This window comes from Pollicipes pollicipes, unplaced genomic scaffold (assembly GCF_011947565.3).
Source record: "Pollicipes pollicipes isolate AB1234 unplaced genomic scaffold, Ppol_2.1 Scaffold_1600;HRSCAF=1878_pilon_pilon_pilon, whole genome shotgun sequence".
NCBI classification, from domain to species: domain Eukaryota; kingdom Metazoa; phylum Arthropoda; class Thecostraca; order Pollicipedomorpha; family Pollicipedidae; genus Pollicipes; species Pollicipes pollicipes.
In genome coordinates this window covers 3,084,715-3,155,196 of record NW_023595962.1, presented here as the reverse complement: position 1 = coordinate 3,155,196, position 70,482 = coordinate 3,084,715, and the positions used below count along the sequence as shown (strand labels likewise).

The 70,482-nt window shown below is 55.0% G+C and overlaps 3 protein-coding genes and 1 long non-coding RNA gene across 4 annotated transcripts in view; all 4 read right to left on the bottom strand.

Annotated features, from left to right (window-relative positions):
- Positions 1-5,725: 5,725 nt before the first annotated feature.
- LOC119092728 (uncharacterized) lies at positions 5,726-7,982 on the bottom strand. The gene is made up of 2 exons (XM_037215704.1): positions 6,997-7,982; positions 5,726-6,195 (listed from the first exon to the last, which is right to left on the bottom strand). Exons 1-2 carry the CDS (start codon positions 7,980-7,982, stop codon positions 5,733-5,735), a joined length of 1,449 nt encoding a protein of 482 aa, XP_037071599.1. The 3' UTR covers positions 5,726-5,732.
- A 6,079-nt stretch (positions 7,983-14,061) lies between these two features.
- On the bottom strand, positions 14,062-34,091 carry LOC119092716 (cell division cycle and apoptosis regulator protein 1). The gene is made up of 23 exons (XM_037215697.1): positions 34,056-34,091; positions 33,251-33,367; positions 32,009-32,110; positions 31,447-31,589; positions 30,382-30,629; positions 29,740-29,759; positions 28,848-28,915; positions 28,237-28,354; positions 27,665-27,772; positions 26,869-26,998; positions 26,101-26,248; positions 25,328-25,508; positions 23,691-23,817; positions 22,626-22,845; positions 22,076-22,199; positions 20,647-20,763; positions 19,818-19,940; positions 19,261-19,389; positions 18,224-18,362; positions 16,676-16,785; positions 15,879-16,004; positions 15,258-15,380; positions 14,062-14,513 (listed from the first exon to the last, which is right to left on the bottom strand). Exons 1-23 carry the CDS (start codon positions 34,089-34,091, stop codon positions 14,289-14,291), a joined length of 2,982 nt encoding a protein of 993 aa, XP_037071592.1. The 3' UTR covers positions 14,062-14,288.
- A 27-nt stretch (positions 34,092-34,118) lies between these two features.
- Positions 34,119-39,557, bottom strand: LOC119091029 (uncharacterized). The gene is made up of 4 exons (XR_005093347.1): positions 39,511-39,557; positions 36,449-36,534; positions 34,945-34,998; positions 34,119-34,147 (listed from the first exon to the last, which is right to left on the bottom strand). It is a non-coding gene; the product is annotated as an uncharacterized LOC119091029 (long non-coding RNA).
- Positions 39,558-60,529: 20,972 nt separating this feature from the next.
- Positions 60,530-70,482, bottom strand: part of LOC119092706 (paired box protein Pax-2a) — a 51,356-nt gene continuing 41,403 nt past the window's right edge. Inside the window, exons 3-10 of the mRNA XM_037215687.1 lie at positions 67,952-68,008; positions 67,303-67,468; positions 66,369-66,566; positions 65,900-66,117; positions 64,987-65,034; positions 64,171-64,220; positions 62,886-63,105; positions 60,530-60,534 (exon numbers count right to left, since the gene is read on the bottom strand). Coding sequence (XP_037071582.1) covers positions 60,530-60,534; positions 62,886-63,105; positions 64,171-64,220; positions 64,987-65,034; positions 65,900-66,117; positions 66,369-66,566; positions 67,303-67,468; positions 67,952-68,008 — 962 coding nt within the window. The remainder of the gene's footprint in view (positions 60,535-62,885; positions 63,106-64,170; positions 64,221-64,986; positions 65,035-65,899; positions 66,118-66,368; positions 66,567-67,302; positions 67,469-67,951; positions 68,009-70,482) is intronic.

Below are 70,482 nucleotides of genomic sequence, written 5' to 3'. Positions count from 1 at the left end.
GCAATGATGGCATTAACAACAATGACGGCAGTGATGTCAAGAAAGATAACAGGAATTCTTCTTGGCAGAAATGTCTGGGTGGGGAGAGCGATAAATTCATTACACCGTCCCTGTTCTCAACAACAGGGTCATTCCACGCCAACTCAGGGCGTGTTCGGCCGGTAGCTAATCTCGGAGAATTCTCCGGAATTCTGCTCAATGTTGGAAAATATCCGGAATGGTATTCAGCACTACCAACATGGACAATTATCGCAGATAATTTTCCGTTCCTCTGGAGGATGCCGGCTAATTTTTAGAGCATGGTCAAGATGGAGAGTTGTTCGCCACGGCTATGGAAATTACCGCCAACTGTGCACGACTCATGTCGAAAGAAAATGACGAATCATCCTCGGGCCTGTCGAACGCAAATGGAGGATCTCCGTGGATGATTATCGGAGAAGCAATTAATTGCCACCAATTAATTGCCACCAATTAAATGCCACCTTTTATTAATTGCCAAATAATTGCCACCTTTCGGGATGTGCACAGAACGTGGTCTGGCGGTTATCTTACGCTTCAATCGCAATATTGACCTTTTAAGACCTTTTTGCCCGGACATTTTCCGTTGGTGATGACGTGAAATGACGCATCGACAGGGATGCTCCTAAAACGTTGATAATTCCGCAGCTATAGCATACGTCCTTCATTGGCAAACAGTGATAAGTAGCCAATGTAATGTCCTAAGTGGTCAAGTGAGCCAATTTTACTTATTGACACCATGCTTTGATTTCAATGTTTTTCATCATAAAAATCAATTTTCCAAATGATGGCACCATCATTTCGTCCGGAACATCGGTATTTGGACTCTTTGCTCAATTCTACATTGGAAAAAATCGACAGCAAAATGCGAACGTGCTCCACACCCGAGCAGTGCGGAGTGCGGCCATAGCTGAACGGACTGCGATGATGATTGTTGTTTTCGTTGCCTCGGCAACAACGATCGACGGTCGGCGCGGGAGGCGGCGGCAACCAACGATGCCTTGGAACACAGGTGGCGGGCCGATGTTGTTACACTAATGGCGCCATATATAATAAATGCACGGTCAAAACATTCATACAGTAGATGCAAAACAATGCATACCATTGCTCTCAGAGCTGAACCAGCAGCACGACTGTTGAACTTTCGTGTCGCCAAGAGGTATGTTCTTGTCTGTATCATGTAAACCTGAAAAATACGATGCTTGCGAAAGTGAAGCCTGTGACTTGGCATAGTGTGGTCAAAACTCGACCTTATAACATAAAAACTACTCCGAATCGCGAGATCTCTTTGAGACCAATCCATTGATGTTTTTCGCTAGTTCTATCTTTATTTGCTGTAAAGGCCAGAAGCACGGTGGTATCAATCCCCTTATCAGTCTGTGTCATGAAAAACGCTGATTCGGGTGAGCGTTAAGCGTGCATCTAAATTAACTTAATATTGTGTTTTGTATTTATATAATAATATAATTTATTGATACATTAATATATATTGATGACATAACGTATTAATAACCATATAATTGTCATTGTTATAATTAATGTATGTAATTATTTCATTATACTAACAAATAGAGTTAGTGGTGGTGTTTGGAGATTAAACGGCAGAATATTAGCTATTTACAACATCTTGCCTTAGCCGTAAACTGTGGAACGATGCCATTATTTCACATTTTCCAAGAATAACTGATATCTCTGCATCAAAAACCATCGTCAAGAACATCATCCGCAAGCATTTTGTGAATGCATATTAACGTAACCAACATATTTTGAAGATATTGCTATTTTTGCCCTGCACGTGTGTAACTCGCTTCATATATAACTTCCTTCATGTTCCATAATCACGTCCTGATATAGTTAAAGTCATGCATTTGTACCCAAATTCACGGCGCTGGCTCCGGGAGTTCTCCCAGCAACAAGCTCCGCTTGGCTGGGTGGACTCCCTGGATATCCAGCTCAAAACACAACACGAATATGACCAGTCAATTGCCCCTCCGACTTGTGTGACTGTACAACGCTTACCAATACTGTGAATGAGTGGTTGTAGCTTACTGGGTGGTTATAGAGGGCTGTTATTAGCTGACTGGCTAATGACTACTTTATGCCTCTCATGTATTTTTTGTCCTTGCCCATGGCATAACACTATTCCTGTCGGGCCTGTACCACCTCTTCGCCTGTTCCTTTATGCTTGTCTCCTTTTCCTAGCTGGGAGTGCCGCGACTTGATTTTATGTCGAGCGCGCTCAACGAACTTTGGTTTGTTTTTTTCGGTCGATCCCCAACAACGTACCACTCATTGCCAGCGGGCCTTTTCGATCGGTGATTTGCACAGACACGGCTACAACTAGAAATACTTTCACTTTTGCACCTAAGATGTAACCTAGAATAATAAGTTTATGTTGAGAAGGCAATCGGCCGACTAGGTAAATCTCTCATCACCGTCAAAACCTTTTTCCCAAATCCCCAGTTGACTGTGCAGGGCCAGCTTTGGCCTTCGTGTCCGCAAAGCCGTGGCCATAATACGGCGGCCTGAAAAAAAATACTTGCGACCAAACCCGAAGATCATGACTGTATGCATACCATATCGGTGGTATACCATATAGTATACCATGTAGGGCGATCAGCTGGCAATAGAACACACCGGTCGGATGTTGGTTTCGACTTTATTCGTTCGATTCCATGTCAACGTATCACTCAATGCTTGTGGGCTGGTTGGAGAAGTAAATTCTGCAGATGCAGTGAATAATCTGAAATGCATTTACATGTGTGCGGAAGGTGCAACCTTGTGCACATGATGTTAGCCTGAGAGCACTACCGGCTGGTTACGTAAAACTATCATAAGCCGACACGACATGTTTTGAAATCCCCTCTGAAAGTGCGTGGATAACCATTGCCAGCCTGGCCGTACACGGTGGGTTAGAATAACGGCCCGGACAAAAATACTTCTAATCTACCCCGAGCCTTGCGACTGTGTATATGCGATAGCGATATCATAAGGTTATCAGCTTCCAGTGCAACACAATGGTCGACTAGTAAACTAAATTTGTTCTCGCGTAATCCCGATTTCATGCTTGCGGACTTGTTGGCGCGGTGACTTGCACTCCTGCCGCGGACAATTTGTAATGTTTTTGCGTGTGCGGGGATGGTGCAGCCTTGCGCACGCGACGTCATATTGGAATCGCTGTCGGCCGGCAATGTAGACATCTCCTCTGCCGGCATGGCATTCTTTGCAAAATCACCCCTTAACGGCGCATGGCTAACTACAGCAGCCTTGCCCGTAGAGAGATAGCCATAACTCGGCAACAAGGAGACAGCGCTTGTAACCAGACCCGAAGGTTGTTACTGTGTGCATTCGATAGCGGTGGTATAGAGCTATCCGCTTCCAGTGGAGCACACTCCTCGGATGTTGGTTTCAGTTTTATTCCGCCGACCCCTTCCCCCCTCCGCTCCCCCCCCCCCCCCATCAGCGTATCATTCACTGATTGCGGGCTGGGCGTGGCGGTGCTTTGCACAGATCCGGCGTCCAATTGAACTACTTTTACTTGTGTGCGAAAGATGAAACCGCGCGCTCAGGTTGTAATCGTAAGGGTATGATCGGCGGGTAATGTAACGGTCCCACTGGCCGACATGACCTTTTTTTCAAATATCCCTTGACAACGCATAGCCGACATGTCCGCGTAATGCTGGTCATAATACGGCGCCCCTTGGAAAATGGTCATAATCGATCCCGAATATTGCAACTGTGTGCATTCAACAGCGCTGGTATAGGGCCATCAGCACCCAGCACATAAACAGCTCGGGCTTTGCCTTGGAGTTTGTTTTTCGAAGATCCCAAAAACGTATTACTTGATACTTGCGGGTCGGTTGGGCTGTGATTTGTACAAGCACGGCGTCCAAATCCAAATACCTTCGTTTCTGGCCGGCAGGTGCAACGTTGCGCAGGCAGTGTCATTGTGAGCACACTATCGGCCAAAAAAGAAATACTTCATCGGCCGACATGTTCTTTGTGAAATTCCCCCGCTGACTTCCGTCTACGCGTCCGCAGGGTGGCCATAATACGGCGGCCTGAGAAAAATGCCAAACCCGAAGATTGTGACTATGTGCATGCCATAGCGGTGGTATAGGGCGATCAGCTGACAGGAGAGCACACTTGTCGGACTTTGGTTTCGAGTTTATTCGGTAGATCCCACGTCAGCGTATCACTCAATGCTTGTGGGCTGGTTGGAGCGGTGGTTTGCACACACACGGCGAAAGACTTGAAACACGTTTACATGTCTGCAGAAGAGGAGCCTTGTGCACACGATGTCAGCTTGGAAGCACTGACGACCGGCAATTCTAATTTCTCATTGGCGGACATGACCTTTTTCGAGTCGCTCTCGTTTGCGCACAGCTAACTACTTCTGGCCTGGCCTATAGTTTAGGCCATAGTGTGGCAGCCCGGGAAAAATACTTCAAATCAAGCCCGAAAATAGCGGCTGTGTCCGTTTGATAGCAATGACAGCGGGCTGTCAGCTTTCCGTACAACACATTTGATAGCAATGGCAGCGGACTGTCAACTTTCCGTACAACACGTTTGATAGCGATGGCAGCGGGCTGTCAGCTGCCCATGCAACAAGTTTGTCAGGCTTTGTTTCGTTTTTTCGTGCACGTCCCTCAGCCTTCCCATAGCGTATATTATTTAACGTATATTAACGTATATTATTATATACGTATATTATGCATCGTATATTATCGTATATTCGGGCGGGCGAAAGCGGCGCATCGCACAGATGCGGCATGCGATTTGCAATACTTGCGCGCGAAAGGTGCAGCTTTGCGCGCACGATGTCGTCTTGGGGGCACCGTCGGCCGGCAAAGTAAATATTTCACCGACTGACGTGACCTTATTTGTTCAAATGACCTTTTGACAGTGCCTGGCCAGCTGCCGTTGGCCTGCATCAAACCGCAGGTTTCGGCCCTGTGTGCCCAAATGTCCGTACGTTGGCACCAAATTGTGGTTGCTTGTTAATTGTGAGCGGCACCACCTGGCAAAAAATAGGCATCTGTTCAATAATGCTAGCGTGAGTAGGCCTAACGTTTTCTACTGTCCATTGTTTCCAATTTATCCAAAGTTTTTGAAAGCTGTGTGGTGCGTCAAAATGACTAAAATAGCTTTATAATGGTCCGTTCAAAAATACCACAGCTGCTTCTGTTACCGACCAAAGACCAAAGCGGTTTGCACCAGTTTGCACCAGTTTACACCAGATTTCACCAGTTTTTAATCAACCAAACTTTTCGACTTCGGCTGGCACGACCAACCACTGCCCCTAATACTCGTGTCCACTAGTTGTTCCTACGGGCGACGACCCATGCAGGAAACGTGGTCCCCTACACACCGCACGACCAGCCAAAGGAGGACCTGACCTAAGGCGCTGGTGGCAATGGTCAATCGTTCCCTGACCAATACCCCCTCAAAGTTTGTGTCGAACGTGGTCATGTTTTGTCTCAGCGTCATAACGACGTCAGCACTGGTGTGACGTCAGCACTGAAGGACTTGCAGTCCTTCTGTCGTTAGGTGCATCAAACCACCGCCAAAGCCAGTTATGAAACAGCAGTTTGGCTCTCGTGTCGTCTGCTGCTGCCTTTCCCTACCACGCTGCTCTGGCTAATCGTTTAACTCTAGTAGCGGTAGATTATGAGAACAGGTGGAAGATGTCGTGGCTGCATGGGATGCAGCACCTACAGCAGGCCCTCGTTCCAGCGGAAGCCGTCCTCGTAGCTCCAGCTGCGGTCGTACTTGACCAGTCGCACGTCCATGCCGGCGCTGTCGCAGCAGCTGCGCGGACCGTGGAAGTTGATGGTGATCGGGGACGGGTCGGTCGCGTCCAGGAACGCGGTTTTCGCATTGTTTTTATACACGCGGATCCGGCCGGGCTCGAAACGAATGCGGAACGTGCGCATCTCACTCCGGCTGACGATACTGGGCGTGTTTTTGGAAGCCAGGGACCACCATCCGCGTCCGGGGGTGTGGCGCCTGACCCTGCTCTGCTCGTTGCCCCAGCCTCCGATTACGATGAGGTACATGTGGGAGTTGTCCCAGAGCACGGTGTCGCTGGCGAGCCAGCTGCAGTCGTAGGAGACGCTGCAGTCGAACTTCACCGTGAAGGTCTGCTCCGTCGCGCGGCGGAGCACCGTTGAGTGCCTGACGGCGAAGGAGGCGTGGTTATGAACTGCTTCACCTCTGCCTTGCATGGCTGCCTACTGCTACCTCCCGCTGCCTACTGCTACCTCGCGGTAGCAGTAGGCAGCAGGCGCACTCGCCACAGGCATCGAAGCGATCCCGGACGGATCAAGGTGCGGGTTCGCGAACACTTCTGGTCACAAGTGGCCCTTGCAGGCCTGGGTAGGGACGTATTAACTTCCGGCAAGTCCCTCGCGAATGTTTGCTTGCAGGTGGCGTTACTGGAATGTGAGCCGCGTTATATAATGATGATTTAGTGCTTTACTGTGATAGGATATCAATCCCCGCCCTACGGGCGTCTTTTCACTTTCCGAGAGAATGTGAGTCGCGTTATATAATTATAATTTAGTGCTTTACTGTGATAGGGTACCAATCCCTGCCCTACGGGCGCCTTTTCTCTTTCCGAGACCCCTTTACAGTCACGCTCAGTGGCCCCGCAAAACAATCCGTGGGAAGTCCCGCCTGAGATCTCGAAAACGAACAAACCACAGCTACGGGAGGGGATCGTAGACGACCGCCCCTCCCGACAACGGCGAAGACTAACGCTCATCTCGCTTTCCAAGGTGCGCTGCAGTGCTTTGCGCCAATTCGCCTGCTGAATGCAGCACGTTACAACATCTGGCATTGCCGCGCAGCGACAGCGACAAACAATCGCGGCTGCTGCAGCGACAAACAACCGTCGCGCCTCCCACATGGTTGGCGCAGTCCTGCGCGCGTTACACGCCCCGGCAGTGAGTGGGTGGCGCTCTTGAGTAGCCTCACCTGGGTATGGTGTAGACGCGGTCATCGGACCAGTCTCCCATCCAGAGGTCCACCATGTCCTTTGGAAAGCGCCACCGTCCCTGCAGCACGGTGAAGATACCGATGTAGCCGGGCGAGAAGGGCTCCGGGTCGTCCCAGCTGATGTAGGTCTCGATTCCTGGCCTGTAGAAGCGTATCTGGCCGCTGCACCAGTGCAATCCGTACCTGCGGTAGTTGTTGCCGTCCAGCAAAGCGCCTGAGTGGGAGGCGAAAGTGTTACTCCTGACACCCTCCTGAATCCTCTCGACGTAGGTGGCGCTGTTGCCATTGTAGCCGATCCGAAAGTGGTAGCGGTTGGAGTAATGTGTGTTGGACTCAGTGAGCACAAACCGTAGGTCGTCAGTGGCCTGCGCGTCGAACTCCATGGAACAGATCCCATTGACCAGTTTCTTGAACACCCAGTGTTCGCCGTCGGTGGTGAGCTCGATGTTGGCCTTCTCGCAGAGTGTGGTGTTGTACTTCCAGCCTGCCGAGTCGCAGACACACTTGCTGGACGAACACTGTGTGCCGCCAGTGACGTGGTACCGACACTGGTTGTGCTCCCGACACGGCTCATCCAGCCTGCGCAGGCAGATGTCGTCCCGGCAGCGGCCGCCGTCCGTGCAGATGCTGTCAGTCCACAGCTGGCTTTTGGACTCCTGGGACGGATCGGAGACGGCGTCGTACCAGGTCCAGCCGTCGGCGCCGGTGACGTAGTAGTCGTAGTGGTCGCAGGCGGTGGCGGTGAAGATCTCGCAGACGGCGTCCACCCGGTGGTGGTTGAAGCTGCGGCAGTCACCACGCTGCAGGCAGACCAGCTGACATTGGGCGGCCGAGATGTCCGGGACCGTCTCGGCGACGGAGACGCCCGCCAGGCGGCGGTTCTGACCGCGGCGGGACGAGGCCCAGTGGCCTTGGCCCGGGGTCACCAGGGTCAGGACGAGCACCGCCAGCCAGAAGCAGCGCATATTGACGTGTCCGCTGTCTGATCGAAAATGTCGGGCGGCCGAAGTTCCGCCCGGTCGCTTCGCTCGTCAATCTTTCAGCAACCATCAATGACACATTTGCTACCATAGAGCCGGTGTAAATTGGTCCCCGTTCCCTTGGCATACTGTTTGTTGTAGTCTGCTGTACTCCAACCTCGGCCCGTCAGTAGAAAATAATTGATGACCGTGGCAATGTGCCGCTGCGTTTCCTCGCATGTCGCTTCTCCATCAACGAGCAAATCACTCGCGTTTTCAACTGACCGGATGCAGTGGAACCACGCACATGACTCACATGCGCAGCATGCAGCACTGGGATTGGTGTTTGAGCTATCGGGTGGTGCATCTACCGGTTGGCCTGGCCTGCGCGCAGGGACGCATCGATTGACTCCATTACGTTAAACTCGCCGCCCCTGGTTGAATGTGCCACCCTGAGCGATCCCCTGTTACCCTGGGCGTCACCCTGTTACTCTTGGCTGCGCCATTCTGTTACCCTGGGCGTCACCCTGTTACCCTTTGCTGCGCCATTCTGTTACCCTTGGCGTTACCCCGTTACCCTGGGCGTCCCCATGTTACCCTGGGCGTCCCCCTGTTACCCTGGGCGTCCCCATGTTACCCTGGGCGTCCCCATGTTACCCTGGGCGTCCCCCTGTTACCCTGGGCGTCCCCATGTTACCCTGGGCGTCCCCCTGTTACCCTGGGCGTCCCCATGTTACCCTGGGCGTCTCCCTGTTACCTTGGGCGTCCCCATGTTACCCTGGGCGTCCCCCTGTTACCCTGGGCGTCCCCCTGTTACCCTGGGCGTCCCCCTGTTACCCTGGGCGTCCCCCTGTTACCCTGGGTGTCACCCTGTTATTCCACACGTCACCCTGTTACCTTGGGTGTCACTCTGTTACAACGGGCGTCGCCCTGTTATCCTGTTGCTTACTTTTCCCATCGGATCGGTCCAAGCTCTCACGCACTCTACATCCGTACTATGCAATTGAGAGATCCATGTTGTTGGATATTTGGACCTTCTTAAAGACTCCGCCCCTGTTCCTCATAGAACTACGACTTTTGGTCAGCGCATGGCCCGCCTTTGTGGGAGTTCAGAGTCCCGCGTACCACTTAACTTTATCATTTTGAGCAGTCTAGCAATGCCAAACAATGAGTGCGTCACGTAATTCGGAACAATTAGCAGGCATAGACAATGAATCGTGGCAAAAGCAGTCCACTCCTGTTTCAATTCGAGACCGTTCCCATTCACCGCAGCTTGCATAGTTACTCTGCGCAGTTAAATTCACATCAAACATTGCAAATTTACGGATGCAAACAGGCTGACATGCAATATGTGGCAAAGTAGCGCATCCTGACGTTTGGTTCGTACTTGATTCGTTTCAGCATTTCGAGCTACATTTGTCAATATTTGACACTTATTGAGCAGGAGACAGCAGTAGCAACGCACGAGGCATGGTGAAAAATTTGCCGTTTCTCTTGCCTGAGCTGCGCGAAAATAAATCGGGGCCCAGCAGCAGTCTGGTGGCGAGCCCGTGCAAATCGGTAAATAGATATCCTTGTATCTATGTATATAAGCGGAAACTGGCCGGGCTGCTTGGGCGAACCCTGCCCTGTTGTTTCAGCGCTGACCGGTTTGCTTGAGCGCTGACATCGGCGATCCATGCTGCAGCCTCCGAGGCCGGTTGTTCTAGACCCTGGCGGTTGCCGACACCTCGGTGAACGCCGTCTTGCCCAGCCACTCGCGGCAGAGCGCGGCTCTGGTTTCATCTCTGGACGCTAAGTGGCGGGCCTCACGGACCAGTGCTACACAACTTTTTCAGAGATGCGCTGAGAGTCTGTCGGCGGGCACGTGAGAAGGCTGCTGGTGCCCGGCCGGACCGAGAGCCGCGGATTCTAGCCGCATGACGTCATCCCGGGCAACTGCGCGCCTTTTGAGCGCGCGGACGCGGTTGTAAAGCGGCCTGTACCGCTCGTGGGCCGAGGATTTCACGTCTCACTTGAGCTCTATTCATTGCAGCCGGGGAGGGTTTACGAATAAACAGGTTGTGGCGAAACATCATGTTCAGAGCCACTGCTGGGGCTGACCCTGGTGTTTTTCGCATACTCAGGCTGAGGAGGCTGCACGTCGTGCTGTGGTCTGAGGTGCGGTGTAGCGCGGGCCGAGCACCTTCTGTATCGAGCTTCTCCAGCCTTTTTACAGGCCTTGGCACGGCTCTTGACCGACCGTTTTCACCACCTGCAGGTGCAGTTTCAGCCTCGTTTGCAGCACGATTGTGCGCCTCCGCAAAAAAACGTGGGTCCAGTCTGGACGTCTTCGATAATCATCGATCGATCTCGCACGGTTCAGTGGTTTCCGCCCCTTGATAAGCTTAAATGCCGCCCCTTGGTGAGCTTAAATCGTCATTTGCATCGAGCGAGTTGCAGTTCGGCTTCATGGAGACACGAGGGGCTTCTGAAGCAGTACTCCTTCTGGAGCAGATTACGCGGTGGCGCATTAGTCGGGGCCGGTCTTCGCCGCTAATCTAGATGCTCGGAAGTGCTTCGACAGCACGGCACGTTCTCCTCCTGTTGCGTGCTGCTGAGCACCTGCCTCTGCGGAGCTGGGCACTCCTGGCGGCCTGGTATTCGTCTCTGTCAGCCCGCATAGCGCTGGACAGTCAGCGGTCGCTGGGTTTATTGTTTCACGGGCGTTCGTCAGGAAGCGATTTTGTCACCGTAACTTGCGAGTGCTTTTTGTTTCTACTTATCAGGCAGCTGAACCTCATCGGTCTTGGAGCGCGTCTTCATGGCTCTCATGTCCCAGTGGTGACTTATACTGACGATCTCATCCTCTTCAGCAACGAACATCACGTGAGTCGCATGCCAAGGATTGTTGAAGAGTTCACCACCCGGTGTGCTTGTTTGGAGTTTGTGCACCCCGGTACTGCACATACACTAAGCACTTTGTTGTTTTCTTTTGGCGGGGGGGGCAGGCTTACCTAAGACGAGTCCAAATGGTACCTGCGTGGGCAGCGATTGGCCGTGTGCGCGCAGACCGGGTGACCGGGTGCCGTACTCGGCCCGGAGCCGCGCAGCGGGCGCCACGTGGACGCCCGTCTGCACCCCGCGCGTAAGTCATCTTACGCTCAAGCACCAGCCAGTGGTCTCCGCCTTCCGGCAAAGGAGAAAGCATTTCTGTAAGCCGCCATTGTGGTTCCAGCTCTTCTTCTTGGGAGCGCATAAGCGGCTTTGACTGCAGCGGATATTGAGCGCGTGGAGGCCTGGTGGGCGTCTGCCTTAAGAGCAGCTGTAGGACCTCCGCGGCGAGCGCACAACACGGCCCCTCTCAAGGTCCTGCGTGCACCGCCAATACAGGACGAGGTGCGGTCTGCTGTCCCCAAAAAGTTCAGCGGCCTGTTTCACTCTCCATATCGCTTGCGCCAAGCTCTTCTGAGGGCTCTAGCCGTGCTTGTCTTCCGCCCGGCTGAGCTTGCCGATAGTTTTGCCGGATCCGCGTTGTTGCTCTGCGTACAAGATTGGAAGCGGCTAGCCAACTCGGCATGCGGGAGGATGGAGAGCTGCCTGGTTTCCCCAGTGCGACCCCAGTGTGGTGTGACCCAGTCTCTCAGATGACTGTGGATGTGGATGCCACCAGACTGAGTCTCTCAGATGACTGTGGATGTGACTGAGTCTCTCAGATGACTGTGTACTAGAATCGACTCGAACGTCAGAAGGCTAGTGCACCTTGCGTGTGTGGATTGGTGGGCGGTTACGCATATTGCAAGCATGTAATGCGTATGTGCATAGTTGGATGTTCCTCCATTGTACGCTGTCCGACAGGATGTTAAATAAATGCTGATTGATTGATTATGATGACGCCGCCCGAAGCGCGCCCTGCCTTTAGCCAACGTGGAGGTAATTGGCTGATTTGGACCACAGCTCATGACGTCATAGGATCGTTGGCGCCCATTATGTCTATGCCGTGTAAGCGTTTGCCAAGAGACTCAAAAGGTCCCGTGCTTGATTCCACCGAGCTGATCTTATTATTCTCACACCATGCAAAAGATCGCTCACTTTCTGTCTCCAACATTCATGCCACGTTTTGCTTTAGAGTCAATTTTTATATTTTTCAAGCGTCAAAATTTACTTGACAGCCCAACGCCGATTTCTCTATTTCGGCGGAGGCGGCGGCGGACGGCGTATGCAGCGCAATGATACAGAACTACAGGACAGGACCATGTCCAAAGGCTGCGCCTTCAAATCCCAGAGCCGGATGGAATTTTTCGGATTCATGCGTACATTCTGGCTTGGGCGAGCGCTCACGTCGTCTTAAGTTAATCGTCACTTTATCATATCTAATCACAGTGGTAAGCATGCGCGCTCCCTGTCTCGAAACCTTAGAGCGTCGGCGTCTGACGCTGCGCGCCTGGCGTGGGCTCGACGGCTCCCACCAGGCGGCTGCCGACAGGCGTTCGTGAAATCGATCCAGAATTTTGTAAAATCGGTTCATTATGTTCGGGCGGGACAAAAGCAGTTCTGCTCGGATGATTCAGCTGTAAAATTGTCAGTTAGATAACCGGAATGAATCAACAATTCCAGAACGACAAACTCTTTAAGCGCAGAGTTTGAGCTTTTCGCCCTCAAACTCAAACTCTTCGCGTGTCCCTTGTGCTTCTAATTAGACCCGGTTAAACCCTGCGCAGTTCCAAATCAACAGACATGTGTACCAGATGCAGGTAATTGTGACTACCGTTTGACGCGATTTTATGGATCTGCGCCGTAAGCAACCGAAACTAACCTTCCCCTCCCGCAAAGCCCGAAGAACTTTCCGCAAATTTAGTTCACTTTCCCCAGCTTTTAAGGGGACAAAGTCGAATAAGTCGGTGGGCGGGGGAAGGGGAAGATGTAGCTCTTACTCTGCAGCAAGATCCAGCCCTGGTTTGTGCCACGCATGGTGGGCTTTGAAACATTATCACCTGGAACCAGCACCGGCAGCGGTTTTCAAATTTAAAAGACGGCATGCCTATCGCTCAGATGTGCTGTGCATGTGCCCGTCGCCGACCAAGACGGACCCGCCTGCCTCCGTGAAACACTATCAATTGCCGGCACTCATTTTCAGGGCGGCGCGCATTCCAAACCTGCATCCGATCCATTCAGTGCAAATGGCGCGCGCGCCGGTCCCACACCGTTCATCAGCAACAGGATGGAGGCGAATGGGTACCGGCTTAGGATCCGCAATCTTGAGTAGATGACAATATTTCCGATATGGATATTTGCTTTCAACGCAATCATGCACAATGCAGAAGTTCCAGACACGGGCTGGCCAGCTCTTACGACGCCCCGGCACCAGCGGGGCTGGAAGTGAGTCCGATCGAGCAAGCCAAAGCGATGCCCGCATCGAAACCCACTGCACGAACAGACAGACGCCGCGTGTGACGTCGGCGGCGAAATCCCGGCGCAGGCGAACAGTCGCTCCTCTGACGTCACGGCTCAGCAGAAGCGCGGCTCTGGCGGATGCAGTAATCTCAGGCCCCTGCCTCAGGCCATACATTGCGCTTCCGGCACAATGTGCGGCCTGAGGAAAGAGGGACAGTGAGAAAGGAGGGACAGAGTGAAGCGAACCACACCATTTCATCGGTCAAAGTCTCAGCGAGCGCTAACGTTTCGCTTCCAGGAGCCGCCACCAGCTGGCGCTCATGACCAACCGACTCGGCACGTCAAACAAGCCGCAAACGCAGTCTCCGTGTATTGGTGGCCAAAGAGCAGACAATCTGGAACCACGGACGCACGCGCACCGCCGGGCTGGATTTCATTGGTGAGACAACGCACGCACAAGCATACACGCACGCACACACCCCTGACCCAGCGAGGCTCGCACTCCTCACACGGGGCCGGATCCCGACTTCGGTCACAGGTCACCGCCGCGGTGCCGACAGGCCGGGCGTCTGGCGCTCTCGGCGCCGGACGAGGTCAGATGTCGGCGCACGCGGCGCCGGACGGGGCGCCGGCGCGAACAGAGCAGGGGCGCGCGACGCACAGCGCCCTCCGACTGTGGCCAATGCCGCTCCGAGAGCCACTAGCACTGCAGCCGGCCGGCCGGACGGCCCCCCGACGACTCCACACTCCAGCGGCCTTCACACTCCACTCAGGCGGCCGCCACACTCCACTCTGGTGGCCGCGCACTCTCCACGCCGGCAGCCGCCACACTCCACACTCCGGCGGCCGTCACGCACCAAAGTTGACAGCGACCGCGCACTCCCCACTCCTGCGGCCGCCTCTTCCCACTCCGCGCAGTCGGCGCCCACCGCGCGGCGCTCAGACCGGCTGGCCGTTTTCGACCTTGGCCTTCTTGGCGGCCGGCTCGGGACTGGCCGCCTTGCCGCGTCGCTTGGCGTCCGGCGTCTCCGGCTTGACGCGTCGCTTGGCGTCGCCCGCCGCCAGCTCCGGCGTTGCCTCCTTGGCGTCCGGCCTGTCGTCCGGCTTGGGCTCCGGCTTGGCGTCGGCGGTCGCCTCGCTGGCCGGGGAGGCGTCCGGCATCTCCTGCGGGGAGGCGGCGCCGGGTGACGGACTGTCGAGCTGGCGGCCGCCGGCAGCCGCCGCTCTCGCGCCACGCTCACTTGGCGTACGCCGGCGGAGGCAGTCTCTGTGCCTTCCTCTCTCCCAACGCACACGCACGCACGCACGCACGCACACACACACACACACACACACACACACACACACACACGCACACACACACACACACACACATACACGCACGCACGCACGCACGCACGCACGCACGCACGCACGCACGCACGCACGCACGCACGCACGCACGCACGCACGCACTTGGTGACGCTGCTGCCCTCTTTCTCGCCAACCCCTCAAATACAGCCCGACGATCCACAGCCGGTCCTGGCCGACAGACGCCTGACACCAACGCGAACCAGTTCCGCATCGGCCCGTGGATCGGTCACTCACACGCAGGCAAAATTTACGTCCCCATTTACCGAGAGAAATCCTGCTCTCGCCACTTGCTCTTGGCACGCCACCCGAGGTTACCCCACCTCAAGCCTGCGGTGGGCGCACTTACTCGCATCGCGTCCCGCGCCCACCGACACGGCAGGCCACCCACACCGGTACGCGCAGACACCGACGCCCTCGGGCGCGCTCCGCGCTCCGCTCGACCACGCCATCGACCCCCCCCCCCCCCCCCCCCGCCGGCCGATGGCGCCGCGGCCGCCACCCTCCGTCCCACCCCCGGACGCCGACGGTCCCGGCGCCCGGGCGGAGCCCGCTCACCTCGCCGTCGCTCTCCGCCTCCGCCTTGGTCTGCTCGGCATTCCTGCTCTCGGCCTCGGCCACCAGAGGCGCCACGGCCGCGTACACGGCGTCCAGCGCCGTGCCGTACTTGCCGACCGTCTCCTGCCGGCGGGGCGCGGGGCGCGCGGTCACAACGGCGCCCAGGCGGCGCGCCGAGCCCGGCGGGGCCGCTCCCAGCGCCGCGCGGCGGCGCATCTCGGCGGCGGCCGATGCGCCCCGGCCGCTGTCAGCCGCCGCCAGCGCCGGACCGGCGAACGCGCGCCTGTTCGCACACGCGGCGCCCCACGGCACGCACGAGATCCAGCACGCATCGCATCTCATGCATCACGCATCGTACCGCATCGCATCATGCATCGCATCGCATCGCCTCCCGTCACGTGTGCGTGTGACGCGGGCCCGAGACTGGCCGCGCGTCTGCGCACGCCGTCCGACGCTGGACAAGCCCGCACAAGTACCGCAACCTCGCAACACACAACATGACACAACATGACACGACACGACAAAACACAGCACAGAGCATACGACACAACACAGCGCACAACAAATCGCACAACATACACCACGACGCACAGCACAACGCACAACGCACGGCCCACGTACCCTGCTGCCCGCCAGCTCGCGCTCCAGGCCGGTGGCCTGGCTGCGGGCCGCCTCCAGCTCGCGGTCCAGCGTCTGCGCCTGTGAGCGCAGTCCGGCCGCCTCTTCCCGGACGGTGCGCACCTCCTCCTGCGCGCCGAGGGCGGCGAGACGTCAGACCGCGGGGCGGGAGACGGGGGCAGCGTCCAAAATTCGTCCAGAAGGGCGTGCAGGATTTAACTATAAACGCATGCTTTAGGAACCCTGGCTCTTCGGCGGTTCCCGTAAGCAGTTCGTCGGCGCCACTCCGTCGTCCTTTGACCCCGACCCAGCCATCTGGCCCTCTCAGTCCACTTGTCAAGCCTGAGGCGCTTAGATGCTGGGTTGACATTCGCACGGTTCGATGCTAATTGGCCGATATTAAGCAAGGGAGGGGGCCACAGGCAGTGAGCCCGAAGTCGGGGTGTTAAAGCATGCAAAATATCGACATCCCTGCCACCAGAAGTAGCCGAAAATTCGAACACTGAGGGGGAGGCGGGGTCGTTCGCCACGTAACCGCACGAAGCGCCACGGCCGGCACAGGCCCTTTTTCACCGGAAAATCCGTTTATCACGTTACCGCGCACACTTCACTGACGGGCTCAACACTTCAACCTACCTTACACCATCAGCTACCACCATCACTTACAGCATCGTCACCACCGTCATCCTCATCTCGACCACCGCGCTTTCAACGCAGACGCGCTCCTGGACGCGTCCGCGTGCGGTGTCGTGCCCGCCACGCCCCGGGGGGTGGCGTGGACGGGGCGGGGGAGGTCTGACCTGCAGCTCCGACATGCGACTCTCCGTCCGCTGCAGGGTGGTGTCGGCCCGCCGGACGCGCGCCATCAGCGACGAGAGGTCCACCAGGCTGCCCTCGAACATCACCATCACTGCCGCCGGAGCGAGGCATGGCGTCAGCGGCGTGACGTAAGAGGCGTGACGTCAGAGGCGCGCTGTCACCGCCGGCGCCGGCGAGCGGGGCAGCGCGGCCGTCTCACTGTGTCGCCCTGTGCTGTGCTATGCTGTGACAGCACAGCACAGCACAGTGCGGCACAGGGCAGCGCCAAGCGCGACACGGCCTACATGCTACCAGAGCCGCGTAGGCGGCGCCGTAGTTCGGAGGCGCACGAGCAGCGGTGCACCACTGATGATAGGTGCATTACGCGGACGCGAAGACGCACCCCTGACAAAGCTAACTTAGCGTCGACAGAAAAGAATGGTTTGTCAAAACTGTCGGCGCTGCGTCCCCCCCCCCCTCCCATCGCTGGCTGCGTCAGTTACGCCGCCATCAGCAGTGGCGACGCAACTGCGGTGGGTTACGGGGGGGCTCAACGGGGGGGGGGGGGGGGGCTCACGCGGCATCCCACACACATCACAACCCGCCGTCCTTCCGGTCCGGCTCCACACGACCCCACCGCTGCGTGTCGTCGCCCCCCCCCCCCCCCCCACCCCACCAAGCGACCTCCTCCGACGCTTCGCCCGCGGCTGGCGCGCCACAAACGCCACCGGCGCGCCACCAGCGCCGCACCTGGCTGCTCCTCGGAGTCGGCGGCGGCCGAGGCGGCGGCGGCGGTGGCGGTGGCAGCAGCAGCGGCGGCGGCGGAGGACGCGCCACCGCTGGCGGCGCCGCGGCGCGCGAACGCCGGCAGGTGCTGCCAGTTGCCTGGAGGACGGCGCCGCGGGTGAGACGGCAGTCCGCGAGCGACGGCGGCGGGCTCGCCCACCACCAGGGGGAGCTACGCGACACCAGGGGGAGCTACGCGACGATGTGCCGGTGCAGGGGCGCTCATGCGGGTGGGGAGGGGGGGAGGGGGGTAGTGAATAGAACAACATTCACCGCAATAGCAAGAGCAACAGCAACACGAACAACAAACAACAAAAAACAACAAAAGAACCACAGCAATAGTAGCGTATTGCTCGCCACCGTGTCAGATGGGGACTGGATGGTCTTATCAAGCCGTGAATTTCAGCTTTCTTAACACGAACGGACGCTCCTCATTCCGTAAAGTAGCGTTTCGATTCCACGAATTCTAGAGTTGTAACGTCGCCGCTTCTCACGTTGGCGTTTGGGCGTCACAGCATGGGCCAAAACACTACCGTAATTGAGGGCCGTCACAGCGCGACCACCTCACATTTGCGTAAACCCAATGACAAAAACTTTCGAATAACCACAGTGTAAAGAGAACAATCCTGGAAATCGTTAAGAGAAAAATTATAGAACCGAGACACCAAATCGACCGAAACCGGCACACCACGGCTTTACCGGCACCCAACACCGAACCGTCTCCCCCCCCCCCTCCCCACCTCCTCCCCCCCTCTCCGCCTCACCCTTGGCCAGAGTGGTGACGTCAGCCTGCCGGCTGGGATCGGGCTTCTCCTCCTCGCCGTCCTCCGGCACCGGCCGGTCAGTCAGACGCCGGTACGGCACGGCGTCCTTCTCCGCCACCTTCTGCACCAGCTTACGACTCTGCCGCCGCGCCGGCCGAGTGGTCAGCCAACCGAGCTCGCGGGCGAGGGACCGGGTTCGATTCCCGCCGCGGGGAGTTTTCGACGGGTCGATTTTAACCCGCGAAACGATCAGCAATATTACTCAAGGGAGACCAGCCGTCGGATCCACAGAGCCCCCAACCGAGTTAGTGATGACTTCAGAGTGCACTGGTATGCAAATGGCACATTCCATAGATCAAATCACACATTCACAACTGCTCCGCGCCAAAAGATGCCGAAGCCTCATCGAACGGCTGAGTGCGCAAAAACTACCCAGTCCTGGGCGAGTGCTGGGAAAATCGGCGTAAGACGCTGCTGCCCGCTAGGGAACGAACTGGCACCAGAGGCAACATCCCGCAGCGCCCCAACATCCGGCGAATACCTCGCCAAGACACCACTTCGCCCTTCTGGTCCAAGGCCCTATAAACCAGGCACGGCCATTCGGCGATCGTTGTCACGTGCTCCCGTGACGTCATCGGTTGCCCGTTCCGCCGGTCTGACACCTGCACCACGAGATGTGCAGGAGCCGTCTGATTGGACAGGGGCTGCCGCCGTCAGTCGAATCGGTTTGCGTCAGTGCGTGGCCCTATGTGGCCCTACGGGCGATAGGCCGCTGACCGGGATGACCTACGGCCGCTGACCGGGATGACCTACGGTCGCTGAACGGGATGACCTACGTCGCTGAACGGGATGACCTACGGCCGCTGAACGGGGGACGGCGGCCTGCTCTAACCCACCCACCAGTCAACCAATAATCTCTTCCGACCCGCTCACAACCCGCTCCGTGTCGCTGCTCCGGCCCCCGCGCGCTACTGACTGCTGAACACTTCAGCTGCACTGGCGGACCGTACTCAGCGCGCGCCACGCGCGCGACGCACCTGCGCGCGGCTGAGGCCGATGCCGATGGTGTACAGGATCTCCTCCAGGTCCTTGTCGACGACGTAGCCGCAGTGGGACGTGTCGAAGTAGGCGAAGGCGTTCAGCAGGGCCTTGTTGGCCGTGTACATCTGCCGAGCGGGCGGGCGGCGGTCAGCGACGGCGCAGAGCCCGCCCGGCGGCGGCGGTCGACTCCCAAATCGAGCAGTCTGGGACGCGCCACTTCGGACCGGGACCGGGGCGCCGGGGCGCGTCGCGCCGTCCGGGCGGACCACGACAGCACCAGCGCGCGAACTGAGGTCCGCCGCAGCCGGTGAGGAGTGACGGGCACGGACCCACCAATCACCGACCAGCCCGGACTGAGCGCTGATCAAGACCCGCCTCGTCACGGCGGACGTCTGCCCCAACGGAGCACTGATGGGGGGGGGGGGAGAATGACAAGACATAGGCTGCGTAGAGCCGCGAACGTACGTCGGCGTCGCTGGGGTCCTTATGAGGTGGTTATGGGTCATTATCCGGATATGAGGTGACAGCGAGGTGACTGGACGCGGGGACGTACGTTGGCGTCGCTGGAGGTGTGATCGTCGTCGTCACGTTCCTCCGATTCCTCCTTGTCCTCCTTCTTCTTGTCCTCGTCCCCGGCCGCCTCCTTCTTCTCCTTGTCCTGGTCCTTGCTCTTCTTCTGCAAGCAGCGCCGAGGAGAAAAGGAAATGTCAATACGACTGGACAACGTGCGCCAGGCCAGCGCTGCCGACGCTACGCCATTCGCGAACGGGGACCACGGTCTAAGACTCTGCGAGACGTTGACGGCTCACAATGAATCAACACGAAAGTTTGATGACGAAGCGAACAGCTTAACAAGAGGAGGCACGGGGGAGATGCGGCTGTGGAGCACCCGCGCTGCAGCACAGGACGCTACTCCGTCCCAGCCCGGCTCCAACTCCTGCTCGGCGTCCTGGCCGGCTCCGGTCCCGGTTCCGGCCCCAGCTGCGGCTCCGGTTCCGGTTCCGGTTCCGGTTCCGGCTCCAGCTGCGGCTCCGGTCCCGGTTCCAATTCCAGCTCCAGCTCCAGCTCCAGCTCCAGCTCCGGCTCCGGCTGCGGCTGCGGCTGCGGCTGCGGCTGCGGCTGCGGCTGCGGCTGCGGCTGCGGCTGCGGCTGCGGCTGCGGCTGCGGCTGCGGCTTCGGCTGCGGCTCCGGCTCCGTCTCCAGCTGCGGCTCCGGTTTCGGTTCTGGTTCCGGTTCCGGTTCCGGTTCCGGTTCCGGTTCCGGTTCCGGCTCCGGCTGCGGCTGCGGCTGCGGCTGCGGCTGCGGTTGCGGCTCCGGCTCCGTCTCGGTGTCCCAGCCCGGCCCCGCCCCGCCCGTCGGCAGTGCGCCGCACCACGCCGTACCTCCTCGCGCGGTTTGTCGGGTGCCTCCACCAGCGCCCGGTAGATGGTGAAGCCGGCGTCTCGCATCAGCATCTCGTTGAACACCTCGGCGAACAGTGACACCTCGAACGAGTGTTCCTGCGGAGACGGCAGGGGCGCCATGTCTTACGCCGGCCAACACCGACACCCCAAACAGGTGTCAAGCGGGGCCGGCAGAGGTGTTATGTTACACCTCGACGAACACCGACACCCCAAACAGGTGTCAAGCGAGGACGGCAGAGGTGTTATGTTACACCTCGACGAACACCGACACCCCAAACAGGTGTCAAGCGGGGCCGGCAGAGGTGTTATGTTACACCTCGACGAGCACCGACACCCCAAACAGGTGTCAAGCGGGGCCGGCAGAGGTGTTATGTTACACCTCGACGAGCACCGACACCCCAAACAGGTGTCAAGAGGGGCCGGCAGAGGTGTTATGTTACACCTCGGCGAGCACCGACACCCCAAACAGGTGTCAAGAGGGGCCGGCAGAGGTGTTATGTTACACCTCGACGAGCACCGACACCCCAAACAGGTGTCAAGCGGGGCCGGCAGAGGTGTTATGTTACACCTCGACGAACACTGACACCCCAAACAGGTGCTCGCGTGGGACGGCGCGGGCTTTCCATCAGACATCAGTGAAAAGTGACGCATTAAACGAGTGTTCTTCCGTGGTGGATCAGACAAGTCGGCACGCGCACCGACTCTCGCTGTCACCGCCGCGACCACTCAGATCGTTGTCGACCGGGGAAACGTATCAGCCTGCAGCGCCTCTCGAACTCACGACCTCTCTATCCAAAGTGCGGTGGACCACCCCACTGAGCTCCTGCACCACGCGCCTCCCATACCCGATCACGAACGGACCAGAACGGGCCAGAACGGACCGGAACGAACCGGAACCGTCCGAGGCTCTCCACTGATGATGCCAGTCCACCTCACAGCCGTGTGGTGCCATGGCTATGCACCGCAATATGGCGCCACACCGAAACTGCTCGGCACTCCTCCGCTCTGAGGACGCACATGAGCTTTACAGCATGATCTGGGAGCGCATATGAGCTTTCCAGCATGCTCTGGGAACGCATATGGCCTTTACGGCATGCTGAGAATGCATATGGGCTTCACAGCATGCCAGCAAGAGATTTCAACAGACGCACTTAGTATATTACAGCGCTGTGATCTCGCCGCCGATTCAGAGCTCTTGGCCGCTCAGGATGTTCTCGCCATGAGGGGTTCTCACCTGAGAACCTGTCACCTCGAGGCACGAGCACTTGCCATTGGCAGCCAGACAACGGTAATGTCGTGACCGTGACATGGCGACGGGAAACGTCCCCCGAGCCCCGAGCAGTGACCGGTTTGAGAGGCGTGAGGGTTCTCGCCTCCATGCGGACGAGCAGTCCCGCATCGTTCTCACCTTGTTGTCCTCGGGACGGTAGTCGAGCAGGACGGAGAGCGACATGACCGTGCAGTCGAACTTGCCCGACTTGGCCGTCCTGTGCGGGTGCACCACCACCTGCGGCGTGTCCGGCAGCTGGTACCTGAAGCAGACGACGGTGAGGGTGACGCTGCTGGAGCCGCTGCTGCTGCTGATGATGGTTATGACCAACATGGTGATAAAGAGGATGACGCTGATGACTGTGATCATTTGCTTTGCGGATGTATGATGATGTGATGAAGGTCAGCTATTTTCATCAAGAGATATCATACTTGAGTCATCTTCATTCTTTGCAGTTTAGGGCCTGGCACATGGCACACGTGTACAGCTGGGTACTGCTGACCGCTGGGAACCGGTGGGCGCAAACGCCGTCGAGGCAGACATGATGAATGATGATGAAACGCACGCAAAAGGCAGACGGCCCGGCCAAAAACCATCCTTCCCGTCCAGTCAATAACAGCGACCAGTGAACGAAGTCCAACCGAGCGCAGCACCGCGGCACCGCCACACCCACTCCACATCGGCTCACTTTTTCTCGAGCGCCCGCCGCTCGGCCTCCTCCCGCCGCCGCGCCTCCTCGTCCTCGGGCGGCTCGGGCTCGGCGGCCGGTGCCGGCGCTGGCGGCGCCGGCGGCGGTGCCGGCGCCGGCTGGGCGGCCGCCGCCGCGCCCGACACCCGCTCCTCCTCCTCGCGCTCCTCCTCCGTCTTCAGCACCTTGGTGAGCCGCGCGATCAGCTGAGACTTGAGGCCTGTCGGCGGGGTAGGGTGTCAGGGAGGCGGGCGAGGCGGCGGACGGCGGGGTGGCAGACGCATTTACCGTCTGCCTGTAAGGATATGGCGGCGATGTGACGGTGGTGGTGGTGATGGTAATGATGGTAGAAATGATGATGATGACGACGGCGACGATGATGATGATGGTAGTGATGGTGGTCGTGGTGGTGCTGGTGATAATGGTGAATATGATGATCATGATGAAGGAGATGATGATGATGCTGACGATGATGACGGCTTTTGGGCACATGAACTGCAAGCGGTCCCACCGCGCCGGCGCGTCGGTGAGACTCAGTGGTACACTGTCCCTGTTGTGAATGTTTGTACGTTATCGGTAAGCTGTATTGCATTGTTTCGTGCAGTTTTTTCGGCAGTGAAAGGGGACCGCGCCGGCACTGCCTGTCACTAATCACAGGACCGCCCTGCCCTTGGGGCCAGAGCCAAGCACGCGGCCAGCTCGCCTGCGGCTTAAGCCACGGTGTGTGTGGCGAACAGTCCGGAATCCCTCCCGAGGTGCGGCGAGATCTCCTCCCCGCCAGTGCCAGCCCCACCCATGCTCCCCTCGTGGAGCCTGGCCGAGCCCCGCGAGACCCGCGGCTCGACGTCTGGCGCGGGCGCGCCGCGCCAGAGCGCCCGCCCTCGGAGAGCGGCCGCTCGACCCACGCACGAAGCAACATCAAGAGAAGCGGCGAAAGCTTCGGGAGGGTGGGTTTCCCACTCCCGCAACCGGGGATCTCCCGCAGAGCTCAAGTCCCCGGCGGTCCGAGGTAGAGGCCCCGGCAGCGCGGACGACGCGCAGCCCGCCGCCGCCCCCCGGCCGCACCTTTCGGACTGAGCGAGCGCAGCTCCAGCTCCTGCTTCAGCTCGGCCACCTTCATGCTCTTCGGGTCGAGCTCCGTCCAGCGCGTGGGCTCCTGTTTGGTCGCCACCTCGCCGTCGCCCTCCTCGTCCTGCACGGCCACGCCACGCACGCAAGTGCCGGGTCAGAGCGGGCGGTGGCAGTGGCAGTGGCGGCGGCAGCACACCGCTCCCTCCCGCCACGGCCAACGGCGTGCACGCACCAGGAGGTAGGGCTGGCGTCATCCCGGCATGGGGCTGGCGTCACCCCATCACGGGACTGACGTCATCTGGCCCCGGGACCGACGTCAAATGGCTACGAGGCCGGCGTCATCTGGTCATGGGACTGACGTCAAATGGCTACGAGGCCGGCGTCATCTGGTCATGGGACTGACGTCAAATGGCTACGAGGCCGGCGTCATCTGGTCATGGGACTGACGTCAAATGGCTACGAGGCCGGCGCCATCTGGTCATGGGACTGACGTCAAATGGCTACGAGGCCGGCGTCATCTGGTCATGGGACTGACGTCAAATGGCTACGAGGCCGGCGTCACCTGGTCATGGGACTGACGTCAAATGGCTACGAGGCCGGCGTCATCTGGTCATGGGACTGACGTCAAATGGCTACGAGGCCGGCGTCATCTGGTCATGGGACTGACGTCATCAGGTCACTGGACTGACGTCATCTCGTCACAGGGCTGACGTCACCTGGCGACGGGGCCAACGGACGGGGACGGACGCCGACTGCGTTTGATGCGGTCGGCGCCGGCCAGCCGGGCAGGCCGGCTCCCGAGGGTACCGCGGCTGCCTAGTGGCCGGCCCAGCGCGATCAGCCGAACCAGCGCGGTCAGCGGATCAGCCGAAGCGGGGCGTCGCGGGGCGTGAGAGATCGCGGCGTCACGGCCGGCAACGGGGGGCGACACAAACAGGGGGGGGGGGGGGGGGGTCTGGGAAGCCTCGGCTCAGCGCGGCGGCTGGACGCCGCCGGACCGAGCGAGCGAGCGTGCTGCAGCGGCGGGGGCGAGGGTCACCCCGCCCCGCCGCCCCCGGCCCGAGCCCCGGCGTCGCCACGTGCGACCACCGCCCGGAGGTACAGTCCCCTCCCTCTCCCCGCCGAGCTAGCGGTCCACTGCTGGGCACTCACGCAATCCCGCGCATGCACACGCACCGGACACATACGGACACACACACACGCATACAGACGCCGAACGCCAACACCAGACGCGCCGGACGCGCCAGCGGGAGCGGCCGCTGCAGTCGGGCCCTCTGTATCGCCCTCGAAGCGAAGTCGCGCGGCGGCCACCGCGGCCCGCCCGCGACCGGAACTGGCGCACTTCCGGCGCCAGCACCGCGCCCCGGAACCGTGACGTCACCGGCACATGATGTCGTCAGGCCATGACGTCACCCCCGTCGTGAGGTGGCCGCCACGTGGCCGCTCTGTAAACAGACGCGAGGCTGGCCTGTTAGCGGGGGCGCGGCCCCGGCCGACCGGACCGGAAGTGCCCAGTTCCGGCGCGGCGGCCGCGGCCGGCGGCGCCTCATCCCGCTGCAATACAGGACAGTCATCGAGCGGCACGCAGCGCCATCGGCCACAGACACGAGAGAGCGGAGACGGGGCAGTGCCTTCTCATCCTGTGCGGCGGCCGACGGGTTAAGTTTGGCTTCCAAATGACGCTGATAGGTGGCCTGCTGCTTCTCCCAGTCGACGCGAGAGGGCACCAGCGCCGCGGTGTCCGGCAGGAACAGAACCACCGTTTCTGTGGACTTGTCCCCCCGGCGATAGAATATCTCGGCCAACCGGTACCTGTGGACATCACCGACACTGTCGACACGCGATTGGGGCGCCCGGCCACTCACACAGCCCGTCAGCCAATCAGCAGTCAGTGACGCGAGCGCGAACCAATCAGCCGCCAGTGACAGCGACGGCCAGCCAATCACGACGCGTGCGCGAACCAATCGGCAGCCAGCGACGACGACGGTCGGCCAATCAGCAGCGGGCGCCGGGACGGCCCGCCCATCGGACACGGCTGCGCCAATCAGGAGGCGAGGTCGCGGAGGTGGGGCTCTCCCGGGGGCGGAGCCACCCTCTGGAGAAGCGAATCACGGTGTCCGTTGCTGCACCTACGCGACAGCCACTACAAAATCCACAGCCGGTCCTCGGGGTCGCTGAAGACGAGGACACCCGAGCAGAAGTCAGCCTGCCTCTTCCTCCACCCGGGGCCTGCGCCCCTCGCCGGACCCCCATCCTCCCCTCTCCCCCTCCACCGCTGCACACCGCCTTCCCTCCTCCGCCCGTCACATCCACCACCACCGTACACCGACCAGCCAGCGTCCACACACGGCGACGCCTCAGCGCGCCAGCGCGTGCCGGCGGCCGGCCGGGCGGCGTCACGTACCACTTGGTGCACTGCGACAGATCGACGCCGGTGAGCGCGCGGCACGTGCGCACGGCCGTGCGGATCAGCACCTGCGGGTCGCCCTCCGGGTCGGCGCCATCGCGGCTCGGCGACCACGGGCCGCCGATGGCCATCGTCTCGTTCTTGCCTGCCGAGGGCCGGTCACGACAAGGTCAGCCCAAAGGTTAGCAGGCCACGACAAGGTCAGCCCAATGGCAAGGCGCAGAGAACGTCCGGCGGATGTCAAAAGGCGTGGAGGCGGTCACACAGTGAACACGCTGAGGGCGAGAGATGATTGGGCAGAGATGGTCTGAAAGACACGGCCAAAGGCAAAAAGGCCTGAGAGCCGTTAGTTAGCATAGCACTGAAGCCTTTTGCATTGACAACCAGGTTTTTGGACGGCAAAAACACAAAGGTAGGCGCGGCACTGGTCACGCAAGGCTGTGATGACTTGGTATGGAGATCGTCAGGCATGACTTAACGGACAATGAAACATAAGTTGGTGCACTCTGACACATGTTGGTATGATGACGTGCCTACCCAGTGTAGTGCGGCGCCTGTTAACGTGCCAAGCCAGCGATCATTGAAACAGGTCCCTGGAGTAGTGGTGCACCCGTGAGTGCACTTCGACACCCGTCAGTGTACTGCGACGCCCGCACGACACTCGCCCGCCCGCTTTGACACCTTTCGGTGTACCATGACGCTTCGCGATGCACTGTGACGCCCGTGGGTGTAAAATGACGCCCACCGATGCCACGCGACACTGACCGCGCAGTCCGACAAGGAAGCTGATAACGCGCGAGGGGTGCACCAGGCTGTCCTCGTCCACGTCCTCCTCGGCCAGGTTGCAGGTCTTGCGGCAGATATCCTCCCAGGTGGGCGTGGTCAGCAGCATCACCTGACGCACGGGGTGGCGGGGGTCAGTGGACGGGACCGGGCACGGGTCAGGGACGGCAGGGGAACGCGACGGGGGGAGGGGGGGGGGGCAGCGGGCGGGACCGGGCACGGGTCAGAGGTGGCAGAGGAACGCGACGGGGGGGGGGGGGGGCAGCGGGCGGGGCCGGGCACGGGTCAGAGGTGGCAGGGGAACGCGACGGGGGGGGGGGGGCAGCGGGGCGGGGCGGGGCACGGGTGAGAGGCGGCAGAGGGCGCGACGGAGGGGGGGGGGGGGCAAGAGGTCGAATTATGGCGTGTGAGGACCATTACAGAGGTTGGAAGAGGGGGCCATTTAGGAACAAGTAGGGGCCATCAGAGAGAATCGGCGGCTAGAGGCTGGGACAAGAGCCAGCCTCGGACGATCAAACGGCTACACTGTGCCCTCTAGGACAGAGCTGAGCAGTGTACACGCATCCGGCCACCCAAGTGGAGGCTCCTTCTCGCCAACCATTCATAATCCACTTCACTTTTAAAGACGTGATCAGAGAGCACCCACCCGCCTCCGGACACAAAACGACGTCACCCCTGCAGCCTGCAGCCCCCTCACGTGTCGCCCAGCCGGCGACAGCCGGCGCGGCGCGCGCCACAGCCCGCGCCCGCCGCCGCCGCCGCCGCCGGCGCCGCCTACCTTGGCGCAGAAGCGGTAGTCCACGTCGGGCGGCTCGTACACGGCGGTGTTCTCGGCCACCGGGTCCACGTCCTTGCTCATCACGTGGTACGACACCGGCGAGGCCAGCTGACGTCGCCATGGCGACGGAAGGACGCGGGCGTGACGTCAGTGACGGCGTGAGCGGCGGCGGACAGGCGGTCGCGGCCCCGCACCGCGGCATACGGCGTACTGACCGGCGCGCGGCGTGTGTGCAGCACCACGGCTGACATGGAGACTTGTCCGTATGTTGTGATCCTTCTCCCTACCGCGTAAATCTCTGCCAAACCATCACAGACCCGCTCCGACGCATCACGTTATGAAGGACGATACTTGGGCATCGCGTGGTTTGCGTTCATGAACACATCGCGCCTTTTAAAGGCAAGGCAGGCACCCCGACTGCAGCACTCGTCTTCTGTCGCAAGCAACGCTAATGGTCACAGCCCTAACCACCACTCATGAAAAACGGATTAAAAACGTTGTCCTTCGGCGGGAATCGAACCCCTCACCTGTCGATCAAGCGCCCAACACCAGTCCAATCGACGATCGCTCACCTGGAATGGACGGTGCAGCGGAAACGTCTCTGCGCAGAGGAAGCGCGACAGGAAGAAGTCGGATGGCACGTACAGGTTAGTGTAGCGCTTCCTCAGGGTGAGCACAGCCGCCTCCGACCTGAGGGGAGAGGAGGGGAGGGGAGGGGGCGGGAGGTCAGACGGGAGGGCACCGGGCGGCGACGCACGAGACGCGGCCACACCAGCAGAGCCGCATCAACACTTCATATGGCGTGAGACGGCACGACTGCAGTTCGAAACGCACTGACATATCGTAGGCGTATATTGCATCATGTCGTGACAGACATGACATGCTAGACTAACGTCATGTTAACTCAGCATCGATGGAAACATCTCAGGAATGGAAAACGCAGTACCATGAATCAACCATTGTTGTTGAGAATCCATGAACACTTATTTAAAAGATACTGAAAGACGTCCACCAGCTTTTACTAAGGCCGTTACACTTCACGAAGTTCGCACTCCAGCGCGCAGATACCTCACGCAATTCTCACACCCTTAACACCAAAAGCTACCTCACTAACACCGTCCCCAGCCCGCCACCCTGACGCGCCGGTGCGGATGCCCGCCCGGCGGCGGCGGCGCGTACTCACATGTCCATGGTGACCTTGGGCACGTGGACCGAGTATCTGGGCGTGGCGCGGCCGCGGCGGCGCGGAGACCTGGAGCGGCGCGGACTGCGGCTGCGACGCCGCCCGCTCGAGTCGTCCCGCTCCCTGCCGGCGCCGGCGCCGGCGGGGTCAGGTCAGCGGGGGCGGGGTCACGTCAGGTCACGGCCAGACGTCAGAAGGTCGGCCGGGGGTCGAAGCGGAGGAGCAGAAGCGCGGATACTGCGATGGATCGGGGACAGATGCCGCGATTCGAGGACAGACGCGACGGGTCGGAGACGAATGCACGGCTGACGCGGCCGGCTTAGCACAGGAGCGCACAGTGAGCAGCCCCAGCGCCTCCAGTTACACACAGCGGTGCGCGTGCAAAGGTCGAAAGTCCTCCTTATGGGGGCCGTGTGCACCCGTGTGGTCGTCCTGTGATACCGCTGGCATGTGACCTCTGCGTCAGTGACATGTGAATTGTGCGTATCAGTGGCATGTGGCATGTGTGTCAGTGACGTGAGATCCGCATGTCAGCGACATGTGACCTGTGTGTCGGCGACACGTGACTTGTGTGTGTCAGTGGCGTGTGGCCTATGCGTCAGTGACATGTAACGTGTGTCCGGAGCCTCGTTCCTGTGGCACGTGAACCAACGACACGCCTCACTGCAGCACCAGAGACCCTGTGTGCCACCCTGCTGCATGAGCACACACTCTGTGGCCAGTGGCGAGCCAGCGACCGCGAGGCACAAGCACGCAACGCTCCGGCGGCGCCAGCGAGCGGAGCCCACCTGCTGCGGCGCCGGTCCTTGTCGCGGCTGGAGCCGCGCACGCGGCGCAGCGGCGAGCGGGGCCGGCCGCTGTGCGGCAGCCGGCCCGAGTACAGGCCGCCCGCCTGCTGCGGCATCTGCTCACCTGCGGGGCCACGTGGCGCGGGTCACGCGCGCGTGCGCCGAGGTCAGCGGCTGGCCGGCCCCCGGTCAGCCGGCGGCCACACCAGCGGACGCCCAGGGAGGTCAATAGAGGGAAGTCAACAGAGGGAGGCCAACAGAGGGAGGCCAACAGAGGGAGGTCAACAGAGGGAGGTCAACAGAGGGAGGTCAACAGAGGGAGGTCAACAGAGCGGCCCGGGTCCGCGCCGCCGGATCCCACGGGCGCGCAGCGCACCACGCCAAAAGGGCGAGTAAGTTTCACGGGTAACTGCACACTCCACACCGTGGCATTTAGCGCCACTGAAATCAGACGCCAGCGCTTCTTCAGAAAAGACGCACCTTGTGTTCAGCCACACCGGAACCCATCTCACACCTGGGAGTCGAGCACGGGCCAACCGGAGCACGAAGTCCACAGGAGCACGGAGCCCACCGGAGAAAGGAGCCCGCCAGAGCACGGAAACCACAAGAGCACAAAACCCACCGGAGCACGGAATCCACAAGAGCACGGAACCCACCGGAGCATGGAACCCACCCGAGCACGAAGCCCATCGAAGCACGAAGCCTACCAGACCCCGGAGCGCGCCGCCGGCGGACAAGCCACTCACTGGGCGGGGGCACGGCGCTGTAGGCCGGGCCGGCGCTCTTGGCGGCCATGACCTGGGGTGGGCCGCGGGTCAGCACCGCCTGGCTGCGCACGGCGCCCATCGCGCCGCCGCCGCCGCCGCCGCCGGCGCCGCCCTGGTTCGGCAGCAGCTGGATGCGGGTAGCGTTCCACTTGAACGGCATGTTGGCGTTGTACTGGGCCTCGACCAGCACGCGCTCGCCCACCTTGGGCAGCGTGCCGCGGATGCAGCTGCCGGAATACGGGCGCAGGTCAGGTCAGGGCAGGTCAGGGCAGGGCAGGGCAGGGCAGGGCAGGGCAGGGCAGGGCAGGGAAGGGCAGATGACAGGGCAGGGCACGGCAGAGCACGGCAGGGCAGGACAGGACAGGGCAGGGCAGGGCAGGGCACGGCACGGCAGGGCAGGGCAGGGCAGGACAGGGCAGGGCAGGACAGGGCAGGGCAGGGCAGGGCAGTGCACGGCAGGGCAGGGCAGGGCAGGGGTCAGACCAAACCATCACACATGATTCAGCGCCAGGTCAGGAAAGCGGATTTGGTGTCAGATCAGGTCAGGTCACTGCACATATGATGAGACTCAAGGACAGACCGAGTCACCACGCATCCACAGCAGATTTCAGGCAATGCCAGGTCAGGTCAGGTCCGAGCAGGTCGGGTCAGGTCACGGCGCGACACACAGAGTAAGGACGTCATCACATCACGCGCGTTACGGGAAGATCACCACAGCTGCGCGAGACACGGCTTCCGCCTACTGGCCGTCCCCTCCGCCCTGTGCAGGGCTGAAGTCTCCCCTTTTTTCCCTGTCATCCCTGCTGCGACCCGTCCTGTTTGGGACGCCAGTGCTCGTTGAGAGCGGGAACAAAGCATCTCCATAGACGGCTGGTCTTGTATCTATGCTTTACCATGTAATGCATCTGATGCCGTATCCTGCAATTTCCTTGGCGATTTAAGGCTTCCTATCTCCTCCCCCCCCCCCCCCCCCCCCCCCACATCCTGCTGACCAACACAACCCGCTTTCAAGCTACTGGCAAAAGGGAGGCCACCGCAACCCACTTGGTCTGGAAGAAGACGTCCTCGTCCACGAAGCCGAAGTTGTCGTGCAGCTTGGTGATGGTACCCGTGAACACTCGCTGCTTCGGCTGCTGCTGCTGCTGCTGCTGTTGCTGCTGTTGCTGCTGTTGTTGTTGCTGCTGCTGCTGCCGGATGCCGCAATGACCAACAGTGTCGGCGGGAGGCGCATAATACGTCACACGCTCGGAATCAAGCGCCCGGGGCCCAGCATTCGCCGTCGTCGATGACACCGTAGCAATGTACGTGCTGTCACTGACCTGCACAGCACCTATATAAAACAATATACCGAAATTCAAGTTGTCAAAAAGACGATAACTTTCGTAGGGATACCCTCGCACAAACAAGAATTTGGCCGATGGCTTGGCATGCACCGATGCACGCATGGTCTGACGTCATCAGCCATCGCCGCCACCGGTGACGACAGCGGACAATGACAACTGCCAACGCAGAGAATCGAACCCAGCCTTCCGGATCCCCATCCAGGCGCCATGACCACAGGGCTACCACGCCGTCGCCGCCTCTCGGCCGCCAGGTCGGCACACACCTGCTGCGCCTGCATCAGCTGCTGGCCGGGGTAGGCGGAGGCTGGCGGCCCCAGGTTCCGGGGGGTCGGGTACGCCACTCCGGAGCCGACCGTCATCACCGGCTGTCGCACAGAGAGCGGCGTCACCACGGGCTGTCGCACAGAGGGCGGCGCCATCACCGGCTGTCGCACAGAGAGCGGCGTCATCGCCGGCTGTCGCACAGAGGGCGGCGCCATCACCGGCTGTCGCACAGAGGGCGGCGTCACCACGGGCTGTCGCATAGAGAGCGGCGTCATCACCGACTGTCGCACAGACAGCGGCGTCGTCCCGACTGTCGCAGAGAGAGCGGCGTCATCACCGACTGTCGCACAGACAGCGGCGCCATCACCGACTGTCGCACAGACACAAACGTCCGATCAGCCTTCAGCACTCCCGTGCCACTGCGACTACGCCGGCCACCATAGCGAGGAACAACAGCATCGACGACAGTCGCACAGACAGCAACACCATCACGGGAGGTTGAAACAGGACCACAGTCATCACCGTACGTCCCACCGCACATCATCATCACCCGCTGTCACCGAGCGGCACAGTCGTCACCGGCTGGCACGCAGAGGGCGGAGAGCATCACTAGTCATTATCCGCCGTCACCGAGCGGCACAGTCGTCACCGAATGGCACACAGAGGGCGGAGAGCATCACCAGTCATCACCTGATGTGACGGAAGGGTGGCGTTACCGCCGCATATCCCTGGGGGAGCCGCGTGCCGTCATCACAGCCACCGCCAGCCAACGCGGGCGAGTGTGCCGCCGACGCCCGCGTCAGGGGACGGACGCCACACGGAGTGGTCGAGCGGTCCCCGACATAGCCGGCATCCCCCGCATCACCCCGCTGCATCGTCTGCTTCATCCCCTTAAAATCATCTAATTCACTCCGCTGCATCATCTGCATTACTCCACTCCATCATCTGAGTCATCTCCCCCACCATCTGCACCACCCCACTGCATCATCCACACCACCCCACCACATCATCTGTACTGCCCCAGCCGACGAATGCTCCCAGCTCCCAGACCAGATGAGGACCCGGCCCATCGGTGCCCATCCTCATCACCCCATGGCCTATGGCGCGGCGTGGCGCGGTGGTGGTGGTGGTGGTGGTGGTGGTGGTGGTGGTGGTGGTGGTGGTGGTGGTGGTGGTGGTGGTGGTGGTGGTGGTGGTGGTGGTGGTGGTGGCGGCGGCGGCGGCGGCGGCGGCCCACTCACCTGCGTGGTGGCCAGCGTGGTGGGCAGCGCGATGCCGGGGGCGCCGAGGCTCACCGAGCCCGCCTGCGAGAGCAGCGCCTGCTGCTGCGCCGCCTGGAACTGCAGCCCGTACGGCACCTGGCAGCGCAGTACGCCGGCACCGGCCGTTAGAGCGGGCACGGACACACTGTCAGACACTGTGCGCGTGGCTCCGACGCGGGGGAGCTGACCTATCCTGACGCAGACACACTGTCAGACACTGTAGGCGTGGCTCCGACGCGGGGGGGCTGACCTATCCTGACGCGGACACACTGTCAGACACTGTAGGCGTGGCTCCGACGCGGGGGAGCTGACCTATCCTGACGCAGACACACTGTCAGGGACCGTACCTGACGGCGGACACGGGCAGAGCCCGTCAGGGTGAGCACAGATAAAATGTCAAGCGCTGTATCGAGAAGAGTATGATCAAACGCTGTATCACGAAGAGTATGAGAAAAGTATGAGTCAGCCCGCAAGTTTGAAAAGAACGATTTGAGCTGCGTCCATTGCTCAGCTGAGCACGCTCACCCAAGAATAAAAGCGGCATCAACAGCTGACTGACAACTGACAACGACTAGCGTTGTCAGCCTCACTGCCGCGACACAACCCGCGCACGCCCCGAACGCTACATTGCCAACGCAACAACGCGACAGCTTCCACAATCCAGTCGCCTGCAAAACAACGCGCGCACAAGACCGCACGCGTCGCGACCGCGCGGCGCAGGGCGCGGCGTCCGTTTCCCGGCCGCGCCGCGACTCGAACCCACGCCCGGCCGGCGCCGACTCACCGCTCCCGGCTGCTGGATCTGCTGCTGCACCAGCATGGCTGGCGCCAGCCCGGGCTGCTGCAGCAGCGTCTGCTGGCCCAGCTGCTGCGGCGCTGCGGGCGGCCGGCAAGCGCCAGGTCAGAACGGCCGCCCGGTCAGTGATGTCGAGACACAGGCGCCAGGCGCGCCGCCGTACCGACGGCATGGGTGTGCAGGGCCGGGCGGGAGCGGGAGCGGGAGGGAAGGGGCGGCGGTCCCACCTCCGAGGAAGACGATTGACGAGCAGCGGACGCGCACGGAAAAGTGGTGTCAGGCATTGGTGTCAGAGATGGACGTCACGGATGGGCGTCAGGGATGGGGTCAGGGATGTGCGTCAGCGATTGTGTCAGGGATGGGCGTCAGTAATGGGCGTCAGGGATGGGCGTCGGGGATGGGCGTCGGGGATGGGCGTCGGGGATGGGAGTCAGGGATGGGCGTCGGGGATGGGTGTCAGAGATGGACGTCACGGATGGGCGTCAGGGATGGGGTCAGGGATGTGCGTCAACGATGGTGTCAGGGATGGGCGTCAGTAATGGGCGTCAGGGATGGGCGACAGGGATGGGCGTCGGGGATGGGCGTCGGGGATGGGAGTCAGGGATGGGCGTCGGGGATGGGCGTCAGGGATGGGCGTCAGGGATGGGCGTCAGTGATGGTGTCCGGGATGGGCGTCGGAGATGGGTACCGCCGACGGGTTCCCGAGATGGATCAGAAATCCCTCCTGTGAAAGGTCAGGGGTACATCCAGGGCATCATCTGGAGAGGCCAGTCGAACATGGGACATTTAGGGTGATGGCCGGGAAAGGCCCCGCTCGGGAAAAGGCCCGAGGAGGCCCGGTGGGCCATGGAGAGTGCTCAGCTAGCGCGAGACTCACTTTGGTAGGTGATGGGGGATGCCCGGATGGATGAATTACCGGCCTCCGAGTACACTGAAACACGGCCATACCCCATCCTGTCAGCCCGCTGAAACACGGCCACACGACGCCCTGTTAGCCCGCTGAAACACGGCCACACGCCGCTCTGTTAGCCCGTTGGAACACGGCCACATCCCATCCTGTCAGCCCGCTGAAACATGGCCATATGCCGCCCTGTTAGCCCGCTGAAACACGGCCACACGCGGTCCTGCCAGCCTGCTGAAACACGGCCACACGTCGCCCCGTTAGCTCAGCCAGCACACACACTCGAGGACGGCGACGGCAGGAATAGTCGCTGTCGGGTTGCCGCATGTGCGTATACATACATCTATATATATATATATATATATATATATATATATATATATATATATATATATATATATACTTGCAATGACTGCATGCACACCCAACCCACCAAGCAATGTGGTTAAGGTCTATGCACCAGCCATCCAACAGCTATTAAAAATATTGTGGGCCATGCACCACAGAGCCCAAAATGGATAGCGCAGCTCCCACAACCATCACAGGTTCTCACCCTCCTGTCAACACCTCCCACAGCTGCACAGGAAGTTGCCTGACTCACTACTGATGGTACCACCTGATCACTGATCAACTGCAGAGGTAGCTGCCTGACTCACTACTGATGGTACTGCCTGATTACTGATCAACTGCAGAGGTAGCTGCCTGACTCCCTACTGATGATACCACCTGATCACTGACCAGCTGCAGAGGTAGCTGCCTGACTCACTACTGATGATACCACCTGATCACTGATCAGCTGCAGAGGTAGCTGCCTGACTCACTACTGATGATACCACCTGATCACTGATCAGCTGCAGAGGTAGCTGCCTGACTCACTACTGATGATACCACCTGATCACTGATCAGCTGCAGAGGTAGCTGCATGACTCACTGTTGATGGTACCACCTGATCACTGATCAACTGCAGAGGTAGCTGCCTGACTCACTACTGATGGTACTGCCTGATCACTGATCAGCTGCAGAGGTAGCTGCCTGACTTACTACTGATGGTACCACCTGATCCCTGATCAATTGCAGAGGTAGCTGCCTGACTTACTACTGATGGTACCACCTGATCACTGACCAGCTGCAAAGGTAGCTGCATGACTCACTACTGATGATACGACCTGATCACTGACCAGCTGCAGAGGTAGCTGCCTGACTCACTACTGATGATACCACCTGATCACTGATCAGCTGCAGAGGTAGCTGCCTGACTCACTACTGATGGTACCACCTGATCACTGATCAGCTGCAGAGGTAGCTGCCTGACTTACTACTGATGGTACCACCTGATCACTGATCAACTGCAGAGGTAGCTGCCTGACTTACTACTGATGGTACCACCTGATCACTGACCAGCTGCAGAGGTAGCTGCATGACTCACTACTGATGGAACCACCTGATCACTGACCAGCAGTGCCAGTGTGAGCATGCCTACCTGGCCTCTGCAGCATGCCGGGCGTCTGAGCCCAGGGCGGCGGTCCGCTCTTGTTGCCTCCATACTGTGACATGGCTGCCGCTCACCTGCCGAGGGAGAGCACACTGTGACGATCGCACAGCAGACGGTGATTATTTGGAATTGACCAGCGCTTCAGCTGCCGCCGCCATTTCATGCTGTAGTTATGTGCGAACTGCTAAATATCATTGCCTGCACAAAACGCAGCCACAACCATATGACCATCACCCAGCCAGAAGGCCAGTACACAGAAAAACCCAAACTTATCCACTCAATATCACTATATGTTGGTGTCTGCCAGGAAAGTATATCATATGCAGTATGACCACAGCTATCAATTGTGTTATGGCAGAAAATTCAAGCTTGGGTACTTCACCTATGAGCAACATCAGGCAGACAAAAACAACCAGCCAGGAACTGCCTCACATTGTGTGTTAGGCCTCACTCAGACATTTTCAGATTTTCCCAGTGCCTGATGGATGTCATGTGACATATGACCCCTATCTTCATAGGCTTCATGCTAGTCAGCATCCAGCACATTGTAGGCAGCATATGCAAGATCTCTGTACTTTTGCAGTCTGTTGTTGTTGTTTTTTTTCAACTATGAATGCTTAAGTGGAGTAGGGACTTCACTGTATTACCTGTGCTGATTAGCATCTGTTTGCACATTTTCCATGAATGCACAACAGCCTGCACAGTTTCTAAGTGTTGAGCCATGGGGTCTAATCAGCTGAGTGTCTCACCATCAGTAGATTTCACTTGGACCCTATGCCACTGTAAAAAGAACTTTGGCATTGAGACCCTTTGTCATTTGAAATGGTATCCATGAAACCAACACATAAAGTTGGCAGGAATTAGCCAACACTGCATGAGCTTCAACACACTGGCCTGGGAAAAAGTTGGTGACCTGCTACCTCTCTGACGCGAAACCATAACCTGTGCCACAATCTTGTGATATTTTTGGCCAAACTGCCTCTGGTCTGACCACTGCCAAACTGACCACCGGTCTGTTGACTGCCAACTTCCACAGGTTTCAAAGAAGCCTATTTTCATACCCCGCATTATTGGGAAAACTCCTTTGGCTTGACATATGCTGAGATTGTTGTCATGAGCACTTCATTTTAGATATTCATATGGAGTGGGACATAACAGGAGAAGCAAAACTAAAATACAACTAGAGGACTGATCAAGAACTACAAAACACAAATAATTATTGGGCACTTAGTCTCAATTTGTTCACTGTTCCTGGGATAAAATATGTCAGGATAACTGACAAGATAACATACCAAACAATTTGATACCTGAAAATTCTGTCAGATTGTGATAATCAAGATCTTGGAAAGCCCACTTGATGGTGGGGAGGCATAGTTACACATTTGCAGCACCCAAGCTCTCTGGACAGCTGTCATCAATAGTGATAGATCATCCAGTGTGTTGGAAAGCCATGGTCCTTCACCTATTAGACTAGTTACCACAAAGAGGAGAAAACCATAAGCAGTTAACACTATCCAGCAAAAAAAACTTAATGTAGCTGGTGCATACTGCCTGTGTAAATTTTTACAGGCAAAATAACACACAACTAGATTACAAGGGGAAGCATCTAGTCTGCAAAAGGTGGCAGACCATTTGACAAGATATTTGGGACAGGTCACATCCTGCCCTAGATGGGGCAGCCAACTATTTTGCTTGTGGTGGGAGGTGATAATTGTGGTGACCAGTGGGTCTCCAGGATTTTCCTCATGACCTTGCACCAACAACTACTTATCACCCCCACTGCCTTACTTGAAATGGCCAGAACCATATTAAGTTAAATATGCAACATTTAGGATTGCCCCTTTACATTGCCAAATTAAGAGCATTCCAAAATGCATAGAGCATTTTACAATGCAGCAATAAAATATCCCAATTGCAGAGCCCCTCACTAATGCTGGCCCATCAGGATCTGAGCCGCTTTTTCAGCTGCTGTGAACTGTGCTTTTCAGTGCTTAGTAAATGCACAGGAAGCTGGTGTGAACAAAAGGTTTTATTCTTGTGCAAGATTTGAGAGCTTCGATTTAATTGGTGGATCTCTGGCTGCAGGATTACTGTATAAGCATTCATATCCATGGCTGGCCAGGATAAGATGGCAATAGCAACAAAAACAACTTACATGTAGCTAAGACAGATGTGGCACATTCAGCTCTTGAACTGCTTGATTAGCATTATTCCTTTTTTATGCACCACAATGAGCTTCCAGGACTTGCCTAATCTTTCAATAATGCAATACCTGCATCAAGGTACCTTCAGCAGCCCCCAAAATAAGGTGACCCATGCTTTTAGGGGAATTCCTGCCTCAAAATGTCTATAACCTGCCTCATACATAAATTCTTGCCTTAGCCCTCCTCTAGGGCCGGTCCCAAAATGAGTTGCTCCGCCTTTAGCTAAAGAACTGTTACTTGCTTCCTAAATTTTCAAGCCTCATTGAAATCTGTGAGACAGTCAGCAGAGACACATGTATGTCATATCTCTGACAATCCAACAATGGGTGACTGGGGTCCCTCATAATTAACTATCTTAAAGGGAGCACTCCATATCTTCAGATGCTGAAGCATCAGATATGATAAAATAAGTTGATGGATATGCATGAGCCAAACATCACATTTTCTAGGCCTGCTCACCAAATGGTCAATGTGAGAGCAAAATTTGAATGATGTTAATATGGTTGCCATTTGCTAATGTTGTTATGAATACCTGGGTGACCCTGAAATAGTCAGAATTATCTGTGCATGTTCGCAGGCATGAAGCTTGGAAATTAAGTCCGGGTGTTTGAAAAGGTAGGCCTGTGGGCTGCACTAAATGATCTTCAACATGGCTGATTCAGTTCCCAATTGCATATAAATGTGGAACACTCCATAAGTGTGGCACATCACGGGACATTTACCACCAGCATTAAGAGTGCAGATTCAACACTAGGAAGCCTCATTTTCCATCAAGGGCCTGGTGGTCAACTAGATATCTATTATTACGTTATCATAATTAACACTCAAAATCTCGTTCCCACGTACCGAACGCTGTCAAACTCGACAACACAAATTCCAGTGTACGTTTGATATATTTCCCACTGCCGTGCGTCTGGTCACGGTTTTTCTAGACGCCGATTGGAATCGAGCGTCAGCTGTCTACTTTCCCCAATGCTAGACGGAAATAACAGTGTCACTATTAATCTCTTTGTTGAATGGCGCCATCAATATCCTCACAACTCATAGCTGTTTTAGTATGACAGTCCTCCATGCACAAGCATTCCAGACTCCAACTGCCTCCATTCAATTTAGGAGCCTGTAGAGGCTGTTTGCATGGCTGGAGGCTTGAATGGATTGAACGTGACTGGATCTTTTAAAGTAGGTCAAAGCTTACATGCATGATGCAGGAGCAACTTTTGCACGGCACACCGATATTCTGAGCTATGTACAAGAAGTATCGGCGGCTGGCGGCAGGCTGGTCGACAATTACCCCAAGTTCAAGAACGGTCCTCCCTTCAGGTCAGATGCAAGATCATACAAATTGGCACAAACGTGGCGAGCGTGCACGTTTGTGAAAGCTGTAGACATGTGCCGGCTATTCTATCGCTCTGGGGTTCGTATGCACCGTTTTACAACCGGTCTGGGCGGCTGGTGGCCGCCCAGTCCATAATTTCCCTAAGCATAATAAGGGACATCCGCGCAGGTTACAGGCAAAATCGCCCAAACTCGTGAACCGTGACGCGTATGCACGCATGTGGAAATAGGGTACATGCATTGGCCGCGTTATTGCTTTCGGGACTGAAATTGTGAAATTCCCATCCTCAAAGCGGTCTGAGCGACAGGTGGCCATCCGGTCGAGAGCCGCCTCAGCTCTAGTAACGCACCTCCGTACAGAGCAGCTGTAATACTACTCAAGTGGTTCTAAACGTGACACGTGTGCTAGAGATGTGCAAACCATTCTATGTACTGAAATTCTCGTTTACAAGAAGAATATGCTGCCGTCGTCCACCTGACCGGTAATGATTCCAGATCTAGTGACACACCTCAGAGCAAATTCACAACACAATCACCAAAATAGGGAGAACCTTGGTTGGTCTTACTGTGTGCAACAATGGCTGGGAGGTGTCCACCCTTTTATTGCTTTGGGTCCCGAAATTTTGCATTAATCAGACGGCCTGCGCCATGGTTTGAATAATTTTGCGTACAATGCTTAACAATAGTAATGTGATAACATCGTCGGTCCTCCGTGCGCGGGATGCACGTAGAAAATGTGCGTGCTTCGCAATTCTTTAGTTACAAAGATTCAAGCATGAGCTGCTAAGTTTGCTCAGCTTGGCCATGTCGTCGGTGCAGGAAATCATGCTAAAGAACTATTAGCTTTGTAGCCGTGGGTATCTACCGGTGCTTCCCGCAGCGGATGTTATTCATTATTGTAAACTTGTCGTATTATTGTATCATTATAGATTCATGTACCATTGTAGGTGTCATTATTGTGTCTATCACTGTACATAGGTTTTCAAGCATGTGACTGCGTTTTCAGCAGCTTGATTGGATTGAGACACCGGCATACAATCGCACCGGCATACATATCCGTTCCTGTGCGCCGGTGCCCATGGGCTGTCGAGCGCAGCACATAAATGCGCTAGCTGTCTCGCGTGTCGTATGCTATATCACCGGCGGCTAATTGGCCGGCAAAAATGGTGGCCAGCAGTTCGCCAATTATCTCACATATCGTGGTATGTCAAGAGCAGTTTAGCCAGGACCACCAGGTTTGAGACGCGGTGGTCTGTGATGAGCATCTCTTTTAGGCAAATGCTGTGTCAGATTTTTTGACAGATTGCTTAACTCGTCAAATATCTTTAAACGTCCTGACAGTAATCTTGACTAAATCCACTTATTGTCTGACGGATCTGATTGTGCAGCGCATAACGTCATTAACCCAGCAGCACCTGAAGTCATTCCATCCCTAGCCGTGACGGCATGGGAGTCGTAGGCGCTCCTCCCTAGTAAACTCGCAGTGCCATGGATAGTCGAGGTCAGTGTCCGCACTGACGCGCTATGCACATGTCACGTCGCACTTCATTACTTATGAGACGTCGGACCGCCACCAGTAAGTAAGTAACGATCACCAGCCAAGGTGACGTCATCCGTCAAGTCAAGTGGAGGTGACGTCACCAGCCAAAGGTGACGCCAAAAATTGCTGAAATATTTGAACGTGTTTAAAGCTGTCATGGCCAGGACAATAATGAGCGAAGAGATTTTACCCATTTGCATACTTTTAAAACGTAAGAATTGTTGAAGACAAAAACGGCCAAGCACGTGACGGTGCATAGGATCTGTGCTGCTGCGATCACTCATACCCACCTCGCGTTCTTGCTGTGGCACGCCGGCGCCCATTTTGAACACCGTCGTGTGGTGCGAGCTGACCTGCCCATCAGCATGACTTCCGAGAGAACGTTTCCAACAAATATTCCAAGCGTTGAGTGCACTTTTGCAATGAATGTCTTTTGGTAAATGTCGGCTAATATGTATGACGCATCGTTGCACTGTCTCTTTTGGGACCGGTAGCTGCGCTGCATCCGATAGGACTGGTGGCTTCAGTGAAGCTAGGAATTGAGCTGGCTGCGGTGGTGTTTCCCAGCATCCTCTGGCCGAGTGAGGATTCGGGCTGAAGCACCGCTACAGGTGGTCCCGATCTGTGTTGCCAGAACACGTGCAAACTTGAAAAGGACAAGAATCGCGGGTTCTAGTAGGCGCCACGTTATTCAGACTGCACCAGCGTATCGTACAATGAAGGCCTATTGTTGAGATTGTATATTGTACCCTTCATACTAATTGCGGTTACGCTTGCCACATTGCTGCTGTTGAGCTGTGTGTCACATCGTTTCATGATCGCTGCCGTTACATCGTTGTCCGGTATGATGTGCTATTAAATGGTTCTTTAAAATGATTTTTTGGGTTTTGTCCTGACTAATTTTGTTGTGCGCCTAGGGCACAGTGAATGTATTCAATTTCTGTGCATTGTATATTGTAATGTTCTCAATTTTTTGTTTTTCCTGTGATCCTTACGTCGCCACATGCCCTTCCATTTCCTTTACCTCGGCTATCTGAACTATTCATTCTACCTATCGACTTGGCTATGGCGCTTCTGTAGAAGTTGCGGAAAGCTATAAGCGTGTCGTTCATTTGGTTGCCAGTGTGTTGTGCATACGAGGCATTCATATCGCTGTTAGCAAAGCACATGAGCCATCATGTTTGGTGGTTTTGTTACTATGATATTATTCCAGTTTCGTTTATGTGCTGCAGGTTGTTGAAATGTTTTGTTCGGATCGAAATTCAACTCCCATTTGCTGTTTGCCAGAAACGTGTCACACCATATTATTGCATGAAATGCCGTGCTTCATGTGGCGTGCCCTGTGACCTGCGATGGAGCGCTCGCCGCCAAGTCGTGTCCAAATCTTCCCAGCATTCGTTTAGGTTGACTGCGGTCTGGGTCGTCTTTTTACTAAATTGTCGGACGAAGCTGGCATAATGAGTCAGAATTATTCCATAAAAACGACATACCGCAGCCCGAAGTCAATTGCGGCATGGCTCCAACCCATGCTTTGCTCCAAATGACCTAATTCAACAGCGAAATAAGGGGAACGCATGACATAGTCAATGAATTTTGATCATTCATTCCGTGCGAATATTTGAATGCTGTTGCCCTGTATCCCCTCCAGTTAACTTGGCCAAATGAATAACAGCATCGGTTATCTTTCCCGTCATAGTCCCCTTCTACAAATCGCACCCTTCCGTCAGTCGACATGTTCCGTTTGCTGCCGCCGTACTTGCTTGTGTTGAACCAAGCCTGTAACACTCAGGCATGGGTTGGATCCCGCCATGACCCTCTTGTTGAACACAACTATTTGCTTTTTAGAAGCTATCTTACTATTTATTAGACTAATTTACTACTGAAAATATTTATTAAACTAATTTGCTATCTATAAACAACTATTCATTTTGTAAATAGTTGTTTCTAATTAAGTGGAACTAGATATCTATAAGGGGTTCCCAATGTCTTTTCTGCGCGAAAAGAGGGCGCTGTTGGCCTTGGTAGCTCTGTCGTTGATGACCTCACGTTGACTCGCTTCTCAACAATCTGAAAACAATATCAGTTAACAAAGGTGCGTACTCAGAATTCTCCTCCAGGGGGAAAGGGGTAAATGCAATTTAACTAACGGTCTGGACTGAAATTGAGGATCCAAAATGTTAGAGGGTCAAACGGCAAAAATATTGTTTACAAGTACGTTGCAAATATATTTTTGGCATCCAACTAAGATTTGGGAGAATGGAAGGGGCACCCTAGTTAACAAGAAGCAGAATGCCTTTGCCTTCATCGAGCTTCATGCTGCTGTAAGTGACGATGCCAGAGTTATGACCCGAAATGCATCGCACCGCGTGTTGCCCGAAACCAAACGGACCCACGGCGGGGGGTGAGCGTATATGATATAGTGAAGCGAGACGGCGCAATGGGTCTGGGTAAGCCACGTGCGCTGATGCGGCAACAGCCATCGACATCGATGGGGAGAAAAAAATGGTCAGGTGTACCTTCGCTAGCAATACCAGACCTCGTCCAAGATTTGAGCTCGGGACCTCCCGCACCCAAAGTGAGAATCACATCGCGAGACCTCCCAAAAGTGAGAATCATATCCCGAGACCTCCCAAAAGTGAGAATCATATCCCGAGGCCTACGAACCGACAAGCACCCCTGCAACGTCTTAGTGGAGGACCGCACCGTAATTTTCACATAGTCGAGTCGACAGCCGCAGACGCCCTCTACGCACCCTGCACTGCGTATCACAAGATCAAACGTAAGGCACTACTTAGCGTAGATCAAGATCAAGATCAAACGTAAGGCACTACTTAGCGTAGATCAAGATCAAGATCAAACGTAAGGCACCACTTAGCGTAGATCAAGATCAAGATCAAACGTAAGGCACTACTTAACGTACTGTAAGGCGCGTAACGATATTTGTGTGTATGCTTGTGCGTAGGTGCGTGCGTGCGTGCGTGCGTGTGTATGTGTATGTGTGTATGTGCGTGTATATGCGTGTATGTGCGCGTGGTGTGTGTGTGAGTGCGCGCGCGCGCGTTGCAACTCGTAGCCAGTGACACCTTGCTCTAAACCTGTGACGATGGACTTGAATAGGTATTAAGACCCTTTTATTGAATCGTTCGATACATGAGTACGTCAGTCGATGGTATTGGCGTGCGTGACGTCATCACGTGACGCTTAATTTTCCTGAGACGTCGGCTTCATCAGAATATCATGAACCTGAAAGCATAAAACAGCATCTCAACGCTTGGAATGCAGGTCGTTTAGACGGGCAGCACGTCCTTCAAATCGAATGTGAAATAAAGTCATGCTTAGCCGCGGCCTAACTGATCGCATGCGATTTAGACGACGAAATCAGATTCATCGAGACATTCCACTATTGCGCTTGTCCTTCCTTGGAAAAAGCAACTTTTGCTATTATTCCATTTCGTGGGAACTTTAAATGTTCGTTATCCGACTGCAATTTTGTGCGGCCGCAACATTTACACAGTACTTTTGCGTATTCGCATCACTGAATTTACTTAAACATTGATGTATGAATCATACTATCATAACTTGCACTAGAAAAGCCTTGTTTAATAATACTCCATCCGATACGCCGACTCAAAGCCAAACTATTTCTTTCGTACCACTGTTATCAGGGTGCTGTTGCAGTAATCTGAAAGTGACTTATTATGGCGCACATTGATCTAAACCCCGATTCTCATCATTACAATTAACGGGTCTTTAAACGCAGGCTACGACTTGAGGCCGTGGGGTCGTCCGCACGGCACTTCGCAGACTCAAAATCAGACCCAGACAGTGGGTCTGAGTTTGAGCCCGGGAAGTTCCGTGGGTCTGAGTTAGATGGTCCCCCTGTGTGTGTGTGGGGGGGGGGGGGGATCTGGACATACGCATGACTATTACAGCGTCGCGTTAAGCGAATGTACAGGGGGTCTTCACCTAGCCAATACCCTACACCGACAACACGCAACTCACGGCTCGGAGAGCATCACTGCGTTGGATCAGGTCTTGCATTTTTAACTCCTGTTAAGTGATCAGTTTCAGGCGGTTTGTGAAAAGAAGAACAGCGCGCCTCTCTGTGCTGCCGGTTTACTTGGAATAGGTTAGGCCAGCGACTTAAGACTTTAAAGTAGATCAAGGTCAGCATGCGTTGCTTATGCTATACTTTTGAGTATCGTGTCTAGCATTTTCAGCTTTCCTGGCGTTTATGATAATTGTGTTTGCGATGGCTCTCAAATACGGCTCATTCCTTCAGAGGACGGGTCGTGGCGAAGTGTGCTGACTTAGCCCAACTCCGCCATCTGCTCATGGAGCTTTGTAAATGCAACATGGCACATGTGTATGAAATGCTGAGGTAGATATGGTGCTTAAATATTCATAACTGATGTCTGAGCCAAACATAACACAACTCACCAAGAAGGAAACAAAAGAAAATGGGATTATTGGTGGATTGATATCAATGTCTAACCCAAAATAGAATTCAAACATGTTTTAAGCCAAGCATTCTGTTCTAGGTAAAATTATGTACAACGGCAAGAGGTTGTTGCTGTCATAGCAGTGGCACAACAACTGCTGTGATATGTTCACCGGATTGTTCGATGTCCAAATTTCCCATACTAGCGGTACTTTGAGGTCTTATAGACCCGTTCATGCCCTTAGATATCATTACCTGCACATCAGCCGGAAGGGACATAACGTAGATGACTGTTTCGGCGATGATGCTGGCGTCCATGCCGCTGTCCATGACGGCTTCGCCCAGGGCCATGCTGTTGAGCGCGCGGCCGGCCATCTCGGTCCACGCAAGGACGGACGATAGTTGCTGGGAAAAGGAGCAGGCGCCGCAGCGTTACTGCGCTGAAGTCGTTGCAATGCTGCAGATGCGATGCAAGGAATCACGCGTACAAAGGAATGCAACGACAAGAACGGCATACGCGAAGAAACGAAGCACGAAGAAGCGTGTGTAGGATGGCATGCGAGGGAAGAAGTGTGCGATAAGAAACCAATGCGTTACGAAGTAATGACATACGAAGGCATTCGAATACAAGTAAACACCACAACCAAAATCGCGGGTCAGTTTTTTGCAACTATGAAAAAGATGAGTAAGAGGCTAAAGGTACAAAGTTTGTTTGGTGGGAACAAATTTGTGTGGATTCAAGAATTTGTGCATGATGATCTGCGATATGAAAATTTGTTTGTCATTAATTTGCACACGATTTACTAGCGGTAATACGAATAATTGTCTGACAGTTGCGTATTCGCTAAAGAACAACTGAAATGAAGTACTGCCTCGGAGCTTTCACAACGTCCTCTTACATCTTTCTCTGGGAAATATAGTTTCCTACAGACAGTCACTTCAAGGGAGTGTTCCACATTTTTATGGGGTTTTGAATAGCCATTTTAGGTAGCCAAGGTGATAGCCATTTTGAAGATCATCCGGTGCAGTTCAATCCCTGTTCTTTTTAAACTCAAAACTCTGTGCAACTCTTCCTTTTCTTGGCACTCTACAATCCCTAAAAACCCTCATCCTTACACCTTCACATTGCGGGACACAAATTATGGCCTTATGTGGGTCAGTGAATGTGTTGGGGGCTACTATTGAAAGTACCCTTTTCTGGGAGAAGCACACATTCCATGCTGTCAAAAAGTGCAGCTCCATCCTTTTCTGCTTGCATGAAAATCGGCCCAACCCTACGCCTGAAGTTAGAAAGCTTGTCATCCGGTGCCATGTTTTCCCTCATTTTCTGTACTGACTCTCAGCACGGGGTGGGGCTGCAGCGTGCCACCTAAACAGAGTGCAAGAGGTGATCGGCTCACGGCCGGGATCGTCGCCCATGCTCGAGATTAAATGGCGGCGACCGTTCAAGCGCTGGGTTGGCGCGGTGTTAGTGACCTTAGTTAGTCACTGACGTGTTAGTGTTAGTCACCACTGTGACGGCCTCGCTGTATTAAGGCCCTCAGTGACTCGCGGGCTCCGGTGACGATCCGGTCCCTGTTCACCCCACGTGCCTCTGTCTGCTAGTGTGCCACCCGGGTGACAGTGGCGGGCGCCTTTGATCTCCCAACTCTCCGCCTGTAGGTAGCGCGGAGGACTTTTTTGCATCGCGCAGCCTCATCTTGGAGCCGCCTGCCGCCGACCACCACCGCCTCTCGCACCCGCAGTGAGTTCCGCACCAGGACAGGGGATTTCGACGGTCCCGTTTTGCAATGATTGCCTTCTTGCAGTTGTTTAGCATGAGTTGACGATTTAGATTACGATTAAGACGCGCTCGGGTGGAGGGGTCAGATTGACCCCCGAAGGTTTTCCAGAATGGTTTCCGAACGGCGCCACGTAGCCGCGCCAACCTTTGCATGGCTGTAGAAAATTGGATAGCGGATCGTTTGACATTAAACATTTAGATGTACCTTGTAAGGTCGCTGACCTATGGCAGGTCAAATTCAGGCCATGGTTTCAGCGAGGGCAATTTCTAGGAAATCCTTTAATCTGATCCAAATATCTGAGATGCTTTCTTAGGCAACACAACAGTTAATTGAGCAAATTGTATTGGCCCAAGGTAAGGTATAAAGATCACACCAAGGTCAAAACCAGCCCGTTTTTATTACTCCAGGGCTTGCTGTATGGGATAGCTTCTGGTCCTCATTTTGAGTTTATTGATAGCAGGAACCGTATTATACATCTTCCATGGACTTCTTAGAGGTCAGAATAGTTCATTCACCTTAAGTGGCTTGGTCAACATTTTGTTTTAAGAACATACTGCCTAGCGTAATCTTTGTCGCTTAGTCAAATGCAAAACGCAACGCAATCTTGCATGATTTTGGTCACCTTGACCTTCAAAACGTCAAACAAGGTCGCTGACCTTAAATGAGAATGTGGGTTTTTGTTTAGAAACGGTTATCTACGTTTCAACATTTCTACATTCTGGGGGCACTTTGGGGACCAGTCTGGACTTTGACCTTGTTTGACCTTTTTTGACCCAAAGGTCAGAACTTAAGAACCTGAAAGTTTGACCTAAGTGATTTCACGTACAGGTCAATACATCCTGTAAATTTGTTGTCTCTAGCTCCCTTCGTTCCCGAGATCTTCGGGGGGTCAATTGACCCCCCCCCCCCACCCGAACGAGGGGTATCTGGCCGGCCAACCGGGCGCGTGTTAATGATTTTATTTTTGACGAATTTATGTCACTGACTGAATGGTTGATAACGTGCGAATATGGTTGCATTGCTGTCGTGCTTTAATATTGCATTCATGCTACTAATGTAATTGTATCAAATCAAGCAAAAAGCCAATTGTTGAAATAATTACTGAATGCAATGAGCTGAAATGGTTTTTAGTTTACGTATGAACTACGAACGAATGAACGATGAAATGAAATGAAAATGGCATACGAATAAATAAACGAACCAAAGGTGGCTTCCGGACTAAACGCTGGGAAATATGTGCATAATTTTTCAAGGTCACCCAGGCATGTCATTCAGCCACCCGGTGAAGTCACTCATCAAGGCCACCCAATAATCATAATCGCCAAGGTCACCCAGTAATCCAGTAATCACACAGCAATCATCATCAAGGTCAACCAGTAAAGCCAGGCGAACACTGCCACCTGATTGGTTAGGTGTTGTTCAAGGACAGGAAAAATATAATCATCGAGCTATTTGTGTCTGGCCTACATGAGTACGATTTCTGATACTAACGCACTTCAGTTGGATCCCATCCAGTGCAGTGCGTTTAGAGCAAGTTTCGAACAGAATGGTGCGATTTATGATGAAAATAAGATTAGGAATCGAATGCCCTTATGATACCGGTATTAACGAGGATGCAAATGCAAGCAAATAATATTAAATTATTAACAAATATGCCACAGGACCACAAGAAACGACCAAAACACGCACACAACGATCTTCGGCTTCTACAAACAACGTGCCGATTAGAACGACATCTCTCGACAAATAAAAGTAATTCAAATGAGTGAGCCCGTCCACTACGGTGTCAATTTTGCATGGCCATTTTGGCAGCCCCTCTGACGTCATGTAAACGTTTAATGACGCAACCTTACGATAACATATGGAGAGGAGCAAATTAACTAAATTATGCTGTCTAGAGCAGCCTATTGCAGTGTACAAGGAATGCTCCAATTTTGGAGACGTTGACACAGGCAACAGATATGACGAAACAATGTCACTCGTACCGATTGATGTACTTTTGTGTGCAAAAAACTACTCTGGAACCAACATTTCACTTATTGGTAAATATGCTCCTCATAATGCCATCACTTGATTGCGTCATGGGAGGTCTGCATGACGTCTGAGAGCTGCCAAACTGGCCGTGCAAAATTGTCACCCTTCTGGGCGGACTGCCTGACTTGTAGTGCTTCAATTTTTCGAGATGTGTCGTGCTCAGGGGTGCGCCGTTTCCGGAACGAAAGCTATCGTTTTGTGCGTGTGTTTTGGGCCTTTGTCGGCGCGTTCTTACAAGTAAATCTGTGATCTCGTAACGCCTATTTACATTGACATGCTCGGGTATGGCGCTTTTCTTAAGGTTTTCGATAACTATGATTTTAGTAACAACTCGTAGCAATGTCCAAATTGCTACATTGTGTGGCACAGAACGTGATTCGTGTTTGAAACCTGCACTGATGCGCATCATTGGTTGAGAGCCAAATGAAGCCCGTTGTTTGCAGAAATCGTGCTCACACACACGAGACGCAAATAACCCGACGACCATATTTGCTATGGCCTTAAACGCATGAATTTAGTGACGTTTTTAGCGCGTCATGCGTGCCTAGATGGCCTCCAAATAGTCAGCACAAAATAGTCTGCACATCTTCGCATGTGTCTAGCTCAGAAACTTGATGGTTTTCAGTCTTCAGAAGGGCCGGGCTGTGAACTGCACTAAACAATCCTTAGCACGGTTTTTGTAGCCAAAAACCATCAGCAAATATGGAGCAATTCATTTAAGGCATACCGTTAGTTGAAAACTAGTGCATATCATAGCATCTCATCTTTGCCTCAATATCTTTAAATATGTAGAACTCGCATTAAAAAGCACCTTCTTCATACCATGGAAAATGAATGACCGTCCACAACTCCCATATGGTAGCAGCATGATCACCAAATTTTATCTGACTGCGTTCAGTGATCGAGAAAGCTGCATAGACAGAATTCATCAAAATCGCAGGTGATCAGATGTTATAAAATGCCTTTGTTGGTTAGGTTTCCAGAGGAAGTTCTAGATTGGGTTCTGAAGGAATATTGGGGGGGGGGCTGGTAAAACGTGTGGACTTGGAGAATAAAAACTGTGACAAAAACGTGTATTTTTACGCGAGGCTTTGTGCCAAAAAATGCCTCTGGCAGAACATTTTGGGTGACGGCCACGCCAACATAATAGTGTGCTCACTGCACACCTTGACATGAGACCTCCACGCACAGATAGTATGTCTCATGGTAATACATTTCGTCACAAAACCCCAGCAAACCCCTGTGTAAAGGCCCTTTACCGTACCCTGCGGAAGTATTGTACTTTTTTGGTTTTATCCTAACCCGGTGACGAACATATCCTATGATTTGTATTTGGTCGCTCACTTCGGTGACAGATCGGCGACAAAACAATGCTCCATTTCCTATGGCCCGGCCGGTCAGCCGATTCACTGTTTTTACCAGCCGACTTTTAGGCGTCCCAAACTAGACAACATGAAATTTTGATTGCGAAAAAAGTCACAAGATTGCAATTTACTCACCGCAACCCTGACTTTGGTCGGTTCATCGGCTGCGAGCCTCTGGCGGAGCCCCTCGGTCAGTGCCCTCACCGCGAACTTGGTCGCTGTGTAGAAGAGAGCGTTTGCGCGTGGAGGCACGAAGTGTCCAGCCAAGCTGCAGATGTTGATCACCTGTCCCTCGGTGAGGTCACGATCCTTCATGCTCCTAACAGCCAGCTGAGTGCAGTGTGCCAGCGCCAAGACGTTGGCGTCCAGTATAGTGTGCTACTTGTCAATGGCGCCATCGAGGAAACCGCCAGCAAAATTCAGGCCGGCGTTGTTAACGCAGACGTCGACGCGGCCGAACTGCTTGGCGATAGCACGGAACATAGCCTCAATCTCCTCCGACTTGGTCAGGTCACAGTGCATCGCTGTCAGGGATCCGGAGCAATCTTTCACCCCAGCAGCCAGCTCCTGGAAATGTTCGGTTGAAATAATGGCATCAAAAGCGAGATAATGGCATCAAAAACGAGGCAATGACATCAAAAACGAGAAAATGACACCAAAAACAAGATAATGACATTAAAAGCGGGGTGGGCCGGCTTTCATTAAATATCACGCGCAATTTTCAAGCCTCATCATTGCAAACAACATGTTTAACATTCAAAAATGCATTTGACAATCAGCGTTAGATCCCGCAGAGCTCCCGAACAACGGAAATAAAGCTATCGGCGTGGCCTTTCGTCTACTCACGACACATCAACCCTGTGACTGAAGATATGTCGTAATGCGATTGCATGCTGCTGATGTGAGTAATTAAGTGCATGTTACGCCGCGACAATTCCCGGATAATTTTGTTCAGCACAAATCGCTGAAAAAAGTATGAAGTGATTGAAACGTAGAAGCCGTTATCCTTTTACGCACATCAATTCAACTAATATTTGGTTACTCTGATCCCTATAACCATTACGTGGGTTTCACTCATTAACGGTCTGTTCTAAGCATATGCATAGTTTTTCCAGGCATGACCCACCTCGATCCGTTTTTTTTTTTATTCCTGGTGCATCTGACCACCGTCATTCCGTGATTCATAAGCTCTCGACAGATGGCAGCACCGAAGCCGGCGCCGGCACCAATTACCAGCGCGACTCTGCCTCTCCAGCGGTCCATGGCAGGTTAGCTTCAGTTCACATTGCGAATGCGATCACCTGTTCCTGCCATATAGGATTAGGACGCTACCATCTGTGTGACATTTTTACCTGGGTCAGCCTGAGTTGGGTATTTTCACCTGGGTCAGCCTGAGTTGGGTATTTTCACCTGGGTCAGCCTGAGTTGGGTATTTTCACCTGGGTCAGCCTGAGTTGGGTATTTTCACCTGGGTCAGCCTGAGTTGGGTATTTTCACCTGGGTCAGCCTGAGTTGGGTATTTTCACCTGGGTCAGCCTGAGTTGGGTATTTTCACCTGGGTCAGCCTGAGTTGGGTAGGGCATGTCAGTCAATATTCATCACAACCGAGCTGTTAGGGCTGGAAGAATTTAAACAATTCCTTGTTGATCACCTTGTTGATATTGAAAATGAGCCAGAACCTGATGCTATTGTAAATCAAATTGTGTATGTTTACAATGCGGGGATCACCAGGTTTTCTCACACAAGACACATTTCTCGAAAAACTAGCTCACTCAAACCATGGGTGTCACCTGCACTTTTTCTATCAATTACACATAAAAGTAAGCTATTCGAACAGAAATTGAAGCACCCCAGCCAAAAAATAATGCAAAATACATTTCTTACCGTAACATTCTAACTACACCTCTTAGACTAGCCAAAAAGAAATACTACAGTGATGAATTCACTAAACATTCTGGCAACTCCAAGGAAGCATGGAAAACATTACACCCTCCTATCAATTCAAAACAAAAAAAGGATGCAGATCCAACCGGGATTATTGAGGCTAATGATAGAATTATCACAGACGATCCGGATATCGCAGAATCATTTAACCGCGTCTTCATTGAGCTTGGACAACAGTTAGAAGACAAAATTCCCAAATCATCATTCGACCCCCTTCAGCTCATCACAAATGTAGAAAACGAAAGGGATCTGCCCCCACGAATGAACAGGAACCAATTGTTGTCAGCAATGGGCTAAACAACATCGGAGCTGGAGTTGACAATATTGATTTTAAAATATTCAAGTTATCTTATGGGGTAATACGCAAGGCAATTCTCCATCTCTTCAACAGCTGTATGTCCTCGGGGATATTTCCAGGCATTTTAAAAAAGCCGTGATTAAACCCATCTCTAAAAGTGAATTTCGTCCTTCGTCGTCGTCGTTCGTCGTCGTCGAAGGACATCGTCCTTCATCTAAACCAAAACCACCTCATTCATCAAAATCAGTTCGGATTTCAGAAGAACAAAAGTACTTACATGCCAATTCTTCTTTTCCAGGAAACTATCACTAAGGGTTTTGAAAACGAAGAATAAGTGTTAGGTTTGTATTCAGATTTGAAAAAGTCTTTGACACCGTAAACATAAATCTTCTTCTGCATAAATTTACTAAACATGGTATTGGACGAAAATCTCATGAAATCATACCTTCTTATTTGTCTGGCAGAACTCAATGTGTTAAAAAGGAATTATCTATCAACAGTCAAAACGTAACAATGGGGGTACCCAAGGATCCATTCTCGGGCAAATTCTCTTCTTAATGTGCATAAATGACCTGCCTAAATTAATCAGTAACATAACTAGTCTAGATGATACTGCGATTTCTTAAAAAGTATAAGTATTGTTGAACTTCAATACAATGTGAATACGCTTTTGCTTCTAAGGAATTCCTGGTTTACTGCTAATTTTCTTTCCCTGAACGCATCAAAAACATTTACACAGCGTTACACTACTCTTTCTTCGCATTTCCAACCAAATGTGCAAATTAATAATTCACCTACTGAAGAAAGAAATCAAATACCTTGGTGTAATCATTTACAAATCTCTCAAATTTACAAGCCAGATTAAATTTGTTGCAAGCATGGTAAGTAGAAATATTGGAATAATAAGTAGGGTTAGGTACTTTATTGATAAAACAACGTCACATCTACGCACAACTCTTTGATTCTTCCTTATCTAAATTATTGCTGCTTGATTTGGGGTACAAATTACGCTTCTCAACTAGATCGGCTAGTAATTTTGCAAAAAAAAGGCTGTACGTCTTATAGAAAATGTGTATCCTCCACAAAGCTCAGAGCCAATCTTTAAACGATGCAAAATTTTGAAACTATCGGAAATCGCTAAGTCCCAGATGTTAATTGTAATGCACAAATTTGTAACTTTACAGCTCCCTGTATCAGTCGATTTAATATACGAGCTCTACAAATCAAGTGACATGGATATGAGGCGATTAAAACATTTAGACCAACCTTTCTCTAATTGTAATTATAGACTATTTACAGCATTTTGCCTTGGCCCTATGCTATGGAAGGACATTATGGTTTCATATTTTCCAAGAATAACTGATACCTCTGCATCAGAAACCATCGCTAAGAACATCATCCGTAAGCATTTCGCGAATACATATTAACGTCACCAACATATCTGAAGATGTTGCAATCCTTTGCGCTGCACATATCCAACGCACTTCATATTTGACCTCCTTCATGTTCCATAATCAAGTTCTGATGTAGTTAAAGTCAGGAACATGCACCCACATTCACGGCGCAGGCTCCTGGAATTCTCCCAGCAACAAGCTCCGCTTGGCTGGGTGAACTCCCTGAACATCCAGCTCAAAACCCAGCACGAAAGTAACTAGGTAATTGCCCCCACCGACTTGTGACTGTACAACTCTTACTAACACGGTGAATTGAGTGGTTGTAGCTTATTGGGTGGTTATAGCGGGCTGTCATTAGATGACTTTGGCTAATGACTACTTTAAGCCTCCTCATGTGTGATTTTTCCTTGCCTGTGGCATAACACTATTCCTGCCGGGTCTGCACCACCTCTTCGCCTGCTTCTTTATGTTTGTTTCATCTTCCTAGCTGGGAGTGTCGCGACTTTATTTTATGTTTCCTGGTGTTAACGTACGGTTTTATGCGTCGCTGGGATTGCGGGAGGGGCACCCCTGGTTGCCTGTTCTCGGGTATCGGCATAGAAAAAAGTTAGCGGTCGCAGCCCTAGGTCAGTTTAATGGTGTATCGGCCACTTGCCAAATTTTAATATCAACATTGCCTGCGTATCGAAGAGTTTGCCGGGAAGATTAGGCGAATGCCAGAACTGACAGCAGGAATCTGATTATCTCAAAATCGCACAAAACTCGGTTAACACACCATATGTTCATATCAGAGGTTTCCTATGAGACGCAGCAACACTCACTTGACCGTGACCGCGCATGACCCAAGTCAAATTTGTAACGCGCGTTAGACTTAACCCTCGCAAAGTCTGCCACACTCACCAAAGAGCCCGTGTCTCTCAGCTCACCGTGAACACGCGCGGGTCCTTACCTTGCCCGTGATCTGCTGTGTTGCTGACGCTCGGATCTGCCGTCGCGGAGGTACCACCGGCGAGCTAAGCGCGCGCCTTGCGTCTGACCCGCGTGCCCCCGGCCGGGTGGCTCGAGCGCGTGGTGCGGCAGTGGCGGCGGACAAACTGCGCTGCAGTCGCGTCGCTCGGCTCGATAGGTGCGGGTTACTCGAATAATCGCTCACTTAAGTTGAAGCACCCGTATTCAAAAAGATTCGTTCTGCCGGAAACATATTTATTTTGAATAACATATTAAGCTCTTCCACTAGAACTGTTATTTAGCGTGCACCAAATGACCTTTAGCGGCAACTTTGATAGGAGGCGAGTATTGGAAGCGGCTTCGGCAAGCAGTCGTTACAATTGAAACTGTTATTTCCATCTTTTTCCGTGGAGCATCGCGATATCAATACCTTGCGAAGTGCACGTCCATCTGTCTGTTTATCGTGCACAAATGTGAATGCGGCTTGCCGACGATGCCAGCTGGCCACGTGAAATTCGACGAGCGGTTAGAACAGCAAATTTGGATCACGGCAATACATTTATGACCGGAGCCGACCGGTGGAGCGGCGTCAGTGCATACAAAGGCTAAACTGGAGGTGCTTAGGTCTTAAGAAGGGCAGGATTTTGAAAAGCACCGAAGGGTCTTCAAAATGGCTATTTCATTTAAAACCCCATATAAATGTGGAACACTTTCTTCAACAACAATAAGCCTAGGCGGCGTGTAGTTTCCTACTCACTTGGCGAGGGGTGACTGTACCTCTTAACCAGGGATGTAGTTTCCTATGCTTAATTATCATTTTATCGATCATTTTTCATTTAACTTAACTGTTTACGGCGGCCGCACATGGTACTCCCCCTCTGGATTCGCCCATGGAATAGGGTATTGATGAATAACAATTCAGACCTAAACATGAAGGTCCAAGCTGAAAGTAGAATAGTTCAATATCGCCCAGTTCAATAATGCGTAGGTACGTACCTGGACAGTTCGACAATCATTGCAAATCGTCACATGGGTGTGAACCTAACTGCTCATGCGCCGCCAAGGTCATCCACTCGACCCTGTCCCTGAAATTCTGCGACAGATCATTGACCTGTCACAGCTTCAGGCTCCAGCACACCATGCTAAAATGCGTCCCAGCTTATGTTCATCCCGGCCGTTTGTCGGGTTACACTGCCGTACGCTCCGAAACGGTGCCTTCCGAGCACACGCTGTGAGGATCTATTCTTCTTCGTTTACCTATCGCAGACCGGGGTGAGCCCTCACAAATCACCAGTCAATATGACCCATGGACGCGGCAGTGGGCTACACCGCATCCGCCTTCGTGACGCGCAGCAGACCGGACCTGTATGCGGTCCACGCGCCCGGTCACGTGCTCGGTACCGGAGGGCGCTGGAGGCTGCCGTTCGTGCCGCCCAGCTCGGCCGGATCGAGGGGAGCGACATATGTATCAGTACCTACCGTAGGTCTGAGGGGCCGGCAGTGTGTTCCGCTCGGTATGCGGTGTGCTCGTGCGCAGAACTGTCAGCAAGACCCCAACAAGACACATCAAAGCTCGTTTCTGCTGCATTTGTCTTGCATTTGGCTTGTCTGGTGCACGTATCCTCAGAGCTCGAACGCCGATTCAGTTCGGCGCTGGAATGCGAATCGAAGCTACTTGCTTCACCTTGGAATGATGTATTCACACTCCACAATCATCGTTCAAATATCAACGGTGGAAGACATGCTGTGCCTGTGACCACGGCAGGTTGTACGGTAAGGCATCACGCTTATTTCACAAGCCGTCGCTCGAACACTAGCTTTCCTGTGCATAACTGCAAACATTCGATTAAAAAAGCAGGTAAACCGAATCCAAAACCGCGCCTTCCTCTGCAAATGACTACTGGCGTTTGGGTGACGTTGTCAGAGCTCTCAGAAAAACCCGCGTGTGCAAAATCAAGCACGAACACACCTATCGCTGCCTCTCGGCCAGAGTGGTCGGGCGTGGCGCGAATCTCCCGTGGTCATCACTGCGCCACACGGCGCTGGAGAACCGACCATGGCCGGAGATCAGCAGCATCAGCAGCCGGCCATGACCGGAGATCAGCGTTCGGCCATAGCAGCAGATCAGCGGCCGGCCATGGCCGCAGATCAGCGGCCGGCCATAGCAACAGATCAGCGGCCGGCCATAGCAGCGGATCAGCGGCCGGCCATAGCAGCGGATCAACAGCCGGGCATGGCCGCAGATCAGCGGCCGGCCATAGCAGCGGATCAGCAGCCGGCCATGGCCACGGATCAGCGGCCGGCCATGGCCGCGGATCAGCGGCCGGCCATAGCAGCAGATCAGCGGCCGGCCATAGCAGCGGATCAGCGGCAGGGCAGCAGCCGCGGCGCCGTCTCCTGACCTCGCACCGCCGAGGCCGCGGCGCCCGCCACTGTCCGGCCAGACAGTGGCGGGGAAGCCGTGCCGCCCCTCGGGCCGGAATCGCGCCATCGGTGTCGGGGTTCAGCTCGGGGCAGTGCGCGGCGAGAGCCACGCGCTGATGTTCTAGCCTGACCTGACACGCCCGCTTGACACCGCTCAAGGCAGAGAACACTACGACAGGAGACCGCACATCACTGCCGACCTTCTCCAGCCCAGTACACACTCAACCCGGTGTAAATAGCATAAGTGCTTGCTAGTCTACCACACATACTGCCGTCAGCGCACACTGGCGGAAAACAGCGGACGCCAGTGACCTGGACGCGGGGCAGCGAGCGATTCGATATCTTTGGTGTGCTGTACGCAGGTGTGAGCGTCTTGCCAGCGGCCGCGTCTGGTCCCCTCTTACAGTATGAGATCGGGGCACCGTGCCACCACCAGCTAGAGCCAGCCCTATCCCGATCCGTGTGGACTGGACTGATTCAGATCCGTGTGGACCGGACCTATTCAGATCCGTGTGGACCGGACCTCTTCAGATCCGTGTGGACAGGACTGATCCAGATCCGTGTGGATCGGACTGATCCAGATCCGTGTGGACCGGACTGATCCAGATCCGTGTGGACCGGACCTATCCAGATCCGTGTGGATCGGACTGGCCCGCGGTCCGACCGCGGCCGGAGCACTGCTGACTAGCGCTGTCGCCTAGTCTGATCTTGCGAGGGCTGCGCGGGTGCCAGCTGCGCATTCGGCTGCGCAGGCGCTGTCTCAGACGCCGACTGCGCCGACACTGACTGCGCAGACACCCACTGCGCAGACGGCTGATCTCCCCCAGTCAGGCTGGCGCCGCCACACTGCTGTACGAAGAACGAGCACCTGAAACGAGGGGACTCCAGTTATCCAAAAGTGAAGCTTGCGTTTCTTAACTCCACTCACGAGTCAAAGATCTCGGTTTTTAAGTTTTACAGCATCACAACTTGCGGCATCAACAATACGTCGGTTGGATGCAGTGCGCCCTGCGGCTTATAATGTAAATGGTGTTCATCTTTCAACTCTGAACTTTGCCAGCATCGGGGAGATGGCCCATGACGCCAGCCAGCAACTTGGCGTATCTTCCATTTTTGGAGCATGTTCCTTCCTTTCTTAATACTTTTTAAGCCGGCCATTCCTGTGAGCAGCCAGCTGGCCATCTCCTGCGCTTGGCGCCGTGGGTGATGCGCGGAAAGACAGTTCACACTGCGGATACATTTGGATGTGTTCATGCCATGAAGGGCGAAATTCGTCATCACCGATACCGAGGTCATCGCACGAGGCGTGACCCGGCTAAGAGCGCCGCCATCGCCCTCGCCACACACAACGAGCAGTGACGAAACCGAGGCCCGTCTGTCCTGCAAACGACCCCCGGCACCGCACGCCACCATCGTGTATATCTGTGTATTATATATATATATATATATATATATATATATATATATATATATATATATATACCGAGGGCACATATATATATATATATATATATATTATATATATATATATATGTGCGTGTGTGTGTGTGTGTGTGTGTGTGTGTGTGTGTGTGTGTGTGTGTGTTATGTGCGTTCTGTGGGTGTCAGCAGGTAAGCGTGCAGGCCAGAGACGGTTGCGCCTTCCTCGGAAGACCACTCACGGGTGTCACTTGCTCAGCAGGCCGCCGGGGGAGCTGTAGCTGTAGCCGTAGGCGGCGTGCTGCGGGTACGCGTAGTGGGAGCCGTAGTCGGCCATGGAGACGGGCCCTGCAGACAGACCAGGGCGCACCCGGTCAGCCGTTGGACGGCAAGATCAGGTCAGATTAAGGTCAAGGTCAGCCGGTCCCGACCCAAGCGACCACCACGATTTGGCTGCGTCGCCCTGCTGGCGGCACTGAATGACGTCAGAACTATGCACTTTCGCGCCAACCGGACGGCAGCCGCCGTGTTCTGCGGTGCATGCTAGAATATCAGCCGGAAATTTATCCTGATAGCCTGTGACGCGCTGGTCAAGGTGGGCCAGTGACTTTCCACTATCAGTAACGGCGAGACAGCGCTCGTTGCACATAATGGTCCACTGGAAGGGCTCATTAAGGTGACCTAACACCGACGACCAACCGCCACACGCCAGATTTGTACAGTTTCTGGGACTAATATTGGGGCACGACGCACACGTAACGTATGCCCTTCAGCTAACGGCTTCATCCATGCAGCATCACAGTCATACCGCGTCACGCATGCTCCATTCCATGCAAGACAGTGTCCAAAAGACCCTGGTGCTGACTTAAGAAGCGGAGCCTCGCGTTCGCCCTGCTGCGCCACTCACCGTCCCGCTCCGTGTCCCCGTCGACTGATGACGTCATCCTGACGTCACGCGGCGCGGGGTCAGCGCGCGGTGCGAGCACGGGTCGGGAGAAGGTGAGCACAGGAAGGGCTCCGTCGCCGGGCAGAGGACCAGGGGAGAGGGAGGCGCCGGGAGAGCGGCATGACAGCGGCGCCACCAGCCGCAGCACTCCCGTGACGTCACTGGCTTTCGCACCAATGACGTCATCGGTCGGCGCGGCGCGCGGGCTGCATAAGGGATGGGAGGCTGAACACAAGGAGGTCGCCCAGCGAGGGGTGCTGTCGGGGCTCGCCGGCAGACGACTGTCATCTGGCTGGGCAGTGCCCATTGACTGAAGGGTGCACACTGGGTGCTGGATCCCAGCTGGCGAATGGCTGTTTGGTGGGAAGCGGTCAACGGACGCAGGAGGCGTGAGCGTCAGGAACGAGGCACTGACATCCAGTGGAGGGGACGGCGAGAGTCGGACGTACCCACAGGTACTGCCATCTGTAGGGAGTGCAGAGAAACAGTGCTTTCAGTGCTTGTCGATGAGGAAATGCTTGGACAAGCACCTTATGAATCTAAACAGCTTGTCGAATGCTCAGAACCGTGGTTCATTAAAATGATGGCACGTGCAACTGACGCTGCGCTCACAAAGATGTAAATAATCCAAAGGAGGTCATGATTGCAAAAGCAATTTTTCCCGACAAACAACTCGGTTAACGGTATTAATTGCTTTGAACAGCTAGGTATGCATTGTCATGGTTGCAGGAACAGGGGAGGGGGTGGATGCCAAGGCACCAAGCCTTCGGAGACGCTCATTTGCCAATGCGAACCGTAAATTAATTTCGAATGAAACAATGACTTCTGCCGTTGCATAATCACCCTGCATTGTGCTAAGCGAATTAAATTTGTCGTTTGCTATTGCACGTGACTTCTGAAACTGGTTTTTGCTCGTCTTGACATTAGCAGATGTATGCATAGGTCTTGTGCCGTTTGGTTCTTGAACTATTTTAATCCACATCTTTTGATCGAATAGATTCTTGGGACCCGCCCTCACACTTCTTGTGTGAGCCCTGGCCCTGCCACACATATGCTCTATCGACCACGCTTTATTCATTCATCTATCGAATTAAGGAGATATGTCTTGCACAGAGCGTACCTATTTTTCAGAACGAGCAGAGAATTGTGGTGCCTACGAGGAGGTTTTCAATCCCCCGAAAGATTTTGCCGTTCTTGCGCTTTGTCTTTGGCGGTAGCGCTATAAGCTAAAATGACTGAAATATGCCAATGCTGCAACCTACAACGTCAAGACAACATTCCTGGTAAAATGGGGGGCACTAAACGGATCAGGGCAACATGCCGAAGATTCTTCCGCACTTAATCCCAAATATGTTTCTTTGGCTGCCCCAATCATGTTCAGCCTTCCTCTCGGCACGCGTCCTTAAGCTGGTGCAGTGTGCCATGCGGTGCTTTTCCCCGCCAGTCATGCTCAGTGCAGAACACAGACCCATCTAGCGGCAACCTACCCTGCTGGTAGTTTTCCAGGCCGTCCGGTAGAGGCGCTGCTGAGCCTAATGTCGGTTTGGTGTCGGCGAGCGAGATCGGCGCCAGAGGAGTGAGGCCAGCAGGCGTACCTGGGCAGAGAGCATCATCAGCGTATGAGAACAGGTTTGAGAGCACACGCAGAGTGAGCTTACCAAACCCCGTAGCAAAAAACACACGCACAAAGGGAGTTAAACAAAACCCCTAGGCAAGAGCACACGCAGAGTGAGCTTAACAAGCCCCGGAGCAAAAAACACACGCACAAAGGGAGTTAAACAAAACCCCCTAGGCAAGAGCACACGCAGAGAGAGCTTGACAAGCCCCGGAGCAAAAAACACACACACAAAGGGAGCTGAACTAAACCCCCTAGGCAAGAGCACACGCAGAGTGAGCTTAACAAGCCCCGGAGCAAAAAACACACACACAAAGGGAGCTAAACAAAATCCTCTAGGCAAGAGCACACGCACAGAGTGGACTAAACAAATCCTCAGAGCAAGAGAACACTCAGAGTGAATTAAACAAACCCTCCAAGCGGTAGCCCGCGCACAGAGTGAACCAGACAAGCCCTCAGAGCAAGAGCACACGCGTAGAGTGAGCTAAACAAGCCTTCGTAGCAAGAGCACAGGCACAGAGTGAGCTGAGCACACCCCCGGAGCAAGAGCACACGCACAGGGTGAACCAAACAAGCCCTCGGGGCATTGTGAGATCCAATCCGAAAATGAAGCATGTATTGTGAACGCCCTTTGGCATCTTTCAAAATTTACGAAAGCATAGCAGCCCTGCGGCGACAAGGCTACCAGTACGGAGACCAAGCCATTTTAGTGACCCTGCGGCGGCTGACACTGACCTAGCGCGGAGGTCAGGCCCTGGGGGTAGCCCTGCGGCGGCTGGTGCAGGCCGAGGTCATACGGCGCCTCCAGGGGCGAGGGCAACCCTGGCGCGGCCCCGAAAGTCGGCTGCTCGCCGCCGAAGCTGAAGCCGATGCCGGACCCGGCGATGTCGGACAGCGAGCCTGTCTTGGCGGCCTCGTCCTTCACCCACGGCTTCGGCCATGGCAGCTGCAGGGACTGCAGAGCAGCGTAAGACTCAGAGAGGTGAGCGAGGCTACCTTAGCTACTGACAGAGGAGGGCGAGGCTACCGCCAGCACCACCACCAACTGCATCACGAACGTCTGGGAAGAAATGACACTGGATAACGAAAGTAAATTCGGGATATCGTCCTCGTTGGTCACGTGGTATGTTTGTACCCATACGTGCTACTATGAACACTGTATGCGTACCAGCATACCAAACGAAGACGCTGTTCTGAACGATCACTCCATCCGCAATCTGAATGTCAAATATCAGTCATTCGTTACAACTGCAAGATGAATGCCATCGGCTACCCAATTGTCGTGGCCTGTATTGCTCGTCGCATTGCTGGTCGCAACACAGCTCGCAACGTACGAGATAATGATGTGTGTGGGGGGGGGGGGGGGGGGCGGAAAAAGCGCCATGAAGAGGATGGAGCAATCAACATCAGCTGGCCGCATGAGGACCCGCAGCTCATTTTTATGTTTGTCCTCAATCCAACGCGAACACACGGCGCATTGAACGGCGTCCGCACACATGTGCTTGTAACCTCATGAGAGACGTAACATCCATGACTTTTCTCTCGTAATCATCGCCGGCTAAACATTTGGCGGCGGGGAGGACAGGCGCTGGGCCAGGAAGAGGAAGCGCAGCACGTCAGCTGACAACCGACCCATCAGCAACAGGCTGTCCGGTGTTCCCCGGTGGCCGGCCGGTCACTCTGGTTCACCGAGTCGGCTCGGCGTCGGACCCGGCCCTTCCGGACCGGTCCGGTCCGGTCCGGTCCGGTCCGGTCCGGTCCGATCCTGCTCCGGTCCGGTCCGGTCCGGTCCGGTCCGGTGCGGTCCGGTGCGGTCCGGTCCGGTTTGGTTCGGTTCGGTTCTGTTCGGTCCGGTTCGGTTGGGTTGGGTTGGGTTCGGTTGGGTTGGGTTGGGTTGGGTTCGGTTGGGTTCGGTTCGGTTCGGCGTCGGGTCCGGTCCGGTCGGGTCCGCTGCAGTGAGGTGCGGTGCGGTTCGGTCACTTACGCCTGAGTAGTTGAGCTGGTCGGCCGGGTACTGTAGCCGCTGGCGGCGCATCTCCTCCTCGGCCGGCGACGCCAGGTCACGAACGTCTGCAGCACCGGCAAGGTCAGGTCAGGCCACTAACACTTTAGGTTAGCCATAACACCGGCAGGGTCAAGTCAGGTTGCAAACACCTGAGGCTAACCGTGGCACCGGCAAGGTCAGGGTAGGTCGCAAACGTCTGCAGCACTGGCAAGGTCAGATCAGGTCACAAACGTCGGCAGCACCGGCAGGGTCGTGTCAGATCACGAGCGTCTGTAGCACCGGCAGGGTCAGGTCTGGTCACAAACGTCTGCAGTGTTAGCAAGGTCAGATCAGGTCACAAACGTCTGCAGCACCGGCAGGGTCAGGTCAGGTCACAAAAATCTGCAGCACCGGCAAGGTCAGGTCGGGTCACAAACGTCTGCAGCATTGGCAAGGTTAGGTCGGGTCAAAAACGTCTGCAGCACTGTCAGGGGCAGGTCAGGTCACAAACGTCTGAGGCTAACCCTGACACGTTAGTTCAGAGCGAACTACAGTGACAGGTTACACCAGCATAGACCAGAGGCCACCGGCCCAGAACAGCACAGGTCAGCTCAGGCCTCGATACATCGGTAAGCTGGAGCAGATCAAAGTTGCATCAACTGCTGAGAGCTTAAGCTTACATTGTGGCAAATTTCACTGTGGGTTTTTGCACAGTCAAAAAGCAGTGTTAGGTAATTATTCCACCAAAAAGTTCTTCTAGCGGTACGTTCTACAACAAAATCGGCCACGCATGGTGATGCCAGACATTGACGGAAGAATCAGAAATAAAGCGGATGCCTTCGCAGCACTTACCCTGGCGCGATTGATAGTAGTCATCGAGCATTCGCCTCTGCTCTTCGTCTGCGGGCGCATGACATTGATCATGATTGATTGCGTGAGATCGTGGGTGATCACTTCCGCTTATGCGCCAATCCACTAATCATATTATGTACTGCTTTATGTCCATAATCGAAAATAAGCATCAAACATCAAACAAGCATCACGCTTGCGTGATAGTGATATACGTGATATATCACCATTCAAGCACTACACGGGTCAGCTGGTAAGACTACATGAACACACTGCGGTGCCTCGGCACCAACCAGTTCATTTCACTGGCCTCGTGTTGATCTATCACATAATCCAAGCTACAAGCATATTGTCAACAGCCAACGTGCCATTTCCTTTCGCTCTGTGCGGTTTGGTGTCTGCCAGACCTCCCCACCCCTCGTCTTTCCGCCACCTGGACATCCCCCGGCTCCGCCCAACAGACCTCACGACGTCCCGTTTGTCCAGGAAAGCTTTATGCATAAGCCATGAGTGGCCCCACGTGCGCCCCCCGGTGGGGGCCACGTCCGAGGGCCGAGCGCGTGTCCCGTACAGCGGCCTCTGTGTGGGCTAAGTCACGGCGGGGACCCCTACACGTGTGTAGCTTTGCCCCACAATTGTTCACTCTCCTTCCCTACATAGCCCTGAGGTAGCACTGGCATAGCACTGGCCGAAAGGGTTATAATCCGCACCAAACCCAACTCAACGTCGCCTCCAAGTGTTGTCGCTCAGAAGGCTGTTCACATGCAGTTACCACACACCAAATATGTGATCCGCCCCCCCCCCCGCCCCTCCTCATGGGAGTACCCGGTGACCACTCCCCTACCACCCGCCCACTGCGCGACCGGCGCCCCGCCACTCCCCGCCGAGCGCGCCGCCGGCCCGGCGCGTCCCTCACCGTCGTCCCGCTTCCGCTTGCCGATGCTGTTGCCGTTGGGGTCGTGTCCTGCCAGACCGAGGATGCCGCTGATGCTGTAGCTGGGCCGCGGATCGCGGGAGTCGGCCGGCGGCGCGTGCGTGATGACCGGGGTGGCCTGGCCGGCCGGCGAGCCGCCCCCGTCGCCCATCGGGCCGTGGCAGCCCCGTACCTTGTCCGCCGCCTTGTTGCGCACGATCCTGCCGGCCGCAGAGGGTATGACGTCACTGGTGCGGACGGCTTCTGTACATGGCTTCCGTGGGAGGCTTCATTGATTTCCTTAGCATTGCTCTGGTGTTGATGGCGCTTTTGACATTGCGCCGGTGCCTCTCCGGCGCCCCTGGCGTTTCTCACGTCCCCCTGCTGTCAGCGACAGCGCCATGGATAGTGGAGAAGCATACATTCCGCTGCATGTTAATGCTAGAGGTAGACGTTCACGTCCTCCCTTTACCTGTTAATGCTGGAGACCGACGGCACGTTCTCCTGGTTGCAAACGTTCTCGGCCAGCAGCCGGTCGCGGATCTCCCAGGCGAACATGGTCGGGTTCTCCCGCTTGTACTTGGCGATGGCGTCCACCACGTGCGGCGTGGCCACCTTGGGCTTGCTGCCACCGATGACCCCCGCCTTGAAGCTGCCCGTCTCGAAGTACCTGCCGGGGCGGACGTCGGGGTCAGGGGTCAGGCTGCAGCCCGCCGTCGAGCGCTGACTCGAGCCACCGCTCTGAACATCCGCGACGACTCCCTGCCCGCGGCGGCATTGCATCGCTCGGTGTGCTCTCCTTCGCGTTTTGATACTATGGATTAACGTTAGCTCCGAGCTGAGGTCGCTTGCGCTCGAAACGGCACGACGCGGTCAGTGACTTGCAGTCAGTGCAGTATGCGTCACTTACTTGTCACTTTCAACATCCCCTCCCCCTCCCCAGTTTGACGCGAAGCAATATACATGTTGCCAGGAGGTGGCTTTTATCGCCCGCTCGAAGCTGAACAATGATTCATTTTAAGAGGGCTGATCAGACATACACAATTTCTTGCCGTGTGACAACGTGATTCATGATCCGTGATGGAAATATTATTATGAGTCACGCAAGGCAGCATACCTATCGGCCTGTTTTTTAAAAAAATATATGACGACAACCGTCGTTGCTGTTCTTCACGATCCAGTTTCAGGGATCTACAGCCGGTAGTGGCTGCGAGCGGCGGGTGGCGGTGTGAGCGAGCGGCGGGTTGCAGTGTGAGCGAGCGGCGGGTGGCGGTGTGAGCGAGCGACGGGTTGCGGTGTGAGCGAGCGGCGGGTGGCGGTGTGAGCGAGCGGCGGGTTGCGGTGTGAGCGAGCGGCGGGTGGCGGTGTGAGAGAGCGACGGGTTGCGGCGGGTGCGGGCGACTCACCTGGAGAGGATCTTGCTGACGCAGCCGTGGCTGACCCGCAGCTGGCGCGAGATGTCGCAGGCGCGCACGCCGTTGTGAGCCAGTTCGACGATCTTGTGGCGCACCATGTCCGGCAGCGGCCGGCCGTTGACGAACACGCCCCCCAGCTGGTTCACCCCGCCGTGACCTGACGGTGGCAAAGGTCAACGGCGTCAAATCTTCCATGTCAGGACCCGCAGTCTTTTATTTATGTTTTGTAACTTGCAACCGTGCATTTTACCGCGAGGAAACGCCGTGCGACGAATCGTCACCAGTTTTCAGCAACTGAATCCGACGGAGACACCGACATCACGTGGCCTTACACGGCTTTGTTCTAGGTATCAGCTGAACTCGTCTGCGAAAGCCGTCGTGCACTGATGGTGCACGAGGGGTGCACTAATGGTTAGGCCTTCACATCGCGAAGTGTCAGCTGACCAGTAAGCGGGTGTAAGTGCCGCTGGTGAGCTCACTCGGCTAGCTTGTGAGCTCACTGAGCTCACTCAGCGTGAGCACCAGCTCTCGCCCGTGCTCCGAACACCGGGCGGAGCGGGGAGGCGGCACAGCAGATCACTGTATCGCACAGGGAGGGAGAAGGGGGAGGGCGGTGCGGTGTGGGGCGGTGCTCTCTTACCGTCCTCGGTGAGTGCGTGATTGGTGCTCTTGCCACCCCTCTGAGGGGGGCATCTACCTGAAATCAAGACAAAACGTGCACGTTACATTCCGCCGTGATCAAGCCGTGCAGGAGTTTGTGAGCGTCTGCTGTCTTAAATGTTTGAGCTCTGAGCGTCCACATTTGGGGAGTTGTGACACCGTCCACGCACGAGGCATTGCCATGGTACCGAAAATGTGTGCAAATGGTCGAAAGACATACCGACATTGCCAGCATTCAATCAAGCGGGAATTACGTGTAGGATGGGAAGGAGCCACAAGACGTGAAACCTACAAGTGTTTAACATCGCGACGAAATATTTGTTTAATCAAAAAGTAAATGCCCATAAGCAAACATGTTCCTAAAGCCTAAACCTCGGGGTCACATGAGCATGGACCACTATGGAATCCAGGATCTGGTCCTTCCCCACCGTCCATCTTTCGACACCCGCCTTCTCCCTACGGCAACATCGTGCCAGCAGCGCCTCTCGCGGCCGGGGACTGAACCAGCGGCTGCCGGACCAGCCGCTGTTCGCGGCCGCCAGGGGCGCTCAGGAGGCTCGACGCCGCTGCTGCGCCGTCCGGCCCGACGCCACCGGAAGTGGCGGCCGAGGCGACGCGCCGGAAGTGTGGGGCGCGGGCCGGCAGCGGCGCCGCGCTGGCCCCGCCGCCCCCGCCGCTCCGCGCGACCGCAGCGCACGGCTCGGCGGCCACTCTCGGGCCGGGGGTCTTCTAAAGGTCACCACACCAGGTCACTTGTTGGCACCACACCACACGGTCACGCAAACGACGATCAACCATGTAGGGTGACCTGGCTGCAGATCCATGCGCATTTATTGCATTGGTCATTAGCAGTTATATGGCCAACGCTCAGTTTCTGGTAAATCCATCCGCCCTGTGCGAACACGTAACCCTGCGACCGTTGATGGCGTCTCGATGCTCTGGACTGCGCTCTTCAGAACGGCGGTGCCAGGAGAGAACACCCGGCACGTGACGCATGCGCGAGCGGAATGGAAGCATATTGGCGGGAGGTTTTTTGGTCACGCGGCAGCGGCAGCGGCGGCAGCGGCGACGGCGGCTGCGGCGGCTGCACCTTTGGTTGTCGTGATGCAGACCCGTGTTCAGATCCGTGTTCCCGTGTTCAGATCCGTGTTCCCGTGTAATCCGTGTTTAGATACACTCCCGTCTGTCGTGTGTTACGAAACTGGCTTGCCCCACTTTGAATGCACGGTATTCTTGTTCGTGCGTTGCATATGCTGTCATGACGCTCTACGGTGTGAGGTCGAGGCAATGTCCTCACTCCGCCGTTTTCTTTTTTCATTCAACTGTGTTGAGTCAAACTTCAAGCAGCCGACACCAAGGAGAATAAATGCCAGAATCCTAAGTTCATATGTGACAAAAAACTTCTAAATGACGAGCAGTTCGTAAGCATTCAATATTATTATTGAGAGTCAGCCTAAATCTTGTACATTGTGTTGTAATCTTGCCATGGCAGCTTTCAAATTCTCAAGTTTCACCTCCAATTACGATCCTACTTTCCGGATGGCTTTCCAATATTCATGTCTACGATCGCACCTCCTAATCCAGCATAGGTCAGCCCAACAAACGGTAAAACAATTCACAGTTCTACAAACAGTTGAGCTGTAACAAAGTTCACAGCTGTGAGAGAGTTCACAGCAAGAGTCCACAGCTGAACAAATAGGTCGCTGGTCGTCGTGTCATTCGACAGGATTTGTTACGTGCGATCGGTCTGCCTGGCGCGGTACGACGTTCTAAAACCACTAAATACATCACTACTAACGATGAAAAAAAGTGGAGCAATGTGACGTTCCAAAACCGCTAAACACGGCACTACTAATGATGAAAATAGTGGAGCAATGTGACGCTCCAAAACCGCTAAACACGACACTACTCAAATAAAAAAATATCAGATCAGAGTTCAAGGCAACTCATTTTCAACTCCTTTTCGGAGCTTGCAGTTTTGAGCCGCATTTTCACCCCTCAGCGCACCCTGACGACGGTCGTTGAATACTTTACACTGAGATCGGCGACCATGACCTGATGCATTGACGTCTCTAACGAGATCGGTGGCTACTGTCGATGTAATGCTCCCAGCAATAGCATAACCTACTCACACTGTCCATCGTACTGCCCACCAACGAGCCAGCACTGACGCACCATCGATTGCTGCACCGTCCTCACTTGGCAGCGAGGTTGGACGGTATGACGGTTTTCAACGGGCAGAAGGAGCTTTTTGGCCGCTTCAGGCGCTGCATGTTCTTGCCACTGTGGCACGAGACACACGTACGATCCAATGCTGGTTTGCATCTGACATCAGTCTGCATTGTTCGGTTTTTCAAAACTGGTTTTCATCAAATTCGCTGTCGCAAATGGGTTTAGCTACCGAGCCGGTCTGCAACACCATGCCTTTCTTTCTGTTTCCATTGGACGGGGGAGCTGTACGGTTTTTTGCAGTTTCCGTGTGAGAGGATGTTCGGCGAGAGGCTGTATTGG

What these genes read in the sequence shown, in the direction of transcription:
- LOC119092716 (XM_037215697.1), bottom strand. Translation starts at nt 34,091, where the DNA reads ATGCTGGTGCAGCAGCAGATCCAGCAGCCGGGAGCG. An exon ending in GACGTCTTCTTCCAGACCAA is followed by an intron (nt 30,630 to 31,446) that starts GTGGGTTGCGGT and finishes GTATTCCGGCAG; the next exon opens with CTGCATCCGCGGCACGCTGC. An exon ending in GCGAGCTGGCGGGCAGCAGG is followed by an intron (nt 15,381 to 15,878) that starts GTACGTGGGCCG and finishes CCCCGCCGGCAG; the next exon opens with GAGACGGTCGGCAAGTACGG.
- LOC119092728 (XM_037215704.1), bottom strand. Translation starts at nt 7,982, where the DNA reads ATGCGCTGCTTCTGGCTGGCGGTGCTCGTCCTGACCCTGGTGACCCCG. An exon ending in CGCGTCTACACCATACCCAG is followed by an intron (nt 6,196 to 6,996) that starts GTGAGGCTACTC and finishes CTTCGCCGTCAG; the next exon opens with GCACTCAACGGTGCTCCGCC.